The sequence below is a fragment of the Callionymus lyra genome, chromosome 8 (assembly GCF_982586985.1).
Source record: "Callionymus lyra chromosome 8, fCalLyr1.hap1.1, whole genome shotgun sequence".
NCBI lineage: Eukaryota > Metazoa > Chordata > Actinopteri > Syngnathiformes > Callionymidae > Callionymus > Callionymus lyra.
The window spans coordinates 7187281-7259369 of record NC_141825.1 but is presented as its reverse complement, the minus strand read 5'-3'; the positions used below and the strand labels follow the sequence as shown (position 1 = coordinate 7259369).

The 72089-nt window shown below is 37.6% G+C and overlaps 2 protein-coding genes across 10 annotated transcripts in view; both read right to left on the bottom strand.

The window, feature by feature from the left end:
* Nucleotides 1-13372: 13372 nt before the first annotated feature.
* LOC148073514 (zinc finger protein aebp2-like) lies at nt 13373-41511 on the bottom strand. The gene is made up of 9 exons (XM_087797728.1): nt 41014-41511; nt 39389-39602; nt 38010-38117; nt 37763-37949; nt 36788-36912; nt 28843-28910; nt 19080-19193; nt 17253-17282; nt 13373-16219 (listed from the first exon to the last, which is right to left on the bottom strand). The coding sequence occupies exons 1-9, from the start codon at nt 41466-41468 to the stop codon at nt 16213-16215; spliced, it is 1308 nt and encodes a 435-aa protein (XP_087653854.1). The 5' UTR covers nt 41469-41511; the 3' UTR covers nt 13373-16212.
* Nucleotides 41512-42403: 892 nt separating this feature from the next.
* The window catches only part of LOC148073513 (pleckstrin homology domain-containing family A member 5-like), a 108137-nt gene continuing 78451 nt past the window's right edge, over nt 42404-72089 (bottom strand). For 4 of the 9 annotated variants that reach the window (XM_087797271.1, XM_087797276.1, XM_087797277.1 and 1 more), the window contains 18 exons: nt 70687-71158; nt 70544-70627; nt 67376-67495; nt 65202-65255; nt 64977-65057; nt 58403-58459; nt 58246-58326; nt 55499-55648; nt 55339-55440; nt 55118-55276; nt 53260-53374; nt 51520-51635; nt 48075-48290; nt 47832-47993; nt 46476-46609; nt 46090-46229; nt 44539-44617; nt 42404-43256 (listed from right to left, as the gene is read on the bottom strand). In XM_087797271.1, coding sequence (XP_087653397.1) covers nt 43163-43256; nt 44539-44617; nt 46090-46229; nt 46476-46609; nt 47832-47993; nt 48075-48290; nt 51520-51635; nt 53260-53374; nt 55118-55276; nt 55339-55440; nt 55499-55648; nt 58246-58326; nt 58403-58459; nt 64977-65057; nt 65202-65255; nt 67376-67495; nt 70544-70627; nt 70687-71158 — 2416 coding nt within the window. In that variant the 3' untranslated portion in view covers nt 42404-43162. Of the gene's footprint in view, nt 43257-44519; nt 44618-46089; nt 46230-46475; nt 46610-47831; nt 47994-48074; nt 48291-51519; nt 51636-53259; nt 53375-53611; nt 53765-55117; nt 55277-55338; nt 55441-55498; nt 55649-58245; nt 58327-58402; nt 58460-64976; nt 65058-65201; nt 65256-67375; nt 67496-70543; nt 70628-70686; nt 71159-72089 lie in introns of all 9 variants that reach the window. The other 5 variants (XM_087797279.1, XM_087797273.1, XM_087797274.1 and 2 more) reach the window with 5 other exon arrangements.

Genomic DNA, 72089 nt, shown 5'->3' with positions numbered 1-72089 from the left:
CACACAGACACATATATATATATATATATATATATATATATATATATATATATATATATATATAAATGTATATAGATATAGATTTAACACACAGTATACATATCTAGACTTTGTTGACGGCTATTGGACAAAGTGCAAATAAAAAGAACAAAAGCGCAACGGATGACAAAGTGCAAATATAAAGAACGTAGATCAAATAATGAATAAATAATGCAGAGAAAAGGATACAAAGACTAACATAGAATAACTTCATCCTTTCAACCTGCTCCCAGAATTATACAGTCTCAGTCTGCGTGAAACATATAATGTATATAAGGGATCTCAACATTGATCATTTTTTCTACATGTGTAGTCCAGACTTGTGACCATCGTGTTATGCGCAGTTGCACAAATAACCACTAGAGGGTTCTGTCTCCACTTAAACACCTCCTGATCCAATTATAGCAAAGCCCTTCTAGTAGTTATCAAATAAATAATCTTTTAATTCTTGTAAACCCCTCTTGAAATGTCCTTTAATTGCACCCGTTAAGCCTTTAGTTCTGGTTTTACTTACTGACCTCAATTTTATGTGGTACACAGCGCTCAAAGAGTTTGGAAACTTGAGGAACAACATATAGGTCATGCAAGTGTTGCTATAGTAGTTGGCAAGATTTATGTTTTACTGATGGTTTAATAATGTGTATAATTTCAATATTACACATATTTACTGAGGATAATGTATGTGGATTTACTGTCCCAAGTTCCATATAGTACACATTCAACAAGGATCTTATATATAGATCTTGTTTGCCTGTCATATGCAATACTTGAAAGTTCAAGATAAATAAGATGAAAAAGATTCTAGTCATTTACAAACTGATACATTTGCTGCAAACTTTAGTTTCCACCAGCAGCTCTGAATATTCATCTTTGTCTGAATCATTAGAAAAAAAAGTTGCTCTGAAATCTGGGCGAACGAGAGGTTACGAGAGTCCGTTATGCGTAATAATGGCTTCACTCCTCCTCCAGCCAGCTGTAATCACACCCCGCTTTGTTTATACAATGAATCCCTTTGATGACGTGCAGTAACAAACCTACATGTTTGACCAATCACAGCAGAGTGGGTGTGGTTATGGTCATCTCCAGAAAAACATTGTCTTCAGTGGCCGGATTTTAAGGTCATTTTCAATATTTCAAAACAAACTGATGATACAATCCAACATCACAATCTTGTCAAGAACGTCACAATATTCGTTCATTTACTCACGTGACTGTCTGGACGCCATCGTTGCTCTTTCCAAAGCCACCTCCGTCAGATGCGGTTAAGCTCCGCCCCCTCACTCGTTCGGCGCTCAAAGGTAATGCTGCTATTTCACCGGTGGACGGCCTGCTGCTCTCATAGAAGGCCACGGGTTGGCATTTCCCCCCCGACGCACTCCTAACCTCCCGCACGTGTTGACAATCTCCGAGCAAACATGGCTGGAGTGACCGACCCCCCGGATGGACCGACGTCGGGAGCGACTCAGCAGGTTCCTCACGAGACCCGGAGTTTCATGAGGTTAAGTCAACGTCACCCGTTCAACGGAGAAGACCTTTTGGGATGATGGGATATATTCATAAGGTACGACCTTCTCTCGACCTTTTCCATACATTTAAAATGATGTTTTTCCTGCGGATTATCAAAGGAGAAGAGATGTCGTCCGCATGCATGACGACCCAGAAGGTGTATTTTATCCGTTTCTCTTGAAGGTTTCTTCAACGCTTTTTTTCATTCAAACACATTCCCCTTATCTGAAGAAGGTTCCCTCCCCCCATTCCTCTGCGCTGTCCTCCTTTTTTTTCCCTCCATCTTCTCCCGACTCCCCCCCCGAGATAGAGACGTCTCGCTACCTCGGCGTGGCGCAGGAAACGTGATCGCGGAGGAAACACGGGCATCATCCTCGGCGCCGCCGTCATCATCAGCCAGATGAGGCGAGCCAAACTTGAGCCGCGTCCGTCCCCATCAGGCGCGCCGACAGTCACAAACTCATCTCTTATTCACTCCACTCATCAATTATACACAGGCCAGAGGAGCCCTGAGAGGCAGGGAGGCTACGAGGGCCTCTTTCTCCACGTGTCGTCGTCGGCCCCCCACCACCGACCGCCGCTCTGAGCTCGGCGCCGTCACACGCCTTCACCCGAAACGCCGCGACGTGCGGATGCTTCTCCTGACGTGAAGTTACCGGAGAAGACGAGAGCCTGATGTGAGGATTGATACGCTGACGGTTCCTGTCGAGGAAGCATCGTTTTGTGACACGGTTCCGTTCAAAACTCAATTTAGATGGACTTATTAATTCAAGTACTTTAGATTTAGATTGTAAGTAAGTAAGTAAGTAATTTCTATTTATATAGCGCTTTTCCAGACCAGGGTCACAAAGCGCTTTAACAATCAAAACAATACTCAAAAAAGTATATACTTTAAAGATCAAGATAAAACTGAGAACAACACAGGAGTTCCAGAAAATCAAGGAAAAGCCTGAACAAATAAAAACGCCTTAAGATGTTTCTTAAAGGAGTCAGTAGATCCATCAAGCGCAAAGAGAGAGGAAGATTGTTCCAAAGCTTAGGAGCAACAGCCTGAAAAGATTTCTCTCCTCTGGTCCTGAGTCCGGAACCATAAGTAGATTCTGATCCACAGACCTCAGAGCCCGAGCTGGGGTGTAAGGCTGGATCAGATCACTGATGGAAGGAGGAGCCTGACCATGAATAGATCTGAAAGTAAGAACCAGAATTTTAAAGTTGATCCTGACCTGGAAGCCAGTGAAGAGTTTTAAGGATCTGAGAAATGTGAGTTCTTCTACTTGAGCGGCTCAGAATTCTCGCTGCAGAGTTCTGAATCAACTGCAGGCGAGACAGATCCTTCTTGTTTAGACATGAAAACAAACTGTTACAATAGTCCAGGCGAGAAGAAACAAACGCATGGATCACAAGCTCCACATCACGTTCCGACAACATTTTCCTAAGTTTAGAGATTTTTCTCAGTTGAATCATCTTGTTGTTTCTCTTTATTTCTCTTTGTTCTTGTTCTTATTTTATTTTTATGAATAATTGCTGTATTGCTGTGGCTAATTGGAAAAAAATCAATTTACATCAATAGATCAATAAAGTTCTACCTAAAAAAAAAAAAGTGATACCAAATCGGAATCTTCAAAGTCCTCGCTGACACCGTTTTAATTCCATAAAAGCATGTTAAAGGGATAATAACATATTTAAAACCAAATTACAGGGAGTTTTTATTTTAAAATATTTTCAGGATTTTGTATTTTATAACTTCATCAGCGAGTATCAAATATGTTTATTTGACAAGTTGAAAAAACTATTTGTATATAATAGAACATATGTTGCAAAGTAATATAAGATGTAAGAAATAATTAATAATATTAGATAAAAAAGGTATTTAAGAGAATGTCGAAGATAATTAAATGTATAATTTTAAAATAATTATATATCAAATAAACATTTATTACAGTTATGTGTTCATCTTTAATTCTGAGTTGTTTGATTTTAGTTAAAAAGTGTTCAACTGGGGGTAAAAAAGGGTTTAAGGTTCTACGATTGTTCGCGTTCGATGTATTAAAAACAAAACTTGTGTTTGACTTTGGACATTTGACAAATACATGTCTCTAGTAAAACACAAAAATCTCTAAACTTGAGAAAATGATGTCACAACACGATCCGGATCTTATAATCCATGTGTTTGTGTCTTCTCGTTTATCTCGTTTCTATTAGTTTATTTTGGTGTCTAAACAAGAAGGATCTGTCTCGCCTTCAGTTCATACAAAACTCCTGCAGGCGGAATTCTGAGCCGCTCTAGTAGAAGAACTCATGTTTATTTGTTTACACGATCCTTATATCCTTGTTTTAATTGTCTATTGTTTTTGATTGTTAAAGCGCTTTGTAACCCTGGTCTAGAAAGGCTCTCTAGAAATAACCATAACTTACTTATATTTCACTGCCTCTGGGAGTAGAAAACTGTTAAAAATACTAGTAGGAAAAGTTGTTAGTAAGAAATTCTGCAGCCAGAATTCTGAGCCGCTCTAGTAGAAGAACTAACATTTCTCCGAACCTTAAAACTCTTCACTGGCTGCCAATTTCTTTCAGGATCCATTTTAAAATTCTGGTTCTTACTTTCAGAGTTTGGATCGACTGTCACTAGGGATCGGATTATTTCAACGCCTCGGCTACAGTCAAAAGCAGACCAGAGATAAGCGACATTACTTCTGCTGCAGTATTTCAGGAGTTAAATCCTGGTTTTCCTGGTGATATAAGACACGAGAGGGAGCAATAAACGGCAACAAACATGACGCACAGAGGTGGAAAAGAGATCCGGGAAGACAAAGCAGCTCTCGACAGCCAAGCTGACGTTGTCGGCAGGAATCTGGACTCGCGTCTGGAAGACGTCGGCATAAAAAAAAAACAAGAGAGGAAAATGAACTTTTACGGCTCGATGTTGACGAGTATTCGAGAGTGTCAGCTGTCGGCGAACACGGTGTTATTGTCGACGAGATCTCTGATGAAAAGAATCATCTCACACTCGTGCACAGAAGAAGAAGAAGAAAACAGCAGCATAGAAAGATCAAAGGCTCGACTCGAGGGACGATCGCGCTGGAAACAATTCATCTGCGATATAGATTTATTATTTTCTCTTCTCTTAATTGAGGTAAAGGAAGCGCTGATGCTGTGGATGCCTAATGCGCCTGCACTAATTGGATCTCTCCAGGGCACGAGAAAACCTCGCTGACCATTTATTTCCGCATCTGTCGTCGCCAACTTTCATCCGTCCTTTGACCTCCTGGAATGCTTTTGTGTTTAACACGAGTCATCGTGACCGAGGCATTTTTTTTTCCATGACCTGGAAATGGTGAAGAAGAAATGAGACACGAGAGTGGAATCATCTTCTTTCTTGGAAGAAACATGTTCTAGTCTAACCGTGAGGAATCCTCTGGCTTAAAGTAGCACTAGATCAGCGACATACTACTGTCCATCATGGATGATGATCATCCTATGAAGACTGTAATCAGTGAACAGAGAAGCAGATGGAGAACGAATGCTCCTCCGATGATGCAACACTAATAGACTCAGGGACTCATTCATTCTTCGTGATATTAGATTGTTTAATTCTGAGTTTGGGGGCAGGAGTGAAAAGATGTTATTCCATGTTAATCCATCTTTGTATCCTTTTTCTTTGTTATTTTTGTTTGATCCATGTTCTTCATCTTTAGACTTAGGTTGTGTCATCTATCTATCTATCCATCCATCCATGCATCTATCTATCTTTCAGATTCTGTGCAATGATTGGTTTAATTTTCAATATGTATTGGAGTCAAAAATTATTTTTTGTTATTTAACATTACGAGATTAAAGATGTTCATTACATTTAAAATCTTGAAATACACTAATTTATGATTTTAATCTCTTAATAAACAACATGTATACATTTTGAAATGTAACTATCCTTAATCTTGTTAAATTAAAAAACATTTTTCTTTCAGTGGCCATAATAATCTGTCGTATATTTGATTGACTTTCACCCTCGCTGTTATTTTAACTATCTATGAAATTTTAAGCAACGCACGATCACCGAACTTACAGTCATTTCCATTAAAGCCTAACGAGCTGAGAGGATATTTTCCCAGGAGACCAACCACGACACATCCCTTTGTTTTGTAGACAAATGCAAATGCAGAAAAAATATATTTATGCATATGTTTAATAGGCTCTAATGTTTATTTTGATTTTCAAGTTGTTTGGAATGTTCTTGACTTGGAAATGTGTTTGAATTAAAGGGTTGAAAGTGAATTTCAGGTCCAGGATATCATCAAGATTAATAAAAACAGTTGCAGATTAAATTAATAAAATAAGAGAGAAGAAGGGAAAATGTCCACATGACTGTGAAACATAGTAAGAAAGTAAGTAATGGTTATTTGTAAAGATATTTCTAGACCAGTCTCACAAAGTACTTTAACAATCAAAAACAATACACAGTTAAAATATATACTTTAAAGATTAAGAGACCTAAGACAAACACAGGAGTCCCAGAAAATCAGGGAAAAGCACAAATAAGAATGTCTTGAGATGTTTCTTGAAGGAGTCAGTAGATCATCAAACACAGAGAGAGTCGTTGAAACATCACTGACACTTGACAACACTTTTCTCCAATAAAAACAAGTTATTAAGTTGTGTTTCATTGTGTTATTATTGTTGTTGTTTTGTTTTGTGGCAAAATGAGTGTTTTCTCGAGACATTTACGTCGGTATCGGCTCCGAAGACGACTCGTCAGTGATGTAGGTTCAGATTAGCTTCATCTACGTCACTAAGATGGCGGCCATTGTGGGTGGAAAGTGTCCATCGATCCACACTCAATTTCCTGGCTGTTTGAGTGTGCATAGAGCACTGCACAAGTGTGCAATTCTTGACACATCCGTGTCTTGGTCAAGGACAACTTTTTGATATGGAAGTTTAGATGAAGAACAAGAACATTAAATCACGTTCTACCATCTCTTTTAAACATGAAGATCATTTATCATTGATCTACAGGTGAGATGACAAACAGATAGTATCTAATTTACATCCACGTGGGTTGTGTCGCCATATTATCATATATAAGTGAACAACAAAACACTCCAAGTGAAGCTCTGGTGAAAAAAAACAAACCATCATCTATAAATAAGACATGATCCCATTGTTCCCGGCCTGATGGAGGGAGCAGAGCGAGGCGCTGGGTAAATGGCCAAAGGGCCATTGGACACTGTGGCCGAGCGAGCGCCGTGAGTAAGTGTTTGGGAGGAACAGTGACAGTGGCTGACATTAGCTCATTAATACAGGCCTTTCCATCGCTCGCAGGTCATCGGTAATGACTTACATAACCTCCACACACACCGACGGCGCTGCACTCACAGCCACAGCCTGCTGGGACTCCATTAGACCACGTTACGGGGGTACACACAAAAGAAGTGAGGTAACCACGGTGACCCCCCGCTTCAAAACGGTTAAGTGGGTTCATCGGTTTTTATGAATACGACTTTGGTTTGTGTTGTGTGTAAGTGGAACACACTCGACACGTTTGCTAACTTGGGCTCGTGAAACGTCCACACGGAAACTTCCAGCCGATTAACTCGCTTTGTCTCAGCGGCGGAAACACATCAACGAAAAGAAACGAGGGCCGTTCAGGGGCCAACATCATGTAGGACATTTTCAACTTGACCGAGAAACAGCGATATATTGGTATAAAAACTAACAATCAAAATAATGTTTACTGATTAATGCACTGATTATAACAACAAAGATCTCACATAACTGGTCAAAATGTTTAGTAACATCCAATGATGCTAAATATATATCAACCTCAGCTCCTACACACTTTCACAGAATACTTGGAATATCTTTTTAATTATTAAGTCTCCTAAAAGTGAAATACAATTATATTTCCGACCATCTCACCAACACAGTTAATACTAACTCAGAACCCACAAAGTATCACACTGCGCTAACGTTAGCTTACAACAACAAGCCGTCTGGAGCAAAACACGAAACAGTAAAAATCAGTTTAGTAGCTCATTTTTTGCAGACCGTCAGGATAAGACACGTTAAAATGAAACTTGCTTGAACTAAACCACACCCTGAGTCAACGTAAACGTCTGACCAAAACATAGGATGCATGAACGTGTGAAACGTTACGTTTTAATTCAAATGTAATCCATAGAGAGTCGCTGTTCAATTACAATATTTTACACTTTGAGACCAAGGTTTTGTTGCACGTAAAACATCCTAGTTACAGTCATAACCCTCTACGAAGATCCATCTACGAAGATGATCTTGCAAGGAAGCCCATAGCGACAGCATGTAGAGGGCCGAGCATGCATGAAGTGGAGATGTTGTTTAAAGGAGAAAAAATAGATTGTAATCCAGTTAAACCATTTTAATTATTGAAGATTCTGAATCAAATAAAAAATGTTTTGATTTAGAACATTTTGGTTAGTTTTTGGAAACTGGTGATGATGCCCTGTGCTCGAGAGCTCAGCAGAATATTGAATAAAAATTGTTTTTTATTGGGAGTGGCAAGAAGGAACAGGATCGGGCGTTTGTTCAAGAGAGGAACAGTTTATGGAGAAGAGTTACCATGGTAACATACGACTGGGAATTGCCCAAAGAAAAATAATGTGGATCAAATTTGCCAGATAATATAAAAAAGGCAGGTATTTTTTGGGGTGGGAAAGGGATTTAAAAGGAGTAAAACTATTCAGAAACAAAAAGAATATATATATATATTTAATTGATGTAATTGTACTAAGCAACTTGACACCCTGTGATAGTGTCACCGTGAAGCTTCATGAAACAGTGGCATCATTTTACAAGTACAATAGGTGGCGCTCTTGGTTCATAGCTTTCTCAAAGAAAAAAAGATAAAGCAAAGAGTCATCTAGTCTCTGAATACAAGGACAAGCTTGAAGGTTACATGTCAGGAGATTATTTCAGATAATGATTTTAATCATTTCCTGGGAAAGATATCGTACCTGGATGATAGTTACCGACTTCCTGTCAGACAGGAAGTAGCACTGAACATTACATCTTAATTATTTGAGCGCTAATTAACTGCATTTTATAAATAAAATGGTTTAAATTATGTATATTGGGAAACAAAACAAAGAAAATCCTGAATAAATCAAGACAACTAGCAGTTTTATCTGCCAGCACTTGAAAGGCAGTTAAATATTTACTCCCGCCTTGATCTACTTTTTTTTTGTTGCTCCCATTCCTTCCATTAAGGCTTTCTCAGGTATTCTTCAACAATACTGAGATTACATAAGGTAGTCGTACTCTTAGTTTTTTATTCATTCATGGACGTCTTGTTAAAGGAAGAGCTGAGTTGGTCTTACGAGAGGTTTCCATTGGTTTTATAATGGACATCAGATTCAGAGTGCTGTGCAAATACAACTGCGAGGAAACACCAATTAAAACATATTTCAATTTATGTTCTTCACTTTTTAAATCATTCCATCAAACCCTCAACCCAGGTTTTTATGTTTAAAAGTTGAACAGATGTAGTTTTAGTTCAGAATTCTGCTGTATTTGACACTTTTTTTCACCACCAGGGATGAAAATTGTTTTGTTGTCTCAAAGATTTTCAAAATAAAATGTACAAAATGTTAAAACACACGAAAAAAAGTACTATATTATCCTAATATAATTCTATAATGTTATATAATTCACCAGACCGATCAATGACCATCTCAAAGTGTGACCGACCATCGTTTTGTTTTTAGAAAAAAGACAAAAATATAGATGAAAACAATTCAAAATATAAAGCAATAATTAAAACTGTAGTTAAATGAATCATGATTAATTGAAATCTATCATATAATTATGTTTTTTTCCCCCTCAGATGAATCAAATTTGCTTCAACCAAACACTTCTCAGCAACAGCCGCTTTCGAATGTTTTCATTTGAGCCTAACGTGATTTAGAGAAGCCCGTAGATCATCCTCCACAATAACACCGTGTCCAGGTCAAGCTCATAACACGTCCGACTCTTTTCCAAACACTTCCTTATCTGATAAAAGAGAAAAACAACTGGAGGAGATCGTCTCATTCTTCACCGTGAGCCAGAGAGGAAGTGTATGTGTATGTGTGTGTGTGTGGGGGGGGGGTCTGTACAACGACGGACAGGAAGTGAAATGAATGATGGAGGACCAGGTGGATCAGAGGACGGTCGGAAAGATCCAAGTATGACATGACTCGTCACTTTTGACGGATGAATCGAAGGTTCCTTGAGAAAGTGCAGGATGTTCTTCTGCTGATCTGTCGAAGACATCAACGGACAATAAGGTTTCGTCTGCGAATCACATCAGAGATGGTTCGCTGGTCGAGCTCAGTTCAACCTTTTTTTTTTTACAGAACTGAGGAGCAATCGACCAAAAAATTACGACCACTGACGGAGCAATGGACGAGAGCTCAACGATCACAGAAGTGTTCTAGGCTTGTTCTGTACCATCTCAAGCGGGTCTGAAGGTGAATGGTTTTGGGCCTTGGGCCTGTGTGGTCTACGGAAACATTCGACCGGTTCACCAAGAAAACAGACTCAAATACAGTTGCTGTAGATTTTCTTTTCTTTTATCTCTTCCTGCTCATTTTAAGACACAACGATTTGAACCATGATCATCGGCCATATATGGAGTCTGAAGATCAGGTTGAGATTCGACAAACTTAAATAATCACAGTTTCTTATGAAACATCTTTACAGGTCTCAACATGAACATCCATCTACTCGTCTTTGAGTCGACCATCGGGCGGGCAACGTTAATCAGAATTGTGTTCTAGGGAAGTACGACGTCAACACAACTTTGAGGAATGTCCGACAACCTGGTACCTACTCGTGTGGTTTGAATTGAGCCTAAAACAGTGCAGGCGACATAAAGATCCAAGTCAAGAATCCGGTCAAACACTGGAACTTCATTTCTGGAGAAGGAAGACACGAGAGCGAGGGCGGAGGGAGAAGCGGAGCTTCAGAGAGGTGGATGTGTGGCGTCAACACGACAAGGAGACAGCACAGCATTTCCTTCACAGCCGGGCTCAGACGGGATTAAACTCTGGAGGCTGCTGTGCTGTCCACGCTTCACATCTGACCGACTGTCAATCAACTCTCCTCCTGCAGAGGTCATCGTGGTCTTACGTGTGTGTGTAGTTGTGATGTGTGACTCTATTGTATCATCAGTGTGTGTTTGTACAAAACTCTCTTTTCAGTGAAATATTGACCTTAGAAAATGATCTTAAGCTCCGCCCACTGAAAACACTTTTGTTGTTCTGGAGATGAAATCTTGTTGATCATAACCACACCCACTCTGCTGTGATTGTTCAATCATGGAGGTGTGTCACCGCACATCATCAATGGTCTCCACCTCCAAGGGACTCGTTGTATAAACAAAGCGGCTTTACAGCAACATTATTACCTCATAATGGACTCTCGTAACCTCTCGTTCGCCCAGATTTCAGAGCAACTTTATAAAGTAATAAGTTGAAAACAGGGTCATGATGAGGGACTTACTGCAGAAGAACATTAACTACATGTCAGGAGAGTTGATCATTAGTTGATCTTTAAGAAACCTAGATATCTAAGCTAATGAAACACCATAAACAAACATTATTTCAGCTCCAGGGTGCAACTGAACCGTTCTTACCGACATAAATCACTTCATTTTGTTATTCTTGTCAAAGGGAACAGTTTGAAATGAACGGGTTTCGGAGCCTTGAATACAACGGTGGGAATGTTATTAGCTCACTGCTCACTCAAGCGACTCCATTCAACTGTCGTGCACTCCCGAGAACATGAAGGATGACGAGTCACGACGCCAACAGTACACGCTTATCACCGAGAACATCCTGCGCACTTCGCCTGAGAACGACTTGCGGGACAAACTTGTGCGTCTTGAGATTTATTTCATCCAAGTGTAGCTCACACGCAAACGTATTCCAATTCATCTTCACGACACAAGAACTTTCCTTGAACACAATCTCATCTTCCTGTGCGAGTCGACGTCCTTGAATGACCTCAGATCGACGCACAACACACACACACACACACACACACACACACACACACACACACACACACACACACACACACACACACACACACACACACACACACACACACACACACACACACACACACACACACACACACACACACACACTGCTCGAAAACGACATTATAAACTGTCTGACGCCTGTGGATGTACTTAAGAGTGATGATGGGAAAGGAGACACGTTTTAAAAGTCAGAAACAATCACCTTAATGAGAGGAACATTGACTGTTAAAGCAGCTGTAAAAACAATGAATAATGCATAAAACATTTTTAATTTTTACCATATCAAGATTGAAAAAAACAAAAAAACAGCAAATGTATCTGCCTGTCAAAGTCAACATTTCAGTGTTTTTTTTTAGTTTCTTAAGATGTAATAAGAAATTGGAATTAAATTCAATTAATTCAACAGGAAAACATGTTTACCTTAGTATAATCTTTAATTTGTGAAAAAAGGTAAGTAAGTAAGTCTGGATCAGATCACTGATGGAAGGTCTGACCATGAATAGATCTGAAAGTAAGAACCAGAATTTTAAAATGATCCTGAAAGAAACTGGCAGCCAGTGGAGTTTTTGTGAAGTTTGTTGTGGCCACAACATGTGTGTCTGTTCAACTTGTATTTTAACTTCCGAAATGAACAACTGAGAGGCTTCAGATGCCATTTGTGACCCTCTATGATTTATGATCTGCTGGAGTTTTACACTCCATTATTAAACAAGTGACTGTAAATTTGGAAAACAACACTTAAACATCACAAGACAGTCTAAGCTTATTCCTTTATAATGAAAATATATTTTCAACTTCTGAGTGAGACATCTCTTGATGTTGTTTAAAATGCTGCTCACATGGCCGTCTTAGAAAATATTTTAATATAGTTTTTTTCATTTGGGAATGTCTTGCAAAAAAGTATGTCATCTGAAGTCTTGGAACACAGAAACTTTCGTGGGTCACAACTTCGACATTTGTTGGAGATGAATTAGCTTTAGCTGTGATTTAAATTAACAAAGTGTGTGTGTATGTTAATGTGTACGTTTGTATGTGTGTGTATGTATTTTTATGATTGTATTTATGTATTTGTTTGTTTTTTTCATGCAGTTATGGATGTTTGGATGGATACATTTATTTCTGCTGGACAAAATAATTTCAATATAGACAATAAAGTATCTAATCCTGATTTTCTGGGACTCCTGTGTTTGTCTCATGTGTTTTGACTTTGACTTTTGATTGTTAAAGCGCTTTGTGACCCTGGTCTAAAAAGGCACTTTAGAAATAACCTTTACTTACTTACTTTCCATCCATCCATCCATCTGTGTCTGTTAATATATATAGTATACAGTGCATGTACTGTATATATACACACATGTGAAGAAATATGTATGCGTTTCTTTCGGGTGGACTCCTATACATTTTTAAAACAGCACAGTGCTAACAGTTTTAATAGTCGTCTCCTCTAAAGTGTGGCGCCTGCAGGGCTATAACATATTAGCTGCTCGTGCTAACATCGCGCGTCTCCACTGATGCTGCGAGAGTTATTGAAGAGCAGGACGAGCAGACCTTTTCCTGAACTCCTGTTTCCTCTCCAGGCATGTTCACCAACAGCTGAGACCGGTCGGGGTTCGGTCTCGCTGGCCGAGTCATTAGCTCCTCCTCAGCAGGCTTCCAAAGCTGCTCTGCTCGCCGCTGCCAAATAAACCTCCTCTTTGGACACAAACAGAGTGAATTTACACTCTAACAAACGTACGCCTTCACCTGTACAAACATGCTTCAATCTTCGACTCCACTTCACAGCGGTTTATTGCAAACAAGAAAATGAGCTTGAAGAGCTCGGACAGACGGACATGTATCAAACAAGACTGGAAATAAACAGTTTATGTGAGCAGAGGAAGTTGTTGCGAGTGGAGTGTGAACACTTTTCAATCTCCACGGAAGGAATTAAACACACACTGAACAGTTTTATAAACAACATTCAGGAACAATGGACATGATTTTGAAGTAATCCCAGTTTCAAATTACGACGAGTATTAGGGCCTCTCAAAACTAGGAGATAAAAGTCGTAGGAAAAAACTTTATTACGAGATTATAGTCGTAGAAAAATACTTAATTATGAGATTAGAGTCATAGGAAAATACTTTATTACGAGATTAAAGTCGTACAAAATACTTTATTACGAGATTAAAGTCGTACAAAATACTTTATTACGAGATTAAAGTCGTAGGAAAATACTTTATTACAAGATTAAAGTCGTACAAAATACTTTATTATGAGATTAAAGGCGTAGAAAAATACTTAATTACGAGATTAAAGTTGTAGGAAAATACTTTATTACGAGATTAAAGTCGTACAAAATACTTTATTACGACATTAAGGTCGTACAAAATATTTTATTACGAGATTGAAGTCGTACAAAATCCTTTATTATGAGATTAACGTTGTAGGAAAATACTTTATTACGAGATTAAAGTCATAGAACATACTTTATTACGAGATTAAAGTCATAGAAAATACTTTATTACGAGATTAAAGTCATAGAACATACTTTATACGACATTAAAGTCATAGAAAATACTTCATTATGAGAATAAAGTCGTACAAAATACTTTATTATGAGATTAACGTCGTAGGAAAATACTTTATCACGAGATTAAAGTCACAGAACATACTTTATTACGAGATTAAAGTCATAGAACATATTTTATTACGAGATTAAAGTCAAACAAAATACTTTATTACAAGATTAAAGTCATACAAAAAACTTTATTATGAAATTAAAGTCGTACAAAATGTAATTATTGCAAGATAAAGTCGTGTAAAACTACGGCGGTTATGACATCACCAATTTTGACAGCCCCCGATAAGTACTTTGCAATTACTTTAGGTCATTGTTGTTGAACGCCGTGCACATCACACGAAAGTGGCCCTAATACTCCGTCGTACAAATTGGTATTGAGTTGATTAAAAAAGGAAAATAAATACTTACATTGAAAATACTGCAATTGGTATTAAAGTTTACAACAGTTTACCTTGATTATCAGCAACATAAACATCTGTTAAAGAGTTTGATCTAGTTAAAGAGAAAGGGATGAGGAAGTTTGAAACCTTCTAGTCTGGTGTTGCATCATTTCTAATGACGTAAAAGTCTGTTTTTTTTGACGCTCGATTAACTTTTTTTTTTTTTACTTCTCCAGACTTTTTTTTAACCAGATGTTGTCCTTCAGCCTGTATCACCTTCTCTGACGCTTACATTTTTGATTAGATTCACCACAGTAACTACATTTTGTAGTATTGCTAGAGTAAAAGCTAATTTACCAGGAGAAAAATAACTAAATGTCAAAGCTTGCAGACTCTTTCGGCCTAATTAAACAGATATTTTGACTCATAAATCATAGATGTATTTGGGTTTATCCTTGTGTTTTAATTCCCTCTGTGCATATGTTCGTGTAGTCAAGGTTCAGATTTTTTCTCGACGCTGGTTTTTCCCGCTTGAAAGTCTGTGACCTGGCTCTCGATTAAACAACCCCCTCAAAAGTCGCCGGATCGATACCCTTCTCTTCTTCTGTGTCTTTACATTGACTTCAAATTAGGGCTCCACGATATTGGAAATAAGTGCGATATTCGATAATGGTGTCTTGAACTGTGATTTAGATATCAATGCGATGTTTTTTTTCTTTCACCTAAAATTGTAGCCGTGAGTACTGTAGAGGAGGTCCGGGGTTTAGATAAGGAAAACGATATTTCCCTTTTGTTTATTTCCGTGCTTCTGTGTCGACATGATTGTAGAAAAATATCACTTATAACGATCAGTCTCGAGGGACTTGCATCAATTTCCCGCGAAACTGAGCGACTGAGACGAGATGAAAAGTTCTTACAATATGTTGCTTTAGCAAAGGAGGTTGAAATAGATGAGTGACTGGATCACTGGTGTTTGAGTAGATCATAAGTTAGTCTTACTTCTGTGTATATACTGAGCCGCTTTAAGTCAGTACGCCGCACAGCTCACAGACGGACGGAGACGTAAACAACAACGAGACTTAGAAGTACAAATTGAAAACTTTACAGAACGTGACACTTATTGGTCAAAGTGCAGATTTAAGAAATGCTTGATTTATACAATAAACAATTATAAATTATCATACGTTTTCGATATGCATATCGCACGTGCCAATTACGCTTCTTTTGGCACCTATTCATTCATTTATTGATTTAAGTAAATCTTCTACATTGATTTGTCTTCGTCGATCTATCGTGAACTGCCGTTTTTCTCTGACATTTCCCACATTTGTCGAAATGCAGTACATTTTGGCTAAAGTACTTTACAGTGAGTCATGGTAAATGTTTACAAACAAACACCACATTTACATTTAAAAAAATCAGTTGCTATATAAAATGTATGGAACATTACATCACGATAAAAAAAAAAGGTATAAAAAATAAGTTACACATCTACATTTTATATACACACAAACGGGTTTAGAATCTTTGTTATAGATCAATTTCAAACTAGCACCAAAAGACAAGTCCAAGTTTGACCTAATTTAATTGACCTTTTACTCGGTTCTGTAGGCGAGAGTCCCGATCCCAGGAAGATAGAGTCCCGTGAGCAAGTCCACTGTGGAGTCTTACAGGCTGGGTGAAGGGACAGAAGGGAGGGAGAGAGAGAGAGAGAGAGAGAGAGAGAGAGAAGAATCAGTGTATGTTGTTCATCGTATGTTCTTAAAGAGATTATAGCAGGAGAAACTTTTGATCTTCAGACGCTGATCCAGATCCTCACATTACCGTGTCTTTTACAACATGTGGCAGATTAAAGGGCGCATACGGAATAACAAGAATAAACAATAGTGTTTAAATCAAAGGCAGAACGTGGCGTCTCGTACAGTAGCGTTAAAACAAAGCTTAACAAGCTGCAGAGTAAAGTGAGAACAACTTGTGTTGCTAACGTTCCACCACAGTTCCTTTGCATCGACGTGATCGATGCAGTGACACCGTTTCCTACACAGTTAATAATCAGGTCCGGTGATACTGCGTCTAAATCCGGAACCATCGCGACTGCAAACTTCAAGATAAAGGATCAGCAACTGTCTCATTATTCGCTCACATCTTCAGAGACGACAACATTTATATAACTATCCATACATTTACGAACCCGGGGTTCGAGCGAGGAACATCTTGAAAGGATCACTAACAGGAGGATGATTTTATTCATGAGAAAACTGAAGTCATAGAACACGAAGGTTCAGGGAGTTCGAAGAGATGTCAAAGTTAATACTTGGCAAAGAAAAAATGTGAAGGAAATCATAGTTTAGCTTGTTAACATCATTTATGTACAAAAGGAAAGATCTTTATGAAGATCTTGAAACTCTATATTAATTTTTTTTTTATTTTTGGTCAAAAATCATCATAAAGAGCATAAATTATTTTTGGTTTTTAAAAGAAAAGCTAAGAAAAAGGGGGAGATTACATTTACATAAACAATTATTAATAAAAATTAAAGTATTGTACATGTTTTTTAATAATATAATTAATAATATAATTCCAAAAACAAATGTAATAATTATGATATTTTCCAAGAAGAAATTAAAAAGGTTTGTCTCTTGACAACATGTATTAATGTCATTTTCACATCTTGGAAGTATTTTAAACCAATGAAGTTCGAGCTCACCTCTGCCTCAGACGTTTTTGAGGAAGTGCTCTGAAACAGAAGAGGAAGAAAAAACCATATGATACAAAAATACTCATAAAAATCTAATTATCGTGTTTCAGTTTGACACAACCTGATGTCGGGGCTTCACTCTATTCATTTAAAGTCACATTCGAACTAATGTCCTTGAGGATCTTCACACAGCAGAACCTGAATCGGCTGAACGTTTGATTCACTTTTAAAAGTCGAGCAGGAAGTTTCTGAGCCTCGAGTCCAATTAAAACAGGTGGATCTTTGCACTGCTTGGTACGGATGGTTTACTTTAGCTCAAATATAACCTCACTACTCTCTACAAGCTTCTTCCTAACAAGGAGTTTAATAAATCTATGGAAGTAAAACAGTCACATAAGTAAAAAGCATTATCATTAGCATAAAGTTCTACTAATCTAACGTGATTCCTGTTTATGTTTATATCACTATATTGGCACGTGCGATATGCATATAGAAAACATGTGCAATAATTAATCATTTTTTATTGTATAAATCAAGCATTTCTTAAACGCATACTTTCGGACCTGACCTAACCTACAGTACTCGCGCGTGTACGTGGCTACATTTTTAGGTGAAAGAAGAAAATATCGCATCAGTATCGATATCGCAATTCAAGACACCAATTTGGAATCTCTCACTTATTTCCAATATCGTGCAGCCCTAATGCAAGAGTTTCAAAGACTCATTGTTTGAGTCTGAACATATAAAATACAAATAAAAAAGTTTTTTTTTTACACAACAACATATATACACATCAGATGTATCATTGGTGTGTGTGTTCTAGTCAGTTATAAATGCAACAAGAAATGTCACGGAAATGGAGATTTAATTCCAGGACAAAGTTCTGCTTGAAGTATTTTGTGTATTTAATGCTATTTTCTAGTAAAAATGTTTAGAAAATCCACTAGGAAATCACAGTCCTTGAATCTCCCACATGGTTGGACACCATTGATAACTTGTACATTTTCAAGACACGTTGATAACGTTGAACATGAATATAACAGGATTCATCATAGCAGCGTCGTTCAGGGTGAGCATTTATATTACCTCATTATATACTGTGACTGTTGTCAAAATTAATATTAAATATATAATAGCCGTTTTTTGTTAATACACATTTCTATCTTTAACCTGAAAAATATTTGAGAAAAATAAATGAAACAAAAGGGCAAAATAAAAGCTTGTAACAAACAAGCAAAAATGTATATGTTGTGATTCAATAAAACAATAAACAACAAAAGTCATTAATAACAGATGAATGTTCAGGATTAGGATAAGAAATAGAAATATAGGAGTTCAAGTGATCATTAAGACAAATTAAAGACCGTTAGCTAAATGTTAGGCCCCTGACTTTAACCTTTTAAAGATTCTGGCCCCTTGAGTGATGGAGTTTGACCCTATTTAAGTGATATTTTTATTTAAAATTTAAATGTCACTCATGTCGACTAATGTTGGATTATCTTCAGAGTAATCTGTTCTTTTTAGAGTTATAGACAAAAATGTTTGTTCATTTTAATGTAGCGACTGGAGCTCAGTTGTCTTCGCCTTCATCCTCGTCCAAAAAGACACTTAAAAACATCAAAATACCTGCATACTGCTCGTCTGTAACATCCCTCTTGGATGAACAAACATTTTCGTCTATATCTCCAAAAAGACTTGATTACTGAAAATAATCCATTAGTTGACGTGAATTTTGGGTGAACCGTCCCTTTAAAGCCTGCGGATGAATAGCAAGTGCGGACATTACGAGTGACAGATCCGTGTTTACGCCACACGTGTCGGGCGTCGCTCGCTCACCTATAGATGTTTGGGTCGAGCAGCATGGCCGTGTCCTGAGGTAGCTGGGATAAGTGCACCACTTTAGTCTTCAGCTGAGATCGCTCCGTCTCGTTGACCCACACATCCGGCAGTCTGAAAGACAAACCAGAGACGTTTTGAGATCCAGTGAGTTAACGGAGAGAGAGAGAGAAGATTGACGGTTGCCAAGCGTGAACAATGAGCTTCATTGATTCCAACGCACATGTTAACACCTTTGCACGTTTCCATAAGAAGTCTGGCTTTGACAGAAGCTCTGGGACCCACACATGAGGAAGTGTGTGTGTGTGCCTGTGAGTGTGTGTCCCATCATGAAGTAGACAAAGCAAACGGTCTGGAAATGACCACGGATCATCCAATCATGAGCAGAATAATGTGATGATCCAGGTCATGTTCCTTGACTTCTTAACTCAATTGATCTTAGAAGCACAAATACTTCTGGTCCCTGGTGGCGTTTGTGAGGAAGCGCAGTGTTTGGTTTCACATAGTTTAACGCCATTTGTGCCGGTCGGTCAGGTGTGGTCCACAACACTGGATTCCTGAAGATGGCTTTGTAGACATTCTCAGTTAGGAATTTAAAGAATATAGGTTTTCGTTTGTTGATCCAACTTTGTTTTTTTGGTAAATGTAGCTTTTCGAGGAAAAAACAGACATAGACTTTATTAATCCCTCTGTAGATCTCATTCGGGAAATTAGGTTTCCAGTTCACAGCAGACGAAAGAAGGTACAGCAAGATTCAAAAAAGGAAGAACAAGAACAAAGGGCAAATTAAAGAACAAAGACCAAAAAGATAAAGTTCAAATCACAATGGATCATTTTGAATAAGATTCCTGAAAAACACAGGAAAAGTTTTTGTTTAAAGTGCGTCAGCTGCACTCTCACCGTGCAGTCGCCCCAGGACCTTGAGATTTTTAGCAATTTAGGATTTTCGCTGTGAATAAGTTACAGAATGTGTTCCTCGCTCTCAACATGAATCGTTATTAAACTGGTGTGAATAGTTTAGTTTAGGTTAATGTTCAAAATATTGATTTACTGTAAAACACCTGGTTTATTGAAAATGGTTTGTATTTGGGTCCAAAATACTTTTAAGTTGGAAACATGTATTTATATTTATACGAGTAACAACAGATAAACCATCATCAGCAATAAATCCAGATTCTTCCATTTCTGACTAATTCACTAGAATCATATTTAAAGCGGTTCTTAAATAATGTGTTTTATTACTAGAAAATACTCATAACTCATAGGTTTACGCCGCTGATTAAAATATGGCTGTAATTAATTAATCACATTATTATTCACAAACAATGTTTTTTTTTACTACAAAAAGTCTATGCTGCAAAAATAGTTTCTTCACAACTTGAAAATAGAAACAGTGAAGTTAGAGATAAGATATTACACAAATGTGATTAAAATATGTCTTTAATTAATAAATCACAATTAATTGCATTATTATTCTCAAACATTGATGTTTTTACTACTAAAAATACCGGTAACTCATAAGTCTATGCTGCAAAAATAGTTTCTTCACAACTTGCAAATAGAAACGGTCAAGTTGTAGATAAAATATTGCATTAATGTGATTCAAATATGGCTGTAATTAATCACAATTAATCGCCTCATTCTCACGTATGGTTTCTTTACTACTAAGACAATAAACTACTCATGAGGTTTCTGGGCTGCGTTGAGTCTTGAAACAAGTATTTTCAAGCATTAAAATACGGAGTTGACGAGAATAACAAGTTGCAATTAAAAAGAACAACAAACGATGACGGAAGGAAACAAGAAAGCGCATGAACAGGACGTACTCCTGGAGCTGCTGCACTTCACTGTAGCAACATCTTTATTCCCCGGTGAAAGTCGAGGTGCAGGAGAGAGAAACAAAAGAGCTCAGCAAATGGACTGTACCTCCTCCTGCCGCGTCCCCCACCTCTCCCTCCTCCCCATCACTCCACTCGTCACCATGTGCGTCATCGCAGGAGCCCCCTGAGACACACACTCACACACACACACACACTCACTGTGGGTGTGTGTGTGAGTGTGTGTGTGCGTAAGTAAGCATCCAGCGAGCCAAATCACTTATTCACACGCCTTATCTGCACATTCAGAGCAGAGTGTGCAGGTAACACAAGCGTTCAGCACATATGCATGAACATCAGAAGTTTAAAAACACTCCAGAAAGAGAGGGGGGGGGGGAAAGATGAGAGGCAGCAGAAATCTTTATTTCCTTTCATGGAAGAGAGACGCGAAGGAGAATCTCGAGGCGGTGACCAGACAAAAAGCAGATGCCTGTTGTATTAAAGTTTGGATTTCTCTTGAGTTATTGTGCTCGGTGACGCCAAACATGATTATTTAATACACACTTTGAGATCGTTTGTGTGTAAAAGGTTCTCCAAGGTCCCAGCATGTCACATCGACTATTGATGAAGCATGCGTGACACACACACACACACACTCACTCACACACTCACACACTCGTGGTCCTTTGTCTGTATTGAAGCGGGTTCTCATAACATCAGAACAAAACTGAAATCTTATTATTTTTTACTTATTTAATTGAATAATCTTTGTTTAAAATCACATTCAATTCTTTTGTTCAAGAAACAAAAAACATTTCTTTCATCCTTTTTTCTGAGTACTTCAAAATAAATAGAAAAATTAATAAATAAAACATTCTGAACATTTTTATAAATATATAAAATAAAACATTCTGTCTTTTTTTTTTATAATGTCATAATAAAAGTGTTTTTATTAATTTTGTCGTGAAAGGCTGATGAAGCTTTGTGAAGTATTTTTCCTTTTCTGAGCTCAGTAGATGGCGCTGTTTGCACTTAAATGATGGGACGTTTTACTGAAATAATGGCTTAAGCAAAAGATAACACAGACAAGTAAGTAAGTAAGTAAGTAATATTTATTTATATAGCGCTTTTCGAAACCAGGGTCACAAAGCGCTTAAACAATCAAAACAATACTCAAAAAAGTACATACTTTAAAGATCATGATAATACTGAGAACAACACAGGAGTTCGAGAAATTCAAGGAAAAGCCTGAACAAATAGAAACGTCTTAAGGTGTTTCTTAAAGGAGTCAGTAGACTCCATCAAGCGCAAAGAGAGAGGAAGATCGTTCCAAAGCTTAAGAGCAACAGCCTGAAAAGATTTCTCTCCTCTGGTCCTGAGCCGCAAGGGCGCCATCTTGTGGGCTCTGAAAATACGGACAATGGTTCACGAAGCGCAACCATTGTCAACGCATCACTGCCGTTCTATTCCGTTTCTCCTGACTTTATTCGGCCCTCGCTACAAGCACACAATACAACGGGCCCTTGTGAAGTTGAACTGCTCCACCATGTCCTGAACCCTGAGACAGGTTTTTCGAGAGGTTCGATCACAGTGAGCTGAACAGGACGTGTAGATCCAGTTGATTTTCGTAGAAGAGTTAATTTAGTTCTTGTGATTTAACACCAGCCCTTGAGCAAACGTCTGAATGAAAAGTGTTCCAGTCAGAGTCGAGTACAGACATAATAAGTTCTGTCAAGATATATGTATATATATATATATATATATATATATATATATTATTTTTATAAGGAGAGATTAAATATTGTAATATTAATCTAATTCATTCTAGATTACAGCTAAAAAATGCTGTAAAATATATCAACTTTTTCATTTCAAATTATAATTTTGCGATGAAAAGCTTGATATTTAACAAAAGTGTTCACCAGCAGGGCTTCATGTTGTTCCTTTTTTTTTTCTCCATTATTGGAAAATAAATGTCAAACATCAGGTATATATAAAGTGCTGTGAGTCAACACATAAAAAAAAAGATTCACAAACATCCACCATCATTTTCACACCAAGCACACAAAGATCAACACAAAAAACATATTTCCCCAAAAAGGCAACTTGAAATTAAATGTTAGATTAAAAAAAAGAGATGATTGCGATTAAAACTGTAATAGCAGTGATTAATTAAACGTAATAAACCGCAGAAATTAACCAATCTCTGAACTACATCAAAACTAAATCAACTAAAGCACAAGGATAACTCGGTCAGTTGAGGTCACAGTTGTGATGCACTTGCAAAAACTGCATCTGAAAATATATTTAAACACATTATTCAATGTGATCTAAAAATAATTCCTTCAGAAACTCCACATTTGATTAAAAAAGTGTGAGATAATCTAACAATACATCATATTAAAGGAGGAAACAAATCCCAAATATCGGCCTGAAAATGCCAGTGACTACCTGGGCAACGGCCAGAACCACCCATGACACTTGGCATTTCAACTTTAGGTCATAGCAAATGTGTCAGGTCTGGTTAGCAACTTTTTAAAAAAGTGCAGTGAATTGGACCAGCATGACTCACCGAGCCAGTTTCTGCAAAGGTCATGTGTGGAAAACCCTGCCAAGGAAGATACTTTATGACTTCTGCAGCACTTTAATTTCAATTTCAGACTGCCAAACTAATGGTCACACTTGAATTAATGAATTACTCAAGGGCTCGTAAAGTGTTACATGGTGATTGTCATGTCATCCCAAATCTCATGGGGACGAGTCCCAATTTTAATATAAATGGGGTTATGTTAATATTACAGCACGAGCTGATAACTCGCCCTCAGATTGTCAGCAACTTTAATTTGGTCTTCGCTTAATTAGCTGCATGTAAGCACTGGATGTTAGATTATTCAGCTGTTCCTCGCATGGTTATCAACTCCTGCTCCACACTTTGGAAAGAAGGTTGTGTCAAGTTCTTTACAAAGTTGTGCTCTTGCAAGAATGACCAGGAAGAGTATTTTCTTGTTGTTGATTTGGAAGTTTTTCCAAAAGACAACATGTTGGGAAATGTTTCCAATAAAATGGATAATATATGATCTTGTCATCTTTTGCCAGGTCTGACTGGAGTCTGGAAGATCTAGAGTCTCGAGCGTCTGTACTCTCTACAGTCTGTGGTGTATTTTTAACTGTGTATTGTTTTGTTGTTCAAGCGTTTTGTGACCCTGGTCTGTGAAAGGAGCTTTACATATAATAATGACTTACTTACTAGCCTATATCTTCTATAGTACCCATCGTCTATAGTAACGTCGTCTTTAGCCTCCGTCGTCTGTAGCCTCCGTCGTCTGTAGCCTCCGTCGTCTGTAGTCTCTGTGGCCTGTAGTCTCTGTGGCCTGTAGTCTCTGTGGTCTGTAGTCTCTGTCGCCTGTAGTCTCTGTGGTCTGTAGTCTCTGTGGTCTGTAGTATTCTTTGTTTGTAGCCTGCGTCGTCTGTAGTATTCATCTCCGTAGCCTTCGTCTTCTGTAGTCTTCGTCGTCTGTAGCCTCCGTCGTCTGTAGCCTCCGTCGTCTCTAGTCTCTGTGGTCTGTAGTCTCTGTGGTCCGTAGTATTCGTCGTCCGTAGCCTTCGTCGTCCGTAGCCTTCGTCATTTGTAACCTCCGTCGTCTGTAGCTTCCGTCGTCTGTAGTCTCCGTCGTTTGTAGTCTTTGTCGTCTGTAGCCTCCGTTGTCTGTAGTCTATGGTCTTGGGTTCAGTCTGGCCTAGTGGCCACATTGGTCAAGTTGACAGCACTGAAGGTCATCAACTATTTTTGTTTGGATCTGGAAAGGTCTTGGTCTTAGACTCGATACTCTCCAGTCTTGTTAATGTCTGAGTCTCATCTGAGGGTGTCTTTACTACAGGTTTACTAAATGGTCATCATTAATTACAAAATATGACCCAGAATGCATCAGAGATCTTTGTTGCTCACATGTTCCACTGTAGCATCTACAAAACAAGGATGATTTTCAGAGGCCACTGCTAACACCACAACATTCATCCGTGTCCGGATTTCATTGTCAGTTACTGATTAATCCAAATGGAGTAAACGAGCGTCAGGCGGAAAGTGACACGTCTTCCCACATTCACCAGGCTAATAATTGATCAGGTGGGCATGAACGGTGACCAGTACTTTAGAGGGACCTTGGTGGAGGGGGCACAGTTGATCGGCTCAAGAGTCAAATATTAACTTGGCTTGTCACCACTAGCCTAACAACAAGTCAGTTCCCCAAATGATGGTTAAGCTCATTGTCAGTCGACAAATAATGTCCTATTATCTGGTTTGATTAACACAGTTTTGTCTTAAAGTATTAAGGATTGGTCTTCAGTTTAGCCAATAAATAATTAGTAGCACACCTTAAACTAGGGTGTCAAACCTAATCGCTGTGTTTATTTATTAAACTTGCAAACAGTTGCAGAGAGGAGATCTCTGGAGAAACTACTGTCCATCATTGATGATGACATCATCCTCTGAACACATCATCAGTAAGTAAGTAATTTATATTTATATAGCGCTTTTCCAGACCAGGGTCACAAAGCGCTTAAACAATTTAAATAATACTCAATAAAATATATACTTAAAAGGTCAAGATAACACTGAGAATAACACAGGAGTTCCAGAAAATCAGGGAAAAGCTCCTCCCATGATGCAACACTAATAGACTCAGGGACACATTCATTCATCGATCTATAAGGCTGTTTAATTCTGAGTTTGGGGGAAGGAGCGGAGTGAAAAGATGATGTTATTAAATGTTCATCTTTGTATCCCTTTCTTCGTGTTATTTCCTTCGATCTATGTTCTTTTTATTTGAACTTTGTTCTTGTTTTTAACGAAACTATCGTCTGCTGTGAGCTAGAAACACAATTTCCCGAGAGATCTCCAGAGGGATTAATGTAACCCACTGTTTACACAGTGATGTGCTTTGTGTTGTGATTCATTAAAATGTATAATATTCCAATGATGAACACTTTAACTAAGCATTGAATATTTATTTTTGTTGATGGCATGTTTGACAGCTGGTGATTGAATGATTGACAGCTGTGCTCATCATGTTCCCGCGTTTTTGAGTGACACTGGGCGGGGAATAGGGGAAGACTGGAACATTTAAATGACGCTTTACAGCGTGACAGGAGGAGCGAAGCGGCCTCATCATCTTTTTTGGTCTCAACGCACCCTTGCGACGATTCAGGCCTGCAACGTTTATTTTTGATGGACAAACTGGTCACTATTTTGAGTTTGGACTGCCTTATCAAGATACATTTTTGGTTTAAATTGATTTTGGGGTTTGTTTGCCGTTGTCTACAATAAGTAAATGTGTGACCATTAACCATTTGTGAAACTGGTATTATTTAATTATTTGAACTAAACTAAATTGGCGAGGTTCTACTAGGTAGAGCAGGTCCGCTACATTAATAAAGTCTATCCATCCATCTATCAAACTGCATGTAACAAAAGTATGACTCTTAATCTTAACCTTGAGGTTAACTACTCTGGTTTTGCTTGTCTGGTATCGGTCTGATTCAGCCTCTCAAAGTTGGATCGGGTATCCATGAAAAAGTTCCTAACCACTGAACCGATCCATTCAAAAAAAAAAAAAAAAGATCATTTTATTCCGTACTGGCATTTTTTTATTCACTTTAAAAAGATTGACACTGGTAGGATTGTTTTTTTTTTCCTCATGTCAACAACGTTTTTCTTTACGTTCTAAACACTAATAAAAATTAAAAAACTTTATTTAAATAAACACCAAATTGTAGTTTCGTGTCTTTCCATGTTTGCTTTTCATTCAAAGCATTAACAGTGTTTTCTCACAGTAGGGAAAGAAGGTTCATATTTTAACATTGGTCAATATTGAATAAAGTTATTTGTATCAGGACCATAAACACTGTGCTTTTCCTACTATCATTTTACCGTCATTGACATGGGACCATGAGTTTGTGCCTTAAATGATATCTTAACATGTTTTATTGGTTATTTAAACATGTTTTACTGCTTTTTAACATGGAATTACAAGAGAGGCATCAATCCTGGGCTTTAATAACAATGTTCTGCATGATGGAAATGTGAATAAAAATGAGAAATGTTGACATAAAGGTCAATTATATAATCTGGATATTAGACTAGTCCAGTGATGATGGAAACTGCTTGTCCACTGTCCACTATCACTTTGTCTTCGCTCCACAAGAACCAGGTGATTTTGAGCGTTAATCTCTTCGAGCGGTTAAATCTGACTGTCGTCTACTTGGTGATCGAAAATCCCTCCTGCATCATTTTGCTCATATTTCCTCCCCCCGTGTTTTTCAGTCGCCGTATAAATCTCCATCCACGTCTCACTGTTAGTTCACGAGGGAAGACTATCCGGATTAATTCCAAACTTCATCTTTCTCCCCCTCATTACTTCTCTAGGCGCCAGATTAAACTCCCACACGCGGGGCAGGAAGGATATTGTAGAGGTGGATCAGAGAAGGAGGGAAGAAAGAAGAGGAGGACGGATGATGACAGGATGAGGCATCAAAGTGCTGAGGTCTGAGATTTTAGTTTTGGGAAAATGTCATTAAAAAACATCATCTTCAGCTCCTCGTCAATCCATCTTTGTTCGTCCTTCATTCGCTTTCTCACAATTCAAGTTCATTTCCGTTCCTGAGCCTCATCCAGTCGGTGCAGGCTTGGTTCTTAGACTGTGACCATAATTCTGCTCCTTCATAATGCATTTGAAACAGAACCGCACTGAAGCGTTCACGACGAGCTCCTTGAATGGGCCGCTACCAATGTTCACCTCCACTGAACCCAATGCTGGTGAAACCCAACTGATCATTGTGACAGGAAAGAATTTGAATAGTCGAATCCATTCGGTCTATTTTTAAATCTGCAGGTTCAAATTCAGGTCACTAAAAAAAAAACACTGAACTGTGGAGATGATGAGCTTTAAAAAGCTGCTGGATCCTCTCATCCTCAGTCATCTCTGGGAGCTCATTGTTCGTATAGTGGCTGGAAGTGTAATTGCAACACAAAAATGAACAAACATTGTACATTTTTGAATATTAATTTGTTGCAATTAAAAAAATAAATTAAATCAAATTATTTTATTTGAGAAACATCTGTGAAATTTAAACCATACAATAATGAAAAATACAACATGAATTGATTCAATCCATCCATCCATATAAGCTGGACATTTTTATTGAGAGCTTTATATTCGAATGAAAGAAATCTAGCCAGAAAAAAAGGAGATGGAATTAAAAAGGAGATGGAATTAAAATGAAGCGCGACACGCTTGTTTTTTTTTGTTTTTTTAAATATCATTTGTAATGTTTTAACCACACCTTAGCTGTCATTTAAAAAACACAAAATATCTATAGATACATATGATGTGAATAAAAACAACAGTCACAGGATTCATATTCTAATGAACACTAACTACAGCATCTAAATGTACCTCTGAAAAAATAATTGTTTACTTAATGAAATGTGAGCCAGAGACATTGTTGACGTTGTAAAGTGGCCATTAAATGGTAAAACCTACAAGGACAGATTAAAATAAATAATTAAAATCTACTCGACTATGCAGAGACATTGATTTTTTTTTCTTATTATACATTTATTTAATGTCTGTAAACCCACGCAGGAGACCATAAACACTTTGAAAACCATTTGCTTCAAGGCAAATATTGACTGAATTTGGATCAAATAATTATAAGAATATGAATAAAAATGTAATATTGTTTTTTTTTTTTTTACTATTATCAAAAGGAGACATCGCAATTTTGAATGAATCCACATCCCGGCATGATACACATCTGGATTATCGTCACTGCCACTCAAACATTTGTCATTTAGTTTGATGATAGTTCTGCCTATGACTCACCTGGTTATGCGATTACCATATAGGTAGTGACATTTGTAAAGAAATACAATTTAAAAATTAACTCACATGTCTTCCGGTGTCCAATGAAGAAGGACTTTGACTTTTCCTGTTCCTTCTTTCCTCCTCGCCAGCACCTACGGATACATCAGTACAGGATAAATATACTTGATCTGCATGTATTTTACCAGGTGAGTCATGGAGAAAAGAAAACATTAACCCCTTTTCTGACAAAATTCTAGTAGCAACAAAAATGTCACAAAAGTAGATAAATTATGAATTAATAATAATTAAATTAATATTGTATGTATAATATATGTGACGCTGATTAACGTTTGTAGTTCTGAATAAACGCATAACTGAACTTTTTTGGGTATTTATTGTCCCTCAAAAATATGGAAAAAACCAAAATATTAATATTAAAGTAAGAAATATAACTATGACTTAAGCATAATAAGCTTGATTTTTCTACTTGAATTTTTACTTTTCGATCCTTTAGTTTTGCTGTCAACAGTAAACAGTAAAATAATCGCATCCGTGTCTCTAAATAAACAAATCTTGAAAACAAGCTAATGGTAATTTTTAGTATGTTAGCATTGCTATTTAAGACGATTTTTCTAGTACGTAAAATTAAAAGGCTTCTTGTTGGCAAAACATTGTTTTTCACTTATCAAAACATGCTCCGAGGTCTTTGAACAGAAGCTTAGAAACTTGAACTCTATCAAACCAAGTGATAGAAGTTGAGCAGCAGGAGAATCAGAGAAGAACCTGGTTAATAAAGGCAAAGTTAGACTCCATTTTTGACTTAGAGAGACGTGCAAGTCAGACTATAGTTAAAATAGCAACTCAACATGTGAATTATGGCTCACGGAAGCTGACGTTTGTTTACTCGTCCGCGCTGAGACGACTCAACGGTATAAACAAACGACCGGACGGACGTCGTGACACGTCCCAGCGGACGCTAACAGACGCTCGTCATCTGAATCGTTTCTCCGTGACTGTCATAACTTTCCGCCGTAACGAATGCGGAGGAGATGGACCACAACAAACAGGATCCAACGTCTCGTGTGCACCGCTGGAGACGAGTCTTCCCGGGGCAGGTTGGCTGGTCTCATCCATCACGCCGCGTCGGTTTACAGTAAAAACTAGTCTGGAATCCACACAAATATTGTCAGCGGAGGACAGAGAGCCAGAAAAATAACCAAGGGAGTTAAAAATAGCCCCGGATAGAACCTCCTGCGTCAATTGGCTCCGTTATGCTCGGAATCTCTATTTTTAGGATGTTGAATGAGCTCACATGAGAAGAACTTCTTACGCACATGAATATCTGGAATTATTTTTAAGACTCCGGGGACTGGCCGAGGCATTGACGAGAGACAGAGACCTAGAATCCTTCACGACAGCAAATTATATCATTTCCTGACGGATGATATATGGATTTATTTCTTTATTTATGATCAAATTGGAGCAGGTTTTGCACCGCGGACCGGTTTATTCTGGCCGTTCTTTTTCATGGAGCAGCCTTCAGGGTCCGGTTGACAAAAACAGCATAAATAAACTAGAAACAGCAGGAGGTTCTTCTGCAACAAGATAGTCCCAAATTGAGTGTCTTTTAAATATTTGATTAAAAATAAAACATCTTTCAGACGTTAATTATCAGTACAACCAAAATGATATACGTTATTTCATCGCCTGATGTTTCGGGACTTTATTCTGAATAGTTTGTCAGCAGGAAGAAAGATAACTGCACTTCAGTGTTGTTCATTTGACATTGAAACTGTGTTCATTTGATCCCACCATGCTAGTAGCACTACTCATGGTTCTATGTTCCATTTAAGCTGCAAGATAAAGGCCAAAAATCACAATTATTCCTTATATGATAATGTAATCTTGATTATTAATGATGATCTTTGGGAAAACATTGTATTTGTATTGATTTACAACAAAGAGCTTTCATTGCGACATTTTTCTTAATTCATTAATAATACAAAGAATAAAATGTATAATAATGTTAAAAATAAGTTTTTTTAAGGCAGTTTAATGAAGTATCAACTATGGTGGCTCCCCCTAGTGGCTGGCAGACTACAGTTTGAACCAACGCTCGATAAGATCATTGCCTTGATTTGATCGTTGATCATGATTCAATTTTGATTTACTGCGCATCTTGTATTTTATAGTAGAAATAATAAAGGAAACTGCTTGCATGATGGTTGGCAAGATACCATACGTACGACAATGATATATAGCGATACTGTAATAACAAGGATATATGTGTGGTATTGTCAAGTACTTGACTCTGTTGTGTTGTAGAATTTACAGACCACATGACTCTTGACGAAGTCGTAACTGCTTTCATTTGTTTTCAAACCAAAATATGTCCAAACATCAGCTTTAAAAGCTGCTGGAGTCACTGTATCCTCTCGTCCTCAGTAATTGCAGGACTTTGCAGCCATCTAGAGGCAACAAAATCCAAGTATTTTTATTTTGTACAAAGGTATTTGAATATAAACATAAAAAAATCCAAGATAAAAATAAAATATGGGTTGTGACGCAAAATAACACGTATATTAGGATTTTTTATTTTAATTAATACTGTGCTGTTTAATAATGAGACTGTATTATGGAAAAATAGTGCATTATTATAAGGGTATTGGTACCTTATGCCTGTCATAATATATAGTCTATAGCCTAATATAATAGTCACATGATGCAGCTGTGATCATATCAAAAATATGAGAGTAGGTAAGTAAGTAAGTAAAGGATACGAGTCAGTTTTTAAGTTTTCTGGAAAAAGAAAAAGACGAGGGAATACAAACTAAGACCGTCGAGGCTCTCATCATATTCACAATTAAAATCCTTGCTTCTTCATCATTCTTAACAAGCTAATAATGACTAAACAGAGAAGCAAATAGTTCAAGCTGGAATATTTTCTAACTAAAATTATCTCCATGTTGGAAACAGAATTTAATCAAACACATCTGAGCAACTACGTGCTTTCCTTTGAGAAAAATGAGTTTTTATCTTGCTCAAGGAATGTTGAAGAAAATTGCCGAAACCCCTCGTTTATTCAGAGAGTGGAATGAAAGAGCAGCATGCAGTAACAAAGGAGGCGAAGAAGAAGTGAAAGAGGAACCATAGGTGCCCATCGTTGGGGTCAGGGGGTCAAGCAGGCAATGACGCAGATCGCTGCAAGAACACAAACATCCCACGATAAAAAAAAAAAAAGGTCCGATTTGCTCTGGTGTGTCAGCAGGGTGACCCGTCCAAACCCTCCAGAACCTCCGCAGCTGTGCTGGACACAGGCTGAGGAGGTTCCTCTGGAGTCCAGCTCTGACGCAGCACTCCTGCTCTCCCTTCAACCACAATCCTCGGAGGTACCGAGAGAGAAGACCCGACGGCCAAAAAAAATCCGACCCTCACTTAACCCCTGTTCCTGCTATCTCTCACAGATTTCCCAATGTTTGTCTACGATTCCTCACCCCTTGAACTTGTCTGGCTCTCGCTGCTGCTCCAAATAGAAAGTTACCTCTCGCAACCTCTTCCCAAGCTTTGAATTCGCAGATCTCTCGCCCAGAATTCAGGGAATTTCTCACACAAAGCCTGCGTACTTGATTCTATCTTCCCCGAGCCCCATTTATAGAGGTTTAAAGCACAGCCAGAATAAACTGAGGAGGATAACAAGTGAATTAGGTTTTGTATTTTACTGGATAAGTGAAGGAAAACACTAAGTTAATGTTACTTTAGAAGTGATGCAAAGAAGAAAACACAAATGTAGACAAGCTAGCTATAAAAATAATTAAAATATAATTTTTTTATTTATATATTATTTATATGTTATTTCTATTGTTCAGGTTTTGAAACCCTCACAACCTAGCACAGGCTGACGCTCCCTGTAACACCACGGCGACCCGCGCAGTAACGCCGCCGCAATACTTCGGTGACTCGCGCCGCAATACTACGGTGACTCCCTCCGCAATACTACGGTTACTCGCGCTGCAATACTACGGTGATTCCAGTTGTAATACTACGGTTACTCCCTCCGCAATACTACGGTGACTCGCGCCCGCGCAGCACAATACTACGGTGACTCGCGCCCGCGCAGCACAATACTACGGTGACTCGCGCCCGCGCAGCACAATACTACGGTGACTCGCGCCCGCGCAGCACAATACTACGGTGACTCGCGCCCGCGCAGCACAATCCTACGGTGACTCGCGCCCGCGCAGCACAATACTACGGTGACTCGCGCCCGCGCAGCACAATACTACGGTGACTCGCGCCCGCGCAGCACAATACTACGGTGACTCGCGCCCGCGCAGCACAATACTACGGTGACTCGCGCCCGCACAGCACAATACTACGGTGACCCGCGCAGCACAATACTACGGTGACCCGCGCAGCACAATACTACGGTGACCCGCGCAGACTAATGTGACCCGTGCAGACAACTACGGTGACCCGCGCAGCACAATACTACGGTGCCCCTTGCCGCACAATACTACGGTGCCCACGCAGCACAATACTACGGTGACCCGCGCAGCACAATACTACGGTGACCCGCGCAGCACAATACTACGGTGACCCGCGCAGCACAATACTACGGTGACCCGCGCAGCACAATACTACGGTGACCCGCGCAGCACAATACTACGGTGACCCGCGCAGCACAATACTACGGTGACCCGCGCCGCACAATACTACGTGACCCGCGCCGCACAATACTACGGTGACCCGCGCCGCACAATACTGCGTGACCCGCGCAGCACAATACTACGTGACCCGCGCCGCACAATACTACGGTGACCCGCGCCGCACAATACTACGGTGACCCGCGCCGCACAATACTACGGTGACCCGCGCCGCACAATACTGCGTGACCCGCGCCGCACAATACTACGGTGACCCGCGCAGCACAATACTACGGTGACCCGCGCAGCACAATACTACGGTGACCGGCGCAGGACAATACTACGGTGACCCGCGCAGGACAATACTACGGTGACCCACGCAGGACAATACTACGGTGACCCGCGCAGGACAATACTACGGTGACCCGCGCAGGACAATACTATGTTGACCCGCGCAGGACAATACTATGTTGACCCGCGCAGCACAATACTACTCACAGTGCTTCTAATCCATAATGTTAACTTCAGTATTTAATATAACTTTATTTTTCAAGCCTTTGATTTCATAAATTATATTAATTTTCGCTCAACTTTAAAATCACACACAAGCATGAGGTAAACAAACTATGAGGCTGTTCTTGATTCGCGTTTATTAAAATCAACATTTTGAAACTCCTGAGGAGCCACTTCTGAAGAATCACTTCAGTTCAGAGAAGCTGAAGAAAGAATGAATCCATTAAAGAAAAAAAGAATGAAGGGTAACAGGAGGAACACTGCCCTCTATCGCTCGCTAATGGAAACGCCACGCAAAGGTTTTTCATCTTAAATTTAAAAACCTTTAAAGTAATTTCACACCTATTTTAATGAGTATTCTAGTTAAAATTGCTTTTCAAGAGACGTTCAGTATCGAAGGGGACAAAGACGCTCTTAAATAATCGATCAAGCACTAAAGGTTTCAGGCTGTAAACGGTAAAAACAAAGAATCTAATTGTCTCTTCAGTGAAGCATTATTGAGAAAATAAAAACAAGGCCAAGCCTCGCAGCGATTCACAAGGTTCAACTCAAGTGCACAGGAAAAAAAACTCAAGGAAAGGTTTTAAAAGTGTCTCCATCATGCCCCCTGCTGGCTCAGGATAGAAGTACCACACATGAACAACTGATTATTATAAATACAGGAAAACCATTATGGAAACAATCTGTTTCTATTATGTCGTAGACCTGAAATAGTTCCTGTTCAACGTGAATACGTTTAGATTTTGAAATACGTTTAGATTTTGAATTAGATGAAGAAGGGACTTGTTTTTTCGAGGACAGTTCCATTTAATGGAAAGCCTTTGTTTTCAGGACAATTTTTACTAAATTAAAAAAAAATTACATTACAAGTTTAAACTTTTTCATGCAAGGTTAATTCTCTTCTACGTTATACGCAATATATTTTCAAAAAAATGTGGATAAAGTAGAACAACATGATAAATAATCTGAAAATCATGTGAAAATGTCATAGTACAGTTATTTGATTAAAAGTAAAAACATGTTAAAAATTAAGAAGAAAATGTAATAAACTAAACTTATTACATAATGGTGTATGCGATTAAGTAAAAACATATGATAAATAAAGTAAATTATGATACAAATAAAGTAAAATCATGTGATAAATAAAGTAAATTATGATACAAATAAAGTAAAATCATGTGATAAATAAAGTAAATTATGATACATATAAAGTAAAATCATGTGATAAATAAAGTAAATTATGATACAAATAAAGTAAAATCATGTGATAAATAAAGTAAATTATGATACATATAAAGTAAAATCATGTGATAAATAAAGTAAATTATGATACAAATAAAGTCTAATCATGTGATAAAGTAAATTATGATACAAATAAAGTAAAATCATGTGAAAATAAAGTAAAATATGATACAAATAAAGTAAAATCATGTGAAAATAAAGTAAATTATGATACAAATAAAGTAAAATCATGTGATAAATAAAGTAAATTATGATACAAATAAAGTAAAATCATGTGAAAATAAAGTAAATTATGATACAAATAAAGTAAAATCATGTGATAAATAAAGTAAATTATGATACAAATAAAGTAAAATCATGTGATAAATAAAGTAAATTATGATACAAATAAAGTAAAATCATGTGATAAATAAAGTAAATTATGATACAAATAAAGTAAAATCATGTGATAAATAAAGTAAATTATGATACGTATACAGTAAAATCATGTGATAAATAAAGTAAATTATGATACAAATAAAGTAAAATCATGTGATAAATAAAGTAAATTATGATACAAATAAAGTAAAATCATGTGATAAATAAAGTAAATTATGATACAAATAAAGTAAAATCATGTGAAAATAAAGTAAAATATGATACAAATAAAGTAAAATTGTAAAATATGATACAAATAAAGTAAAATCATGTGATAAATAAAGTAAATTATGATACAAATAAAGTAAAATCATGTGATAAATAAAGTAAATTATGATACATATAAAGTAAAATCATGTGATAAATAAAGTAAATTATGATACAAATAAAGTATAATCATGTGATAAAGTAAATTATGATACAAATAAAGTAAAATCATGTGAAAATAAAGTAAATTATGATACAAATAAAGTAAAATCATGTGATAAATAAAGTAAATTATGATACAAATAAAGCAAAATCATGTGATAAATAAAGTAAATTATGATACATATAAACTCAAATCATGTGATAAATAAAGTAAATTATGATACAAATAAAGTATAATCATGTGATAAAGTAAATTATGATACAAATAAAGTAAAATCATGTGAAAATAAAGTAAAATATGATACAAATAGAGTAAAATCATGTGATGAATAAATAAAACTCATGTACCGGTAATAAATAAAGTAAATTATGATGCTCTCTTATACAAATAAAGTAAAATCATGTGATAAATAAATGAAGCTTATGTAATAAATAAATTAAATTATGATACAAATAAAGTTAAATTATGTGTGATACGTAAAGTAAAATAATGGGATCAAGTAAAAAGAAACTGTGACAAAGTCAACTGGTGATATAAAAGTAAAATAATGAGAAAATAAAGCAAAATAATGTTATTAATGTAAAGAAATGCGATAAAAAAAGAAAATAAAGTAAACTTATGATAAATAAAGTTTGATAAATAAAAGCTCAATTATATGATGACTAAAGTACAATTACTGTGATAAATAAAGTTATATAGATGTCAATTATGAGTCGGACGTTTGCAAAACACTCTTCCAAAAACATTCCTGAATAAATCCTGAATAAAGTTATAACAACCCTGATGTGCAGCAGAGACGTCTAAACAAGGCAGATCCACAGGTAAAAAAGGTTAAATCACTCACTGTGCTGTGAAACACCACGCTGTGTCCGTTACCCACGCCTTCGATGTGAGTGGCCAGATTCAGACAGATCGCTCGGTGCCTGATGGCGTCCATGGTCTGTGCGTCGAAGAAGTCATGAGGCCTCGCTGGAAGAAAGATTTTTATATTTTAAATAAATGCAATGCAAATGTTTTTTATTTAGTGTTCAACATTTTTTTTTTCAATTGACAAGGCTGCTGCTACCAACAGAGCTAACAGCAGCCGCTGCTAACATCAGAGCTAACAGCTGTTGCTGCTAACAACAGAGCTAACAGCAGCTGCTGCTTACATCAGAGCTAACAACAGCTGCTGCTAACAACAGAGCTAAGAGCAGCTGCTGCTAACAACAGAGCTAACAGCAGCAACTGCTAACAACAGAGCTAACAGCAGCAACTGCTAACATCAAAGCTAACAGCAGCAACTGCTAACAACAGAGCTAACAGCAGCCGCTGCTAACAACAGAGCTAACAGCAGCCACTGCTAACATCAGAGCTAACAGCAGCAGCTGCTAACAGAAGAGCTAACAGCAGCAACTGCTAACATCAGAGCTAACAGCAGCAACTGCTAACAACAGAGCTAACAGTAGTAACTGCTAACAACAGAGCTAACAGCAGCAACTGCTAACAACAGAGCTAACAGCAGTAACTGCTAACAACAGAGCTAACAGCAGCAACTGCTAACATCAGAGCTAACAGCAGCTGCTGCTAACAACAGAGCTAACAGTATTGCACTTTACATTTGGTCGACAAATCTCAAAGTGCTAGAGTTTTAAAGCAGGATTGATACATTAAAACAAAATAAAACATTTAAAAACAGGACACAAAACATGATAATATTATTATTAACAATATTAAGTGAGAATTTTGAGTTTTTAAAACGGTATATCTTGATCAATAAACAATGATTTTGGCAGTACTACGACTCACTGACAGGTGGAGAAGAGAGTGAGGTACGTACGTAGGGAGCACCTGCGTTTGTTCTTCAGCTTCTTCCTCTTGTTGAGACCAGCTTTGGACGGAGACTCTTCCTTGAGTCGGGCCTGACTGGACAGTTTGGACGAGCTCTGCTGGCTGAAGTGGCTCGGAACGTGGCGGGCGAGTCCGCCCTGAGAGGCGAAGCTCGCCGTGCAGCCGCCGACCACACACTGACGCAGAAGGTTAACAGTTACTTTTTTTTAATAGAAAAATACTTAACACTCGTTTACCTTGAAGGGTTTGTCTCCGCTGTGAGTCAGCATGTGTCTCTGCAGCCAACTCTGACTGGTGGACGGAGTGTTGTACACTTTACAGCCTTTCCACAGACACACAAACACCTGTCGGAGAGCAAGAAAAGAAGAATAAATATTGTTTGTTCCTTGTGAATAAGATTATACAACTGGTGTATTATTGAGAAGAGGGACAGTTGAAGGACTTGATTTTGGGAAAACAAAAGACAAATATGTTAAAATTTTATGAGTAGGGTGTTAGAGAGTATGCATACAGATATATGTAGTAATATTTTCACTGTACTTTATGTATATCATGTATATGTTTAAGAAATGTTTTTGGCTTCAAATCATATTTTATTTATCAAGGTACTTAAATGGTTTACAATTCAATAAATAGTTTTTAAAATAAAATAAACCATTTTCATTTTATTTAACCTGCAAATATTCATGACTTTTGTGTTGCAATGAAACCCTTGGCCACTAGATGGCAGCAGTCATTTTGTCCCCAACAGCTAAAGAATGAATAAAATTCCCTTGAGATCCTGGTGATGTCTGAGGACGAGAGGATACAGTGACTCCCGCCGTTTTTAAAGCTGATGATTGGATATATTTTGGTTTGAAAACAAATGAAATCAGTTACGACATCGTCAAGAGTCATGTGGTCTGTAATTTCTGCAACACCAGAGTCAAGTACTCGACAATACTACACGTATATCCTTGTTACTACAGTATCAATATCAATCATATCAGCCTGTATCGTGATATGTATTGTATCATCACAATCTTGCCAATACACACACAACTAAACACGTAACAGGAAGGAAAGTGAACACAAAGATGTTGTGTTGTGCTCCTGAAATGTAGGTTAAAGACTGATAAGGTTTTAAATCGTTTAAAAAATTAAAAAACAGGATAATGTTCTACAACATAAATATAGGTTCACACTAGGGCTGCACGATATATCGCAAAAATATTGTTATTGCAATGTTTGCACGTGCGATATGCATACCGCAGAATTTCGACCAATCATTGTCACGTTCTGTAAAGTTGTCAATTTGTACTTCTCTGTCTCCTTGTCGTTTATGTCTCTGTCTGTCTGTGAGCTATGCTAATAGTTAAACTGGTTTTATTAGTAGTAACTTTCTTTTTTTATTAAGTGACTTCATTTAAATTAATCTCTTAATGTAAAATATCACAGAATACTAAGAACTTTTATTCCAACGGCTACGAGTCTTTAACCTTCTGTGACCTACTACAAATAAAATGTAAGAAGCTGGAGCTGATGGTTTGTTGACGGAGTTGACATTTTATAACTATTTTAATCTGCGTCATCTCTTCCAATGCTAACATCGAGCTAGCAAGCTACGTCCACTGACCCCGCCTCTCTGTCCGTCCACGTGGATGCCTCGGATGTGCTCGGCCAGATCCGGACTGGAGTTGAAGTACTGCGGACACAGATCCCAACAACAGGCGTACGCCAGAGTCTTCACGCCAGAGGAAGCACCGCCGCCGCCACCGCCGTTCATCATGGCGGGCGTGGAGCGTCCGCTGGACACGGTGCTCTCCATCTCCATCAAGGTGCTGCTGATACTGAGGGGGGAGAAGAAAAAAAAAAGTTTCAAGACAAGCCTGTTGAGGCGTGCACAGCTGCACAACAGCTGCACGCATTACCAACAATGGCCACGACTGTGAGAGATTTTTCACGCTGTTCAGAACTTTTCCCGCCGACTTTTTCGACGAATAGACTGAAGCTGACACACGCAATAGTCTGAAAAAATCTACTATATAAAAAATAGATATACACAAATAATAAACACATTGAACATTTACACAAATTTAAATTTGTATTAAGTTAAAATATAGTAACAGCTGGTTTGACTATTAAAAAAAGTTTCTAAAAGTTTGACTCTTCACTTTTCAGACATATTGTTGAATGACCAAAAAATAATTAAGACTTTTTTATTTAAATATCAGTCGAGGAATTAAATATACAAATGCAAAATTTATTTAGAGTAAAATTAAATTACATTTTATTTAAAGTGTCATATCATAAAGTTATCTTAAGGCACTTTAGTTAAAGTAAGACTATATTAGAGAAAAGAAAAAAAGATGCCAGTGAATGAACGAGTGAATCACAGCGTGACAGTGGCAAGAAAAAGAAGGCAGAAACCTCAACCAGAACCGGACACAACGTTGACGGTCTCCTGCTGTGACCGGCTGGGAGTGTGAATGGGGGACAGATGTGTCCATTATTTTATATTTAAATAACTTGTGCTTAAGTTATATATACCACAAGAAACACGTATGATTTCTTAAGGGAAACGTACGTAAGGTAAGGTAAGGTAAAACTTTATTGACAAACGTGTTTGTTTTTATGTCTGTGCGTTTATGTATAAATAAGTATGCATGTATATATTTATATATATGCACTCAAGTACAAGTTGAATATACAGTATAAATATGTAAACAACTTATGGTGCGATTGTTCAAACTGAGCTATTCATTCGCTTTTTCTATTTTTGGAGCCATTTTTTCTACTTGAATGTTAATTGATTGATTTAAATATTATTTACATTATTGCATAATTATACAAGCTTTCTAATGATACCAACCTTTTTTAAATGGAGTAGATATTGAGCAAGTTATGACATTTTTAAAAGTCGGGTTAAAAAAAATAGGTCAAAGCTCAAATATTGACCCCCAGAAATCAGTGTATTTTCAAGGGTTACAATAGTCCATAACTTTCTTAATATTTATCACAGGACAATGATTCTTGTACCACTGGAATCGTCTTTACGTGAGCTTTTAGATCATATTTCATATAAATCAATTAATATTTAAAAATATCATACCCAAAGTAAATTCAAATATATACAGTATATATTGGGTTAAAACTACTGTTCCCATTATATCAATAATAAAGTGTTGACTTGGAAGAATGAACCATTGAAGCAACACGTGTAAATAAAGATGCTAGAGACGCGTCCACCTGAGGACCCACCTGTCCTCGGAGTCCAGGCGGCTCAGAGGCTCTCCGTCCGAGGATGACATCTCGACGCTCGGCCGCCTCTTGTCGCTCGTCTCCGCGCTGCTGCCGCTGCTGCGTTTATCCGCCTCGCTCTTGTCAGACTCCCCCGGACACCGGCTCTCTCCGGCGGGCTTCTCCGTCTCTGCGCCGTCGCTCTCCCGCGGTGAAGGTCCGAGCTCCGGTCCTCGAGGGGCGGACTTCTCCTCCGGAGCGGCCGCTGAAGCCGCATCTTCCGCCGCCTCTTCCGCGGCCTCCTCCGAGGCGGCGGCGGCGGCGGGCTTCGCTTCTCCCGCCTCCGCCTTCACGTCAAGCATTCTCGGCTCCGGGTTGTTCTTCGGCGCCTCGTCCTGGCTCCGGTCCGTCTCTGACTCACGGGCAGGCGGTTCGTCGCCGGCGTGTCTCGGTTGTTGGTTCTCTTCTGCCTCCATTACTGAGTCTGACGTCACGGACTGAACCGTGGCGTCCGCCGCGCAGGGAGGCGGGACTTCACTAGGTGAGCCCTGTGATTGGATATTGGAAGCAAGAGGCGGAGCTATTCTATTGGTTTCCATTTACTTCCGTCAACAGACTCTTGACGGAAATAATTAAAATAAAAGTAAAAGTATTTGTCCATTTTAAAGTGATCAATAAATTTAGATTTATGTCAATAAACAATTATTTCATAATATTACACGTTTACAAAAGGTTTATAAGGTAAAAGTAAAGTATAAAATGTATTTTTCATTAACTTTACATTACTTTATTTTTTTTTAAATATATACATTTTTTCATCTAAATAAATCCGTTTTCTGCAGTAATTCCACGAATTATTTGAAATGTTTATCAAGTCAAACTAGCACTTTCATCTTTTTTACTCTAGCTACGAATCTAATTGTATTATTTTTCATTTCGAGTTCAAAGTAAACTATTATTAATAATATATTATTATTATTATCTAATTAGCATCTTCACTTTAGCTTAAGATGCACATATTATTTTATTTATCTCGTTTTGTTTAATTTTATTTACTTTCCTTTTTATTGTATTTATACAACAGAAAAAAAGAATGTTTTTCACAATACTGGCAATAAATGTTATGATTCCACATTCAAATCAATTTTAAACTTTTTTTGTGAATTTCTCTCTCTAAGATTAATAGTATATTTCTAATCTAATCCATATAAAACATATTGACTTATTTACAGCAATTAAACAATTCTATACATTAAACTAGATTGAAACAAATATGCATTAAGATTATTAGAGGATTTGCTGCATATATTCTCTTGAAAAGCAACATAACTATTGTTATTATTTCGTACATTTTTTATATACATTTATATAAATATTATACCTTAAATGAAAAACACTTGATCCAGAAACGTTCAGGAAAACATTTATTCTTACAAAACTGATGGGACGTGATCGTTTGAAAATCAAATCCAGCATGAAACCATGCGTCGAGTTCTTCCTCCCATCCTCCTGTGACATGTACATTATATACACTGAATAACTTTGATAATTACACTTTGTACAAAGAAAATCCTCAAACGTGTTTTTTTTTTTGTTTGTTTGTTTTTTTTACAATCTAACAGGCCACTTCCCAAGATGTCAACATTTGACAATATAGAGCCTAAATATAGTTTGTTTTCTCTTCTTTCAGTTTAAATATATCTCTCGGCAATAAAAAATAAAGTTTCAGGAAACTCTGGCCAGAACAGAAGCGTCATAAACAATCTGACTATAGAAGACTTTGAATAATAACAACCCAGAAGTGTAAAAACACACACATTAGTCACTCGGATGCACTAAAATAGTTCCAACTCTCGCTATAGTCGATGAATCTAACTTTTATAATTCATTTAAACGGACGTGTTGAACTCCTGTAAAAGAAAAACCACGTCACAGCCGAAAACGTTTTACAGCAGAATCAAACGGGAACCTCATAAAATCCGATAAATTAATTCTTTAAAAAAAAAAGGATGTAAAAACCGATAAAATGAAAAGATCCAAGGCTGCGTCCTCTCGCCTGCAGGCAGGGGGCGCTGTGATCTCAAACAGGCCACCAACAAAGATATCAAACAAGGTGCATGGGGGCGGGGGGGTAATGTGACGTCACAGTGAGGGGCAGAGAGGTCAAGGTTCAGCAACCAGAGAGATGAGTAAGTAGAATCCCCGCTCGGCTCATGTGCTCGTGTTCCTTCATGTGTACGTCTTGACGGAGGCCAGAGCTTGAGCTGCGGAAGCAAAACAAAAGTAGCGATGAGGTCAAAGGTCATCCGTTTAAATCAACTCCACACGTATGAAAGGACCCCTCGATTAAGAGCAATTTTATTAAATATTTAATGTAAATGACTATTGAAGTGATTATTTTCCACCAGCAGGGGGCGATGAAGCCCAGCATATAAAACCAATTGCACGATTAAAAAGTTTATGTTTAAATTGTGGTGATGAACAGCAGTTTATAAAGTAGTATTAATATAGTAGTGGTCTTCAAATATACTGCAGTGGATATTACATATTATGATTAGATCTGGTAAATACCTATGAAGACATTTTGTTCCTGAAAGCTAATAAAAGATCAAAGTAATTTTTTTTTCCTTCTTCAGGATTAAAGCCAAATAGAAAATAATCCTTTCACAGTTATAAGTGTAAAGGGTTGTAAAGGGTCATTAAAAAGGGGAGACATTAAAAAAAAGCCTTAAAAATGTCGCCGAGAAGATAAGTAAAAGGTGCACACGTTTATTATTTTTTTTTATTTTAATTAATTAATTTAGAAATAACAATAAAAAAAAGCTTTAAAAATGTCGCCGAGAAGATAAGTAAAAGGTGCACACGTTTATTATTTTTTTTTATTTTAATTAATTAATTTAGAAATAACAATAAAAAAAAGCTTTAAAAATGTCGACGAAGAAGATAAGTAAAATGTGCACACATTTTTTTTATTTTATTTAAATAATTTTACTTAGAAATATTGTATAAACGATTTATAATTAAAGTTAATTTAATAAATTATCTCAAAACATTTTTTTCTAACTTAATTTGAAGGAAAGGAAATCAAAAATAAAAGAAACAAATAGTTAAACAAGGAAAAATTATGCTAAAATAGAAATGTTTAACTTCTTTTTTTTTGTTGTTTAAACCTAACTAGCTTTGAATGATAAAATAATAAAAAATAAGACCAGCAAAGTTTCTACATAATCCTTTCAAATAGTTTCTTAGCGACTTCACCATATTGAAAATAAACAATGGTTGACAGTGTTATTACACTTTAAAACTAAAAATCATTCTCTTTCAACCCTTAAACTTTCACACAAGTTAACTTTTCCGCCTCATGACATGAGTTGACATCATCCACTTCACAAACATTATCTCGGACTTTAAAAACAGGAAGTCTGGAGCCTGCGGCTGCGGCTTAGAAGAACGTTAGTCTGGAACCGTTAGTGGACACGTAACATCTACGACACATGGTTAGAACACGAGATGATGGAGACGCTTACTGGCTGTTATTACACACACATGAAGTGAGAGCCGTCAGTGAGCTGGGGGGGCGTGTTAGGTGACGGTGGAGGGGGTGGGGAGGACGACAGGCTGTTCACTGCAACATAACAAGGAGAATAAACGGTGAATAAAACATGGGATGATGAAACCTGGGAGATGTTCACACGGCTCGGTTGGTTGAACAACATCTACTCTGTTTTATCAAAGTGAAACGTCCGTCATTTTATCTTATTTTATCGAATCCTCGTCTTAAACTGTGGCTTCAAAGTGTGGTTGACGTCAGGACAAAAACTATGCAATGATTGATGGAGACAGATGGAGAGGGTTGATCCACTACGGCCATTTCTACAAGTAAAGAAGTAACAAAATACTTCATTGTCTCTTGTGAGTACAAGCTGTACGTCCCTTTAAGTGGTAATCAACTGATGTGTGGACGAGGCTTCATGAAACAGTATGACACAGTGTCTGCATTTTAAAGGACACGGAAGAATGTCAGCCCTTGAGCTCTGAAAAAGAATATATAATTATATATATATATATATATATAAACATAAATATATGTATCACAAAACCATAAGTTTCATTAACCTCATCAAACGAGCTAAGAAGAAGCAAAACCATGACGAAGCTTCATGAAACTGTGTCTGGATTTTCAGAGCCCACTAGGGGTCTCTGTCTCGTAGCTTTGACCAACTATTCTATTGAACCCTCACATCATGTTCAAACTGAGGGCGCCCCCTACTGATCCAAAAAAAATATATATGAAACTGTATCGCGAAACCAGGTGTTTCATGAAACATCATCAACGTCTCGCTAGTACGGAGTGATTATCAGGTAATTGTGTGGATTTGACTTGTCACTATGAGGAGATTAGAGTTCAACGCGCAAAGACTAGTTTAGAAGTAGTGATACCTTCATGAAGCTTCATGAAACAGTTTCTTGATTTTCAGAGCCCACTAGGGGTCCCTCTCTTGTTGCTTTGATCAACTATTCTATTGAACCCTCACATTATGTTCAAACTAAGGGCGCCCCCTACTGATTTAAAAAAAATATGTAACACTGTATCGCGAAACCAGGTGTTTCATGAAACATCATCAACCTCTCACTAGTACAGAGTGACTATCTGTTTAAATCATAGCTGGATTTGATTTGTGACGAAGAGTAGATTAATATTCTACAAGCAAACACTAGTTTAGAAGTAGTGATACCTTCACGAAGCTTCATGAAACAGTGTCTTTATTTATCCGACTGCACTAGATGTCATTCTTTGCTCTATAATCAATTGCCTCGACCAACTATTCCCTGTAAACCTCACATGATTTTTTTTAAAGGGCGCCACCTAATGACAGCTCTTAAAAAAATACAACACTGTTTCATGAAGCTTCATCGACACACCACTAGTGAGAAATGTTACTTGACAAATCCAGAAAAGTTGTCGTTCTGATGCCACAAAGACACCTCAGAAAATGGTTGTGACTCGGAAAGAAACTGCAATGAAAACCACTACACACCTTTGCTATACAATCACACAAACACACATGCACACACACACACACACGCCCAGTTTACCTGCGACCAGCTTGCTGCGTCTGGAGGCCTCTGCTGCGAGCTCATAGGAGATATTAATCATCTTCTCCTTCTCCTGCACAGTGACTTCCTCTTCCGCCTCCTCCGGGCTCAGAGCCGTGTTGGGCACAACACTCGGCATGCTAGAAGAAGAACACACACACACACACACACACACTCGTGAACGATCTTCCTCAGGACAGATCTATGATGTCGATCCATTCCAGGGAGATGACATTTGGATGAAAATGTATTTTTCGCCTCCACAGCTGAAGATCAACCAAGTGAAAGAACCTTCTGTCCTCTGGACTCTTGTTGTCTTTCAGACTGAACTGGTGCTGATGCAGGAGAACTTTAGTTTTTAAAAAATGAACTTTAAGCTGTTTCACCTGTTCTTGGCAATGAGCGCTTTGATGCGATCCACCTTCTTCTGCTTGTCGGCCTCTTGCTCAGGACTCAGAGGCTCTTCTGGCTCCAACTCCAAGTATCTCTCTGGGATCAGCACTTTGTCAGGAACCGACAGCTGCAGAGAGAACAGGTTGAAAGGGGATTTAACGCCAGTGTCACAGATCAGTGAACCACAGTGTTCTGAAGAGAAGATCTGGAACTCAAGTTTCCTCCCACAAACCATACAGAGGTCGATTGAGTTCTCTAAAGGTACCGTAGGGAACAGACAAATACAATTTAAAAATCTGTGTTGTATATTATTGTCTAAAAGTTTTTTGATTGTTTTCTATTAGATGTTTTAATTGATTTTGAATCAATAGACATCTTTCAAAATAAAGTTTGAGGCTTCCAACGTAATAATATACGTGAGTGTTTACATACAGACATTCATAATACAAATCAAATTCATATACAGTAGAGGGTATACAAGTTGTTTAAATTAATAATGTATTGAAATTTAAATGAATGAATAATAAACAAATGAGAAAAAAAAACAAAACAATGATAACATTTGATAAAAATAACAATATTCCATACACACATTACGGTAAAAAGCTGTTAATAGTTTGAATGTCTTCAGATAAGGTTCAGATCTTTGACATAATTGCATAAAAATTGTGTTTTATTTTGAAAAATGTACTTTCCTAGAAAACTCTTGGGTCAAAACACTTGTTTCAGTCAACTACCATTGAAAAAAATAAACATTACAAATGGCAAAAATAAGTAAAACACAGTTAAAAAAAAAAAAAATCAGGGTAAAAATCTCTAAATTTAGGAAAATGATGTCACAACACGATCCCAATCCTTTAATCCATGCGTTTGTGTCTACTCGTTCAGACTATTGTTACAGGTCATTTTGGCGTCTAAACAAGAAGGATCTGTCTCGCCTGCAGTTAATGGAAAACTCTTCTGAATTCTGAGCCGCTCTAGTCGAAGAACTTACATTTCCACGATCCTTAAAACTCTTCACTGGCTGCCAGTTTGTTCTAACCGTGTTCTGTTTTTGATTGTTAAAGCAATTTGTGACCCTGGTCTAGAAAGGCGCTCTAGAATTAACCATTACTTACTTATTTACCTTCATCTGCCTCTAGGAGTAGAAAACTGATGAAAATACTAGTAGGAAAAGTTGTGTAACTTAAATGGATAAATGTGATTACTGGGTTTTATTTAGGCGTTTATATGGTTGTTCTTACAAAATGACACCTGAAATCAAGTTTTTCATCCCAGAGTTCTGAGTCTTATCTTCAGGGCTGTGATGTATAGTCTTGATAAGAAACGTGGTGAGCCGCGTGTCGTACTTCTCTGTCCATGTTGAAGTGGTCGACCTGCGACGCCTCCTTGAGTCGAGCGATCTCCTCGGCCGGCGTCTCCTGCTCCCTCACCACGTCCTGCTGCCTCAGCGACGCCTCCAGCGCCATGATGTCGCTGCTCATCACCTCCTCGCGGCGCCTGCTCTGCGTCTACGGACGAGGGCGACGAAGATCAGCCCGGACAACCTCCACATGGTTTGAGATCAGAGTCGAGGACCGACGTCCTAATACCTGCAGGCTGCGGACGTGGCCGTCTTTGGCGAGGGAGTGGTTGCGAGGGGCGACGTTCTCCTCGTGGTTGCCGCGGGACGCCAGGTTTTTCTTCTTGTCTTTGAGGGCCGCCTGCTGGTGGCGACGAATCCTTTCCAGCTGCTCCTCCACGCTCATCCGAGGTCGACCGTTCTCCGCCACGCTCGCCTGCTGATCCACTGCGCTGTGAGGCCTCCCCTGCAGAGCAACGCCAGGTCACATGACCAAATGGAAAATGCAGCAAACTAGTGTCCAAACATCCAATCGAAGCCTCATGAGACTTCATGAAGCCTCAACATTTATAAAGTGTGTTTACAAGAAAACAATTAAATATTTTTATTTACAATAAACATCCACATCTTCCCGGCGTTTGTTCATTATTGTGTTGCAATTTTACTTCCGGCCTCTAGATGGCAGCAGTTGTTATGTCCTTCGCAGCTAAAGGAAGAATAAAATCCTTTGAGATCCTGCCGGGGACTGAGGACGAGAGGATACAGTGAGTCCAGTAGCATTTAAAAGCTGATGTTTGGACATATTTTGGTTTAAAAACAAATGAAAGCAGTTACGACTTCGCCAAGAGTCATGTGGTCTGTAAATTCTGCAACACCAGAGTCAAGTACTCGACAATACTACACATATATACTTGTTACTACAGTATATATCTTGTCTTTGACCCTGTAAGTGATACGTACATTCTTGACAAAACACACTCTCTGCTTTATAATCTTTGGCCAAACAACTATTAATAAAAAAACAGCCTTTTTTAAGTCTAGAGCGCCACCTACTGACGCTTCAGTCTGACCTGTAACATAACAGCAGTATAGTATATTTAGTTTATATGGGAGGAATAAATGAATAATTTGAAAAGATGAAATTCTCAAAAAATCTTTACTAAATATACATTTTAAACAATCATTTTTGCATTTTCATTTTAGCCTTCTTTCAAAAAGAAGCAGGTCTTAAAAAAAATGAAGGGTTTGATTTTTTCCCAAATCTGTTAAATTACTTTTTTAAATCATGAAAGTGGAAATAAACTGCTCACATGACACCTTTATGAGATCATATGACGCAGCAAACGCAATGTTGTATAATGACGCACATAATGTAAACACAACATATGTCACAAGACAACAATGAACACATGACATCAACACAAACGTTCATAAGACGTTGATAAAAAACAGTCTCATGTTGAAAGTGATTATTTAAGTATCAAAACAGTATCTATTCTTAAATGTATCCGGATACAATACCAAGTATCGATACCACCATATTGTAATTGTTTTTTTTTCATTTACTACTTCAGATATAAAACTTGTTATCATAGTTGCAGTTTCTTTTAATGATAAATATTAAATCAGTGTTTCTGGTCATAGTTACATAATGTAACGGATGTTTATTTGTACTTGTTAATAAAAATTGTTATTTTAAATTTGCGTGTATTATGGTATTGAGTATTGAATATTTTCCTGAAAATCAGTAACATTACAGTAAAGACGACAGTAGAGACTAAACCTACTGGATAAATGTTCACTAGAACTTATAAATCATCAAACCCTTATTTCACCATCGTGTCTTAAACTTCTTGTTTATTAAATGTATTTTTGATTGGTTGATATTAAGGAAGATCCCACAGACCATGAAGCAGCAAAACCAAGTCAGTAAATGTAAAATCATGTTATCTCGCGAGCAGCTGTTCGACACAAGAACACACTTCACGCCACAACTACTGCAGGAGAAGTTCTCGCTGATGAAGTGACCACAGATGACCGCGGCGTGCCTTGCTCCAGGGCCTCGCAAAACCTGGAGTAAGTCCAGCGCTGGCAAACTCTGCCATCGACGTCCAGATTGTCAGGCTGGATTCCAACAGACCCGCAACTTCACTACCACACAGTCCAGCGACATTTGTGGGACTCGTGCACGGAAGTCAAAAACTTCATTTAGCATTTAGGTGGAGCAGACACACCCGAGAGTGACCCACATGGTGATGATTGACAAACTCAGCTGTTTTTTAGGTTGAGGGTTAAACTCCGACCACATGAGCAGCAGCTGCTCTCTAGACGTGATAATCAATTACTGAACATTGATTGTTTGTCTTCACACATCAATACTTTGATTAGAGAGTAAAGTCTTTTTAACTCCCTTTACTCTTCACTCACTTCACTTTTCAACTATAATCAAACAATTTTCAACTATAATCAAACTATTTTCAACTATAATCAAACAATTTTCAACTAAAATCAAACTATTTTTAACTGTAATCAAACAATTTTCAACTATTATCAAACAATTTTCAACTATTACTAAACAATTTTCAACTATAATCAAACAATTTTCAACTTTTATCAAACTATTTTTAACTAAAATCACACTATTTTCAACTTTAATCAAACAATTTTCAACTAAAATCAAACTACTTTTACTTGAATCAAACAATTTTCAACTAAAATCAAACTATTTTAAACTATAATCAAACAATTTTCAACTAAAATCAAACAATTTTCAACTAAAATCAAACTAATTTTACTTTAATCAAACTATTTTTAACTAAAATCACACTATTTTCAACTTTAATCAAACAATTTTCAACTAGAATCAAACAATTTTCAACTAAAATCAAACTATTTTAAACTAGAATCAAACAATTTTCAACTTTAATCAAACAATTTTCAACTAAAATCAAACTATTTTAAACTATAATCAAATAATTTTCAACTTTAATCAAACTATTTTAAACTATAATCAAACAATTTTCAACATTTTTTTACTTAGTTTTTGTATTTGTTGTCTTCATCTGTATTATGATCATTGATGCGATCTTTATACATGTCATATGTTAATTTCTGATGGTCTTTTGAGATTTAATGTGTACGTTATGTTTGTCATGTGATCATGACATCATCATATACTATATACTATCGACTGTTTATCCTCCACAGGTGAAAACAAACTTTCTCTTTCTCCGTGTCCTTGAGATGATTCATTCGAGCAGATGTGAGTCATCAGTGACGACATGTGTTCCACAACAGGCGTCGCTCAGAAACAAGACACGTTTCTTTCTCAAAACAGGGAAGTAACAGCTCCCGGACAAGTCAAAAGGTCAAAAGGTCAAGCTCCAACTAAAATAAAATTTGATTAAACTGCACAACAGCCAAATAGTTAAGGCAGTGAACACAGAACACAGTAAGTAAGTACAAGACAATACTGTACCAACATTTAAATTGAATTAAAAATTGACATGGTTTATATTTCAATGAAGTGTGTTTTAAATAAAATTATTTGTCATTTTCATGTACAATTAACATTCAGTGTTTGTTCATTTCTGTGTTGCAATTCAACCTCCGGCCACTAGAAGCAGCGGTGCAGTGCACTTAAAGGAACAATTATATCCTGTTAATTATATCACAAACTTGCGTTCCAGACTCACCGTCCTTGGATCTGGTTTCCTGCCCTTCCTCAAGGTCACGTACGAGGCGATGGACGACGAGTCCGTGACTGGAGACTTGGTCCTCGGGGGCACGATCCCGACCGGGTAAGACATCCCTGTGGGACACATTGACCTGTGATCTCGATTCATGGTCATCATCATCTTCACCATGGTCATCATCTTCATCATCCAAGTTATAATCATCATCATCATCATCATCTTCATCATCATCATCATCAGCAGCATCTTCATTTAAAATAAAACTTAATTCTGGGAAACAAGTTTCATTTATGGGTCGTGGTTACACGGACTATGTTTTCTGGACTGTGGGAGGAAACCAGAGTTAAACAACAACATAGAAACTCTACGGAACGCCTCAGGTTGGAAGTGAACCCACAACCTTTCCTGCTGTGAGGCTGCCACGATAACCACGATGATAACCACCCTCCTCCTCCTTCTCATCTCCATCATCATCATCTTCATCATATTCATCATCACCATATTAATAATCTTCATCCTTCTCCTCCTCCTCATCATCATCTCAATCATCATCACCATATTAATCATCTTCATCCTCCTCCTACTCATCATCATCATCCTCCTCCTACTCATCATCATCATCACCTTCATCACCATCTCAATTATAATCATCATCACCTTCATCACCATCTCAATTATAATCATCATCGTCTCCATTATCATCATCTTCATCATCATCTCCATCTTCATCATCATCTCAATCGTCATCTCATCATCATCACCATATTAATCATCTTCATCCTCCTCCTCCTCATCATCTTCATCTTCATCTCAATTATAATCATCGTTTTAATCATTATCATCATCATCTTCATCATAGTCATCATCGTCTTCATCATCATCATCATCATCTCAATTATAATCATCATCGTCTCCATTATTATCATCATCTTCATCATAGTCATCATCATCTTCATAATCATCTCCATCCTCATCCTGCCCAGAATTAAACCACAACATACAAACTCTACAGAACACCTCAGGTTGGAAGTGAACCCACAACCTTCCCTGCTATGAGGTGGCCACGATAACCACGATGATAACCAAGATTATAACCACCATCCTCCTCCTCATCTCCATCATCACCATTATTAATCATCTTCATCCTCCTCATCATCTTCATCTTCATCTCCATCACCATCACCATCTCAATTATAATCATCATCGTTTCCATTATTATCATCATCTTCATCATCTTCATTATCTTCATCATAGTCATCATCGTCTTAATCATCTCCATCATCCTCCTTCTCATCCTCATCCTCATCCTGCCCAGAATTAAACCACAACATACAAACTCTACAGAACACCTCAGGTTGGAAGTGAACCCACAACCTTCCCTGCTGAGGTGGCCACGATAACTACGATGATAACCACGATGATAAGCACGATGATAAGCACGATGATAAGCACGATGATAACCACGATGATAAGCACGATGATAAGCACGATGATAAGCACGATGATAAGCACGATGATAAGCACGATGATAACCACCATGATAACCACCATGATAACCACCATGATAACCACCATGATAACCACCATGATAACCACGATGATAAACACGATGATAAACACGATGATAACCACGATGATAACCACGATGATAAGCACGATGATAACCACCATGATAACCACCATGATAACCACCATGATAACCACCATGATAACCACCATGATAACCACCATGATAAGCACCTTTGTTTCCGTTGTGGTCGGCCGGATGCTCGGATCGATCCTCTCCATTATTCTCGTCGACCTCGGCGACCGTGGTGAGCTCCGGTTCACTCTTGTACAGCCTGTAATCCGGACCCTTGGGACACCAAAAAATGTTTTAACTGAAAACATTTTCACAAGACGATTCTGAAACATTTGATGTATAAAATAAAGTCAAATCAAGAGTTAAGAGCAGGCAAAAATGAACCTTGAACACGAGAACAGCATAAAAAGCAAATAGTAAAAGTATAAAACGTAAGAATGATCCAAATGAAAGGTGGAACGCCCCTCAAATCAAACTAATCTCGGGGGCGCTGATGGATTAACAGCTTACGCCGCTGGTGCCGTTCCTGTGGCTGGACTTCCTGTCCTCAGACTTGTGGAGTGACGCGGGCAACGTGCCAGCGGCGGGAGGTTTAGACGGCGGGTCGGGGGGGCCGGGCTGGTAGGACTGAGGCAAGGGAGGCCTCGGGGGAACAGAGTCGTCCTCCTGGGATGAAGCCGGGGAGACAGGAAGACCACACGGAAGGAGCCGCAAGGTTTAGGAACACGATCTGCTCCCGAGAATTCTCGAAGTATAAACTTCATATTTTATAAAAAAAAGTATTCATCAATAAATACTTCATTTTAGAATAGAAGATTTTCCTTTCATTTTCTTTATCATCAGCTATAGTTTTGCAAAAGAAAGTCGTGTACATCTGAGCCACTAACTAACACTACTGTTGTCAACATTTGCCATTAATTAATCATAATTAGTTACTTTCATATTGGAAACAGTCTATTAGTTTAATAGTATGTCTTACTTAAATGACAAAATTGTAGAGAAATTGTTATGGCTGAAAAATGTGTGATTAATCAATATTAATTAATCATGATTAACTACCTATATAATCACATTCAATTTTTTACTTCTTTACTTTTTTTTATTGTCAAATGGAAAATCTGACAAAATTGTAGTGAAATGATTAAGGCTGTCAAATTATGCGATTAATTAATTATCATTGTCTTTTTTTAAATCAAATGAATTCTATTTTTTATCTCTAACTTTATAGTCTTATTTTCTTGTTCTTCATTATAAGCTAGTAAAGTAAAATCGTGCGCATCTGAGCCAAGAACAGTAGTGTTGTCAATGTATGCTATTAATTAATCGATTAATAAATCATAATTAGTTACTTTCATAATGGAAATAGTCTATTAGTTTAATAGTATGTCTTACAATTGATGTCAAATCACAACATTTTTTGGCTGACAAATGTGTGATTAATCACAATTAATTCATCATTTTTAACTACTTTTATAATCACATTAATCTATTTTTTTTCTATTTGAACTTTTTATTATTGTCAAATGGAAAAATCGGACAAAATTTTAAATCTAACTTTATCGTCGTCAAATTGACAATACGACAAAATTGTAGTGAAGTTATTAAAGGGCTGTCAAATTATGAGATTAATCGCGATTAATTAATCACAATTGGTGATTTATAATGACAATAATCTTTAACTTTATTCTTGTCAAATTGAGAATCTGACGACATTTTTGTTTAATTATTAGGGCTGTCAAATTATGAAGTATTTATTAATCACTTTGTTGTTCTTGTTTTTTAGGTCTGTATCTTAATTGTTTGTTTTTCTTCAAGTAGTGTTATTGTAAGTCTTTGTTTCTGTGCCGACATCCTTGAGTTGTCGTTGTGAAGTCACACTTTTCGCAGCCATTTTAGGTGCGATTAAAAAAGATCCATTCGATCAATTAACTACTGATTCACCGATTGACAGCACCAGTTACTTTCCCTCAGAGAAACGCTGCGTCAGCGTTAACTCTCTGGTCCACGAGTTCTCACCTCCGTCTTCTGTTGGCTGAAGTTGGCTCGCGGTCCGTGGACACTGGACCCGTCGGCCTCGTCTCTCTGGGCCTTGTGTTTGTTCAGAACCTCCATCACGTCCTGGATCCTCCACAGCTCCTTCTGCACGTGCACGTGCTGCTGACTGGGCGGGTCGGTCTGGATCACAAAGACGATGATGATGATGAGGGTCGGGACGTGGACCCGGTGAGGACTCGTACCTGAGGCGACCCCAGAGCCTCCAGCTGCTCCAGCAGGTGATTCTTGGCCAGAGTCACGTCTCCCTCCAGACGCTCGTAGTCCCTCCACGACCGATCCATCTCCTGCTCACACACATGTTCAGTCCGCGGTCCGTTTCCTGTGGCAAGCGTGTGCACTTACAGCGGTGACTCTGGAAAGCTCTCTGCAGGTGCTGAGGAGTCCGTTCTGCAGCAGGTCTCTCTGCTGGATCACGCTCTGCATGGCAGCCGGACCTTCAGAACCCATCTCGATCTCCTGGCTCGCCGACAGCAGGGCCGTCTCCAAGGTGTGCTGCAGACACACAACCATAGACACAATCAAACACACTCATGGACCCACACAAATATACACCAGTCAAACACACTCATGGACCCAAATATACACCAGTCAAACACACTCATAGACTCACACCAACACAATGAAACACACTCCTGGACCCACACAAATATACACCAGTCAAACACTTTCAGGGTCCCACACCAACACAATGAAACACACTCATGGACCCACACAAACACAATGAAACACACTCATGGACCCACACCAACACAATGAAACACACTCATGGACCCACACAAACATACACTAGTCAAACACATTCATGGTCCCACACCAACACAATGAAACACACTCATGGACCCACACCAACACAATGAAACACACTCATGGACCCACACAAACACAATGAAACACACTCATGGACCCACACAGACACAATCAAACACACTCATGGACCCACACAAACACAATGAAACACACTCATGGACCCACACAGACACAATGAAACACACTCATGGACCCACACAAACATACACTTGTCAAACACATTCATGGACCCACACCAAGACAATCAAACACACTCATGGACCCACACCAACACAATGAAACACACTTATGGACCCACACAAACACAATGAAACACACTCATGGACCCACACAAACACAATGAAACACACTCATGGACCCACACAAACACAGACACGCACACACATGTATACAGACACATACACAAACTCACCATGACACACACAAATAGAGACACACCCACACACAGACGAATACGAACAAACGCATAAAAAACCTAAGTCACGAAAACACAGACACGCACACAAAAAAAAACTCATATGGAGACACAAACAAGCACAGACATGCAAACAAATGCAGAAACAAACCAAACAAACAAGTACAAACACGTTCACAAACACACACATACGCACAGACATCTTATTCTGTAGAACAAGAACTTTCACTTTTGTTTTTCTGTTAACTGTTAAAACTGAAACAAATTATTAATAACTTGTACTTTTAATAAACATCTCCTCGAGTGACTCCGGCAAACAAAAGCTTCACGAGGAACAACGAAGCAGAAACTAATTGGTTCTGCTAAGACACACACAGACGCACACACACACACACAGAGACACACACAGAGACACACACAGTCCAGAGTCACACGAGGAGACGTTTGCTCAGTCCAGGCCAGTGGAGCGAAGAATGTCCGGACGAAAAAAAAGAGGAAGAAAAAAGAACCACGACACAATTGAACAACACAACACAGAAGAACACATTCTTCAAGACGAGACCGAGGTCGACGTACATGTCGAAGAACAACAGACGATCATTTAAAGATGATACATTAAAACATTTAAAAGTGGAAAAAACTCTAGAGTCAATGTTTACATTGTGTTTAAAGAAAGTGGTGTGTGTGCGTAAACAATGACACACAAATAATATACAGTATATTCATTAATATTATCAATAAATAAATCAGTATTTATTATATTATTATTAGAAAAACGAAGTTAAAAATATATATAAGTAACTTCCTCTCCAAGATGCAGTAAGTTCCTCATGACCATGTTTTCAATTTATTACTTAATAAAGTTGCTCCGAAATCTGGGCGAACGAGAGGTTACGAGAGTCCATTATGACATAATAATGGCTTCACTCCTCCTCCAGCCAGCTGTAATCACGTCCTTGCTTTGTTTATACAACGAGTTCCTTGGAGGCAGAGACTTCCGGGGTTGATGACACACGTTGAAAAACCTCCATTTTTCACCAATCACAGCAGAGTGGGTGTGGTTATGGTCAACAAGATTTTATCTCCAGAAGAACAAAGTGTTTTCAGTGGGCGGAGCTTAAGATAATTTTCTAATGTCAATATTTCAATGTAGAGAGTTTTGTGGAAACTTCGAGATTGTGAGAAACTCTTGACCTTACCAGGAAGTGATGTGTCGTGAAACATGATACTGTGTCTTCATTTTCAAGTTTACACATTAAAACAGAAAAATAAAGCAATTTGCAGAGTTGCAGTTACACTATTATGACACTAGGTGGAGCGTTAAACAATATGTTCAATTTAAGTGAGATTTAAAGTTGAACTAAAGTGTGTATGTGTGTGTTGTTGTGATGTGTGAGTCTATTGTATCATCAGTGTGTGTTGTTGTCATGTGTGACTCTATTGCATCATCAGTGTGTGTGTATTGTTGTTGTGTGTTCTTGTGATGTGTGACTCTATTGTATCCTCAGTGTGTCTTGTATCGTAAGTGTGTCTTGACTCGATTGTATCATCAGTGTCTGTGTGTAGTTAAGACTCTATTGTATCCTCAGTGTGTGTTGTGATGTGTGACTCTATCGTATCATCAGTGTGTGTGTGTTGTTGTCATGTGTGACTCTATTGTATCATCAGTGTGTGTTTGTACAAAACTCTCTTTTCATTGAAATATTGACATTAGAAAATGATCTTAAGCTCCGCCCACTGAAAACACTTTTTTTTTCTGGAGATGAAATCTTGTTGACCATAACCACGCCCACTCTGCTGTGATCGGTCAAGCACGGAGGTTTGTCACCGCGCGTCATCGAGAGTGGGCTCCAGCAACAACCCTCACCTTCTCTCTGTACAGCTGCTGCAGCTTCTCCTCTTGAGCTCTCACCACCTTCTCCTGCTCGCACAGGCGGCTCAGCTTGGTCTGAGGAGACAAAAGGTGGACGAGTGTGAGGTCAGAGGTCAGAGGTCGAGTCCACGGACGTTTTCAAACCACTCACGTCCACGTCCACCTCCTCGGGCGCGTACGCGTGTTCCCTGTAGACGTCAGGACTCATCTGAGGAGAAGGGAAGGGCGTCAGAAACACTGGATGGTGAACGTTTGTTTGGACAGAGTCGGAACGTTTGTGCTCATGTTGCTTTGAGCTCCAACCACGAACATCCAGTCGAGTCTAATATTGTCTGCAGCGTCGTAGCAGTGGTTTTACTGCCGAGTCAGCGAATCCGTCGGATTTACCAACCGTGAGCTTTTCTCCTTCTGTACTCCAGCACTACCGCACCACTGCAGACAAACACAAGCACACACCAACACAGACACACACACACGTTTATAAACACATACAACTACTCAAATGCAGACACACGCAACAAATGCACAAACATATAGTACAGTCACAAAAACATGGACACAAACATAAGACATGCAAATACACACATAAATACAAAAACTCAAATTGACACACCCACAAATGCAGACACACACATAAAACAGGCAAATAAACACATAAATACAAAAACTCACCATGACACACCCACAAATGCAGACACACACAAACAAACGCACAAATGAAGAGAAACAAAGACACACAAATGGACAAATGCAAAGACGCACAAATACATGCACAAGACACATACATGCACAAAGACACACCCAAGCACAGACACATACGAACAAACACACAAACATACAGTCACGAAAACACAGACACTCACACAAAAATGTAAACACACACATATATACGGTGGGGCAAAAAAGTATTTAGTCAGCCACCAATTGTGCAAGTTCTCCCACTTAAAATAATGACAGGTCTGTAATTTTCATCATAGGTACACTTTAAATGTGAGACAGAATGTGAAAAAAAAAATCCAGGAATTCACATTGTAGGATTTTTAAAGAATTTATTTGTAAATTATGGTGGAAAATAAGTATTTGGTCAATAACAAAAATTCAACTCAATACTTTGTAATATAACCTTTGTTGGCAATAACAGAGGTCAAACGATTACTATAGGTCTTTACCAGGTTTGCACACACAGTAGCTGGTATTTTGGCCCATTCCTCCATTCAGATCTTCTCGAGAGCAGTGATGTTTTGGGGCTGTTGCCGAGCAACACGGACTTTCAACTCCCTCCACAGATTTTCTATGGGGTTGAGGTCTGGAGACTGGCTAGGCCACTCCAGGACTTTCAAATGCTTCTTACGGAGCCACTTCTTCGTTGCCCGGGCGGTGTGTTTGGGATCATTGTCATGCTGGAAGACCCAGCCACGTTTCATCATCAAAGCTCTCACTGATGGAAGGAGGTTTTGGCTCAAAATCTCACGATACATGGCCCCATTTATTCTTTCCTTAACACGGATCAGTCGTCCTGTCCCCTTAGCAGAAAAACAGCCCCAAAGCATGATGTTTCCACCCCCATGCTTCACAGTAGGTATGGTGTTCTTGGGATGCAACTCAGTATTCTTCATCCTCCAAACACGACGAGTTGAGTTTATACCAAAAAGTTCTACTTTGGTTTCATCTGACCACATGACATTCTCCCAATCCTCTGCTGTATCATCCATGTGCCCTCTGGCAAACTTCAGACGGGCCTGGACATGCACTGGCTTAAGCAGGGGGACACGTCTGGCACTGCAGGATTTGATTCCCTGTCGTTGTAGTTACTGATGGTAACCTTTGTTACTTTGGTCCCAGCTCTCTGCAGGTCATTCACCAGGTCCCCCCGTGTGGTTCTGGGATTTTTTCTCACCTATCTCATGATCATTTTGACCCCACGGGATGAGATCTTGCGTGGAGCCCCAGATCGAGGGAGATTATCAGTGGTCTTGTATGTCTTCCATTTTCTGATAATTGCTCCCACAGTTGATTTTTTCACACAAAGCTGCTTGCCTATTGTAGATTCACTCTTCCCAGTCTGGTGCAGGTCTACAATTCTTTTCTTGGTGTCCTTCGACAGCTCTTTGGTCTTGGCCATAGTGGAGTTTGGAGTCTGACTGTTTGAGGCTGTGGACAGGTGTCTTTTATACAGATAACGACTTCAAACAGGTGCCATTAATACAGGTAAGGAGTGGAGGACAGAAGAGCTTCTTAAAGAAGAAGTTACAGGTCTGTGAGAGCCAGAGATCTTCCTTGTTTGAAGTGACCAAATACTTATTTTCCACCATAATTTACAAATAAATTCTTTAAAAATCCAACAATGTGGATTCCTGGATTTTTTGAAGTGTACCTATGATGAAAATCATTTTCATCATTTTAAGTGGGAAAACTTGCACAATTGGTGGCTGACTAAATACTTTTTTGCCCCACTGTATATACAAAAACACACTCAAACGCAGACACACACGCACAGACATACTGTCACAAAAACACTGACACACATATAGACAAACGCAAAGATGCACAAGTACTGTACCTACACAGAGACACACACATGCACAAATGCAGACGCACACGCACTAACAAATGCAGAAACGCACTCAGAAAGACACACAAACACAGAAACCAACGCGCACAAAGATACAAACAAACAAACACACACATTCATAAACACACACAAACACTCACAAGAGTCTTATTCTCAGTGAAACTATACGTGATGTCAAATTATTCGATTAATCGTGGTTAATTGATCGTAATTATTTTATAATTACGTTAATCTTGTTTGTATCTATAACTTGTTTTCAAATCTACAATTTGACAAAATAGTTATAATTGAAAACAATTTCACAACCATCAATAATTTCAATAAATAAATGATTCCATAAATCAGACGTTGTAGAAAACAACATGTGTTATAATAGTGACCTGCAGGTCAGTCGCTGGAATCATCATGTTTTAATAGTTTTGAGGAAACATTTGAGGTTTTAAAACTGCAGATGAAGTGTCTATGAAAAAAAAGGTGAAATATTGTATGAAAAATCCAGGATTAATAAAAAGTATTTTCCATTAACATTGACCAAAAAGAGACATTATTTAATTTTGTTTAAACCCACCACAAAAACACTCATCATCGCAATTTACAGTAATTAACAGAAAAACAAATGTTTACTGAAGGAAACTAAACTAAACTAACAAATAAAGTTTAAAAAAATGTCAATAGAATCTTAAACATTTACGTAATTAAATTGAATGTTTCTTTCTAGACTCAAACCCTTGATGTAGTCGACAAGTTTTTTGAAATATTGAATTGAAATATTGAAAAGTTTAATTTGTTTTTTTTACGGGATAATCGATTTCAATTATAAGAATATTTTCAAAGTGAATTATACACACGTTCAATTTGAAAAAAAAAAAAATTCGAAATTCAATTTTTCATTTTAAATTCGAAATATATGCAGGTGTGAAGGTGCCACCAGACAAAAGCAAACGAGAACCGAGCTACTTGATCCTACTCTCAACAACATCGAAGCACTGACGTGTCAACGAAGGTGTTTTCCTGAAAACAGAAGTGTCGACTCCGAGCGAGCTAAACACACGTGTGGGCGGGGCTTCCACAAACGCTTTCATACAGACTGATCTGTCCGTCAGAGTTAAACATTGTTTCTGCTTAAAATCCTTTGACATCAAAATCTACGGATTGATCGTGAGATAAAGTGTAAGATGTCTTGACGCGACAGTGCTTCGTCACATGATCGCTTACGCGTCGCATGATTGGCTGAAAGTACGATCAAGCAGCTCGGTACTCGTTTGCTTTTGTCTGGAGGCTGCATTTATGTTAAATTTAAAATTATACGAATTATTATGATTAATGCTTGTATGTGTGCGAGTTTGCATTTGTCTATATGTGTGTCTTTTTTACTGTGTGTTTGTGCATTTGTTTGTCTGTGTGTGCGTTTCTACATTCGTGGGTTTGTCATGGTGAGTTTTTGTATGCGTTTGTATTTTTTAATTATTGAAATTAAAATATCAATTGTGTGAAAAGGTATTAATTTTGAAAATATTTGAATTTCAATTACTCAAAAAATACATGTTCTAGATTCAATATGTTTTAATCAAATACAATATTGTTTTTATTGAATTTGATTGAATTATTCAATAAAAACGATATATTCTGATGCCACTGATATACTTCTATCCGACAATAATCAAATAAAATGCTTGAAGAAGTTTGTCTCGCTCTATTTTTACGCAAGTGAAAACTCAATTATTCCGCCTGAAATCATGTGATCACATGACAAACGCATGACTTGAAACAACGGAAACATTTTTTTTTTTTTAGATATGAATTCTTGCTACAGTGAAACAAGCGGCCATTTTAAATCCTTAAAAGCGTGAAACATTACACTTTAATTGATCAAAGAAGATTTTCCATCCTAAACTGACAGAGGTGTTGATGCTGGAAAGAGTCAAAGCAACATGGTCGATGTGTAGAGTCGAACTACAGACATCGACACATGCAACGGAGCTGGTGCTGCTGGAACCAGAGACACAGGGTGAGGATGACAGGTCGGGGGGCGGAGACAGTGGGTTCACCTGAGGCAGGTGCTCAACAGTGGCAAAGACGTGTCACAGACAAGGGCGTCTCGCACAAGACGTGAATGTCTCCAGATGTTTGTTTTTTTAAACAAACGTCCACCTTCTCTGCGAAGAAGGTGATTTTTCAACGATGCCACAAATGTGAAAATGTACTCAAGTTATTAAATCCCGTGGATTTTCGGTGGTCTAATTGACGACATTTAAATATCACAAACAGATCGTCGTCCATGTATGTTGTGACTCATGAACGACTGTCGTTTTGAGAAACGGTGACAGAGAGGGTTTAAAGAAAGGACCCGAAAATGTGGTGAAAGGTAAAATACATAAGATGATCCTGAAATAGTAACATACTGTACTTCGTCTGCAGTGATTAAAATAATTGCACGATACGATCCCATAATGTACGATATATTGAGCTCACGATACGATATGCATTTCGATTCACTTACATTTTTCCTAGTAACATTTTAGGGGATGCAGAATTTTGACTCTTTTGATTGAATTAATAGAACTGTAAGAACAAATGTGTCCAAAAATCAGCTTTAACAGCTGCAGGAGTCCGATGTATCCTCTCGTCCTCAGTTATCGCCAATATTTCATTGTTCTTTTAGCCGTTTGAACTAAAGTTAACTGTAACTAAAGAGTTAAGAGTTTGTGTTCAAAAACGTGGGAACCAAGTGACTCATTTATAGATACAAGATTTACTTTATTGTCTTCTTCCATCATAGCCACGGGACGACAGATGAAATCTCGCCTTTTGGCCAATTGTGGCTTTTTTTTTAACCATTTTAATCATGAGTTTTATGAAACTGCACTGTTTCGCTTTAAATAAACTAGGGCTGCACGATATTGTACATAAGTGTGATATTCGATATTGGTGTCTTGAATTGTGACATCGATAATAATGGAATTTTTTTTTTTTCACCTAAAAATGTAGCCACTTGCGTGTGCACATGCGAGTACTGTAGAGGATGTCCGGGGTTTGAATAAGGAAAACAATGCCATATTTTTTTTTCATTTATTTTCCCGGGAAAACGATGCAAGTCCCGCAAAACTGAGGGACATCAGAGAGGAGCCGCCGGCGCGTTGCAATATCACCAAATCAATAATAAATCCACCTACTTGTACACGCACACATAACAGTTTATAAATGACCTGATGCTAACAACTTGATGCGAAGACGGACAGGTTTACACAGGAAGTTCCACGATTTTACAAGAAAACAACTGAGATGAGATGAAAAGTACTAACGTCGCCATAGCAACCGAGCCTAGCAAGCTGCGCCGCACAGTTCACAGACAGACCGAGACGTGAACAACGACACATAGAAGTACAAAATGACAACTTTACAGAATGTGACACTGTTGATTGAAAGTGTGCATTTAAGAAATTCTTGATTTATACGATAAATAAATATAAATTATCGCACATGTTTTCGATATGCATATCGCACGTGCCAACATCTTGATATTTTTCGATATATCGTGCAGCCCTAAAATATATACTCATTTGAATTCTAACAAGATGAGAGAAAAGTCATGGATTCATCGGATAAAAGTGGTCGTCTGTGTTTCTAATGCAGATTTTAAATAGAAATAATCACGTTTAAATGGACTGAGAATCACTGGAAACGTGTTTTTCCGAAGCTACACGTGACAAACTAATTCATTTTATGAAGCCTGTGGGAGTTTTGACGAGTGGAAGGAACTTCAGATAAAAGTTTAACTTTGCTTCCTGCTAATCAATAAAGTTCTATTGATCCGAGACAGTGTTAAATAAAGTTTAAGCACTGCTGAGATATTTTGGCCCCTTGTGCGACTGAGTTTGTCACTCGTGCATCCAGCCGTGATCAACACAGAAAAAAACAGTCTCTGAACAGCTTCTAGAAAACACAGAAAAGTGAAAATGACCACAAACACGGTTTCAAAAGTCATGTCCACGGTGCCATGACTTCGACAGTCGAAGCAGCGGATGAAACTTCAACACAGACCGAGTGAGATCTCGGAGACGACAAGAGATCCGCGGGTGCGTGGACGACAGGGCGAACAGGACGAGGGGAGGGTGAGGGCGGCTGGCGACGACGATGCGTTCACTGGCCTTACTTGGTGCAACAGACGAGGCCTCGCAGCCGAGCGCTCGATCAGAGAGTGAGTCATGACGATTAAAGGCTCACTTTCCTTCATCTAGTCGCACAAATACAGCGTCAAACACAACCGACACTGGCGGCTCCGGACAAGAGTCAACACACATGGATTTAAGTCTTGAGTGTTAAATAATCTGAAAGGATTGAGGCTAAATTCCGGGTCATGCAAACATGCACTTCCCACCTGGTCGTCCAAATACATGAGAGTCCGGTGCAGGTGACGCGAGAGGACGTCGTTCTACCGTCGGCAGCAGAGAGGGAGAGAAGGAAGTAAGAGCTGTGACCCTTTGACCTCTGGAGCCCAGCTTCTTCTTTTTTTTTTTTAAGAATCTCTGATGCAAGTTTAGATAGAAACACACGCGTGTACACAGATGGAATCACACATGTGTAAGGACGTTAAAGAAATAAAATAAGTTGAAAAAAGGCAAAATGAAGATTGAGAAGAAAGTAAACATGCAAACTGAAGACAAAAATAGTGAATAATATATAAATTATTTTGTTCCTCTTAATTATGTATGATGCAAATAAAACGCTATTAATATTATTGTCATCACCATACTTTTATTATTATCATTATCAATTTAATCATCAAAGCTTTATATGTATTATCATCATCTTATCATACTTTCATTATTAAATAACAACATTTTTGTTATTTAATTTTATCATCACACGTTTATGATCATTATTATCATCACACTTTTATTATCATTATCATCATTTATATCATCAGAATTGTATTTATAATCAGACCTTTATTTTTATTACTATTATTAACATTATCACACTTTCATTATTATTAACTTTTTTTTTTATCATCACACTTTTATTGACAGTTACACCTTTATTATTATCATTATTATCATCATCCACTTTCATTATTAAATATTATAATTTTTATTTTTTTCATCATCACACATTTATTCATTATTAGACATTTATTTTATTATTATTATCATCACACTTTTAATATTATTATTATCAAAATCAAAATTTTAATCATACTTTCATTATTAATGACATTATTATTTTTTCATCATTACACCTTTATTACTATTGTTATCCTCATTATTTTTATTATCAGACTATTATTATTATTTTCATCACACTTTTATTATTATTGTCATCATTATTTTTATAATTATTATTATTATTATTGTGCTTCTCTAGTCTTAAACAAAAGTCTATGGTTTTATCTAGATAAAAAACTTTATTTACAAAAACACTCTTTGTGTCGTCTGAGTGTATAAAACGTAGATAAAGTGATGATGAACCTAAATCCTAAACCAGACTCTCTTGACCTACATTTGATTCTTAGAGGAGACTTAGAAGTTAGAAATCCTGCTTTTAAAGCAGCTCCAAGTCTTTAATCCTTCTTTGCCGACACATCTGTCTGGAGGTCAAATCATTTCGCGCCAGGACTGACTTGAAAGGTGAAAATAATTGTTTCCATCAACATTTAGGAAAATACTGATGGATTTTGTTATTTTGAAAACAAAGTTAAACAAAAAAAAAATAATAATAATAATATTTTTAAATCAATAAATGGTCAAATAAATGGTCGACGGTTGAAATCAATGAGGATGAATGGACTCGTGGAAAAGGGCTGCACAGAACATCAGTCAACGTGAATGAAATAAATAAATAAACAAGTAATTTGACTTGTTTTCTCTGAATTCATATTTTGTATTAATGACTAAAGTTGTGACTAAAGTACATTTTATTTATTCAAGTGTGAAAATGAACACTTGTTGAAAGGTCAGAGTTCAATCTTCAATCAAATGTTTAACATTATTAATAAACAATAGAAGGTTATTAACGTTTAATATTGTTTTATTTGAAACAAATCAAGTGGAATCATTTTTTATGATTATTTTTTATTTATCAAGTTTAGTTGTAGGAAAATACTTTATCACGAGATTAAAGTCGAAGGAAAATGCTTTATCACAAGATTATCTCGTGATAAAGTATTTTGTAAGACTTTAAAGTCGAAGGAAAATACTTTATCACGAGATTAAAGTTGTAGGAAATACTTTATTACGATATTAAAGTCGACTAAACTAACTTTGTAGACATTTCTTACTAGTTATATACAATTATGATTTAAGAACAAGATTAAATTATCATAAATAATCTTCTGTATTAAAAGTGCAATTTACACTTAACATAATTGAACCAGAGTTCAATGTTAAAATAATGTGTAATGTTAGTAATTAACATACATTTTATCAATAATTCCATATTTAATTTTATTCTGTTTTAATGTGTATTTAATCTTTCCTAAATTGTGTGTAAATGTGGTTGAAAGGATGTTCTGTGCAGCCCTCGCTCGACACTTCCGTTCGCCTCCATTCTGACCTTCGGGTTTTCACCGTCGACGTTCAGCTGCATGAGCTGCGCGACTGTGTGTTCACGGAGGCTGTTGAGCTCAGACTGTTGTCGCCGCAGCTTGATCAGCAGCAGCGTCAGTTCCTCGGGCTGGAGAGACGCCGCGACGGAGGAGAGGAAAGAGAGAGAGAGAGAGAGAGAGAGAGAGAGAGAGAGAGAGATGGAAGACAGGAAAGAGAGAGAGAGAGAGAGATGGAGGAGAGGAAAGAAAGAGAGAGATGAGGAGAAGAAAGAGAGAGAGAGCGATGGAGGAGAGGAAAGAGAGAGAGAGAGAGAGAGAGAGAGAGAGATGGAGGAGAGGAAAGAGAGAACAGAGGAGAGGAAAGGAAGAGAGACGAGGAGAAGAAACAGAGAGAGAGCGCGATGGAGAGGAAGGAGAGAGACAGAGGAAAGGAATGTGAGAGAGATAAAGGAGGGGAAAGAGAGAGAGTGATGGATGAGAGGAAAGAAAGAGAGAGATGTAGGAGAAGAAAGAGAGAGAGTGGTGGAGGAGAGGAAAGAGGGAAGCGGAGGAGAGGAAAGGGAGAGAGCGATGGAGGAGAGGAAAGAGAGAGAGAGCGATGGAGGAGAGGAAAAAGAGAACAGAGGAGAGGAGAGAGAGAGAGACAGAGGAGAGGAACGAGAGAGAGAGAGAGAGATGGAGGAGAGAAAAGAAAGAGAGGGATGGAGGAGAGGAAAGAGAGAGAGAGTGATCGAGTCGAGGAAAGAGAGAGACGGAGGAGAGGAAAGAGAGAGAGAGTGATCAAGTAGAGGAAAGAGAGAGAGAGAGATGGAGGAGAGGAAAGAGAGAGAGAGATGGAGGAGAGGAAAGAATGAGAGAGACAGAGGAGAGGAAAGAGAGAGAGAGTGATGGAGGAGAGAAAAGAAAGAGAGGGATGGAGGAGAGGAAAGAAAGAGAGAGATGGAGGAGAGGAAAGAGAGAGAGAGTGATCGATGAGAGGAAAGAGAGACGGAGGAGAGGAAAGAGAGAGAGAGAGAGATGGAGGAGAGGAAAGAGAGAGAGCGATGGAGGAGAGGAAAGAGAGAGAGGGAGATGGAGGAGAGGAAAGAGAGGGAGACAGATGAAGGAGAGGAAAGAGAAGGATGATGTTTCCAGGTGTTTCACTTCAGGACAGTGGGATCAGCGTCACTTCAAAGAAACCACTGATGTCTTCATTTGACATTAATTCTCTCTTGACTCAGAAGTTTCAGTAACAGGAACAAATCCGAAGAACGTGGAGAGCAAACGCAGAACTCATCACATCAAGTGTCAATCAAAGGCAGCAAAATCAAGGCAAAACACATTTGATTATAAAAAATATTATCACAGTAAAAATGCAAGAAACAAAAAACATAGTTTGTTATATTGACCCTCAGTGAACTACAAGTTGAGGTGAAGAATACATGGTTGAAGATTCCACAGACGTTGGACATAAAACCAGAAAAAAACTGAATAAAAAAAATAATTTTATGAAATAATTTTGCAGAAAATAGTATAAACAGGAAGCAGAGTTGGTTATAATTAAATAATTATAAATAAAGTTGTAAGAAAATTTAGATGAACACGTAGTGAAATATTAATCGTTGTTATCTGTGAAATTCTTTGATTTCAAACATAAAATTGAAAAAACTAATTCAACAGTTAAAATGTAATATTTATTCATAAAATAATGTGCAGAAAGTATTTGAAAAATCTTGAAAAGCAAAGTTTGTTTAAAAGCAAAATCTGTAGTTTTGGACGTAAAATATATATTTTTAAAAAACGGTCAAAATGCAATATTCATTAAATAAAAAGAAACATTTATATGAACACAGTTTCAAAAATTTCTATTTTAGTGAAAAAGAATTGACAAAATGTCATACTACATATACTACAAATTTGGTTCTTTTTGTAATTTAGTTTATTAATTTAAAGAAAACTGTTAAAACAATGATCTATATATATATATATATATATATTTATAAATCCCAAACAAAAAAATCCTAATTTTGTACATGTAATTTAGTGAATTAATTTAAAGTAAAATGATGATTGGTATATATACTGTATATATATTATATTTTCAAGATTTTGAATATTTTCTTTTGTACATATTATTTTTAAATAATAAAACAGTAAAAATGTATAAATACATAAGAAACATAAAAAAAAGTTAAGTTCTATTAGAGACAATTTATTTTACAACATTTTATGTTCGATTTTAATCTTGTAATAAAGTAGTTTCTTATGACTAAAATCTCGTAATCAAGTATTTTGTACGACTTTAATCTCGTAATCAAGTATTTTGTAGGACTTTAATCTCGTAATCAAGTATTTTGTACGACTTTAATCTCGTAATCAAGTATTTTGTACGACTTTAATCTCGTAATCAAGTATTTTGTACGACTTTAATCTCGTAATCAAGTATTTTGTACGACTTTAATCTCGTAATCAAGTATTTTGTACGACTTTAATCTCGTAATCAAGTATTTTGTACGACTTTAATCTCGTAATCAAGTATTTTGTACGACTTTAATCTCTTAATCAAGTATTTTGTACGACTTTAATCTCGTAATCAAGTATTTTGTACGACGTTAATCTCGTAATCAAGTATTTTGTGCGACTTTAATCTCGTAATCAAGTATTTTGTACGACTTTAATCTCGTAATTAAGTATTTTGTACGACTTTAATCTCGTAATCAAGTATTTTGTACGACTTTAATCTCGCAATCAAGTATTTTGTACGACTTTAATCTCGTAATCAAGTATTTTGTACGACTTTAATCTCGTAATCAAGTATTTTGTACGACTTTAATCTCGTAATCAAGTATTTTGTACGACTTTAATCTCGTAATCAAGTATGTTGTACGACTTTAATCTCGTGATAAATTTATTTTCCAACATATTGAAGACGTGAAGTGAAACATAAACAGTTAAGATGTCGACAGAGTTTTGGACTCATCATCCAAAAACAAAACTAACAGTTAAATAATATTTTTTAAAGTGTTTTAAGTATCAAAGAGTTGGTTACAATTCAATTTTACCACATTAATAATGAATAAAGAGAATCATTTATAAAGGTAGACTGGTCAACATTGAAGGTAAAACAGTATAAGCTCATTATAAATGTAAAAATATAAACTGAAAATAGTTTTTTTGATTCAAAATATCATCATTACCGTTTTCCCGTGGAGCGACTGGGCCGTGATGGTCTGGATTGGAAGTCCGACGGGCATGGAGCGTCTGTCGGGCGTGTAGGAATACTGCAGGGACAATAAAGTTATTTTCAAACATTTGAAAAACTTCCACCCTCGCCTCGTACCTTGTTGACCTGCGGCCGGTGTCGCCGGTCGATGCTGGCGTCCCTCTGGTACACGGGCGAGGAGACCTCGGACCTGCTGCTCATGTTGTACGACCGCATGGGCGAGTACCCGCCGTACATGGACAGCGTCCCGTGCGAGGGCGAGGGCGGGATGGAGTAGTTGTGGGCGGCGTGCTCCGACAGGTTGATCATGGTCTTGGGACTGGCGTTGTTGCTGTAGAGGCCCGGCGGGCGAGGAGGGGGGTACGCCTGGCGCTGCTGCCACTCGTACAGCTGCCACAGGGTGTCGTCCCGCATGGAGCGCCGCTTGTCGGGCTGGTTCTGGTCGTACAGCAGCGGAGACATGCTGCAGATGCTGTCGCGCTGAGCCAGGCTGTTGCGAGGCATGCTGCGGTAGCCGTCGCCGTAGTGAGGCGAGTACGACACGCGGTTGTTCGCCATGTTCCTCGGCAGCGTCTGGTATGAAGACACGCTGAGCACAGAGACGGAATTACATCAGTCAGTGTCAAATTATTTCATTACGGACAAACAACATTTTTTATATTGTTCATAAATTCCACCAGTGACAATGTCTCCACTTTTAATCTCGTAAAAAGTATTTTCCTACGACTTTTATCTCGTGACAAAGTTTTGTTCGGCTTTAATCTCATAATAAAATATTTTGTAAGACTTTAATCTCGTAATTAAGTAATTTATACTACTTTAATATTGTGATAAAAAAAATGTTACTTCGATTTTAATCTAGTAATCAAGTATTTAATTAGTCTTTAATCTCATAATGAAGTATTTTGTATGATTTTAATCTCGTAATACAGTTTTTTTGTACAACTTTAATGTCTTAATAAAGTTTTTCTTTTACGACTTTAATCTCGTAATAAAGTATTCTGTACAATTGTAATCTCGTAATAAAGTATTTTTCTAAGACTTTTATCTCGTGATAAAGTTTTGTACGACTTTAATCTCAATAATAAATTATTTAATTAAACCTTAATCTTAATTAGTCTTTAATCTCATAATGAAGTATTTTGTATGATTTTAATCTCGTAATAAAGTATTCTGTACAATTTTAATCTCGTAATAAAGTATTCTGTACAATTTTAATCTCGTACTAAAGTATTTTCCTACGACTTTTATCTCGTGACAAAGTTTTGTAGGACTTTAATCTCATAATAAAATATTTTGTAAGACTTTAATCTCGTAATAAAGTATTTTCATACTACTTTAATATTGTGATAAAATATTTTCCTTCGATTTTAATCTAGTAATCAAGTTTTAATTAGTCTTTAATCTCATAATGAAGTATTTTGTATGATTTTAATCTCGTAATAAAGTATTCTGTACAATTTTAATCTCGTAATAAAGTATTCTGTACAATATTAATCTCGTACTAAAGTATTTTCCTA

Coding starts and splice junctions, on each gene's coding strand:
- LOC148073514 (XM_087797728.1), bottom strand. CDS start 41,468: ATGGAGGCAGAAGAGAACCAACAACCGAGACACGCCGGCGACGAACCG. Junction 38,118..39,388: donor TGGACGGACAGAGAGGCGGG/GTCAGTGGACGT, acceptor GCTCTCCGACAG/GTGTTTGTGTGTCTGTGGAA. Junction 17,283..19,079: donor CTCGACCCAAACATCTATAG/GTGAGCGAGCGA, acceptor CTTCTGTTTCAG/AGCACTTCCTCAAAAACGTC.